This window comes from Mauremys reevesii, linkage group 3 (genome assembly GCF_016161935.1).
Source record: "Mauremys reevesii isolate NIE-2019 linkage group 3, ASM1616193v1, whole genome shotgun sequence".
Lineage (NCBI taxonomy): Eukaryota > Metazoa > Chordata > Testudines > Geoemydidae > Mauremys > Mauremys reevesii.
Window position 1 is genome coordinate 162,795,062 of NC_052625.1, and position 60,948 is coordinate 162,856,009.

At 42.3% G+C, this 60,948-nt stretch overlaps 1 protein-coding gene across 1 annotated transcript; it reads left to right on the forward strand.

The window, feature by feature from the left end:
- Positions 1–18,261: 18,261 nt before the first annotated feature.
- LOC120401168 (collagen alpha-1(IX) chain-like) lies at positions 18,262–55,070 on the forward strand. Its single transcript, XM_039530827.1, has 27 exons — positions 18,262–18,281; positions 18,708–18,808; positions 25,922–26,045; positions 26,777–27,170; positions 29,405–29,482; positions 30,189–30,281; positions 30,372–30,425; positions 31,788–31,841; positions 31,927–31,980; positions 32,482–32,535; positions 32,731–32,784; positions 33,835–33,877; positions 35,197–35,252; positions 37,984–38,037; positions 42,770–42,814; positions 42,906–42,959; positions 43,053–43,106; positions 43,207–43,260; positions 45,907–45,978; positions 46,144–46,179; positions 48,962–49,006; positions 50,397–50,429; positions 50,628–50,774; positions 51,273–51,449; positions 53,653–53,743; positions 53,881–53,958; positions 54,648–55,070. Exons 1-27 carry the CDS (start codon positions 18,262–18,264, stop codon positions 54,851–54,853), a joined length of 2,325 nt encoding a protein of 774 aa, XP_039386761.1. The 3' UTR covers positions 54,854–55,070.
- The last annotated feature ends 5,878 nt before the right edge of the window (positions 55,071–60,948 follow it).

The following is a 60,948-nucleotide window of genomic DNA, read 5'->3' on the forward strand; positions in this document are numbered from 1 at the left end:
GTGGCTGGATCAATTTGTGTCACAGGCCACATGTTTACAATGTGAGCTCTATTTGTGTGTGAAAAACATTTGAGTACTATTGTTTGTGCTTGCAGCAGAGAGGGTAACATAGTAAATGGTTTTGGCTTATGGGTGGAGGGATAGCTCAGTGGTTTGAGCATTGGCCTCCTAAATCCATGGGTGTGAATTCAATCCTTGAGGGGGCCATTTAGGGATTTAGTTGGGGATTGGTCCTGCTTTGAGCAGGGGGTTGGACTAGATGACCTCCTGAGGTCTCTTCCAACCCTGATATTCTGTGAGTCTATGTAAATTTTACTACTTTATGTGCACAACAGGACAGAGTGAAAAAATGGTGTGTACAGAAGGAGAACTGCAAAAGCAAAGTGGCATGTGCACAGACGCCTGCAAAGCCGAGGCCCCTTTGAGTAGTTGTCTCTCCAGTATGCATCCTCAACTTCCATTGACTTCCAGGTGAACCATTCAAATACAAAGCTTGGTCTAGCTTTCTTTAGAGCAGTTTGCTTCATGACATAAGCTGGGAAAGAATAAGGGAGCATATTCTGTTGTGGCATACATGTACACAACTCCCATCCTCAATGTGGAAGAATTCGTGTGTTCAACCAGAAACATGGAGTTTTAGTTTCACTCAGCACCTTTGCAAGCTTGTCGTGTGGTACTTGGCTCATTTATCCTTACTTCCTAAAGGCTATTCTTTGCATGCCTTCCTAATAATGGAGGTGATGGTTCATAATCAGTAGTGCAAGAACGCATCCATGAAGAAAGTGTGGTGGGATGGAAATTGCTACCATTTTACCATAGTTGCACTTCCTTTGGTTGTTTAAAAATATATAACTCTCCATTTAAAAGCCCTGATTTTTCTTTGCTGTTTTATCTGTTGCTGTTGCATTCTTCCTTTGTGAAATGGAAGGAACTGATGTAATTGTTCTAAATCTAGTACAATGAAGTGCTGTAGAATCACTGCCAACAGTGTATTTCCTGCCAGTGTCTGCTCCTCCAATCAGTTTAATTATGAGCAATTGTTTGGAGTGTGCTGTGAAGAAATATTAGAGAATGGAAAAAAGAACATACTTCAGGCCATTATTTTTCAACTGATTCATGGTTTGGCAGGAACCATTAACTAGATTTTATGCTTTACAACTCTGTAATAGTATCACTGTGGATCAACCTTCCCATATAAGCACATAGAGCACAAATCCACCATTTATTTTGACAAGGTTCTAGTCAAAGCATTTGAAAAATGCTGAGATAACATCAGCCACTGGCTAGATTTTTGTGCTAATCATGTGCATGTTCTTATCCAAGGTATCTAAGTCAGCAATTTAAAACTGGCTATTGTTAACGCCTCCACTATTTAGCTCTCATGTCAAATTTTAGTGATGATTTCGCTATTGTTTGACACATATCTCACTTCTTGCAGCTACATACCTCAAGAATTAATAATACAGTGTTACTTTGTAATCCTAGGCCAGTTTGTTATTTTTGACTCTATAAGCTTAGTGAAAATGGTACTTTCCAGACTATGCAGCACAGCTCTCCTCCACATTTTTGGATGCAGAACACTTAAAGTAGCCAACTGGACTGCTTAAGGATACTGAGATACAGAACCCTTCACTGTGAGTTGAGCGGTTTGACTGTAGACCAGGTAGAGACAAAAAGTGATTACTCTGCTAGTCCAGTGCTAAATACGTCCCTGGTCTTACTCCAGCTTCCTAGTGGACAAGGTTCCACAGGACAAACACCATTATTTGGCACTCTTGTTGGCAATGACAGGATAGATATTAAGCACTGGAGAAAAAAGCCTCTCTTCTAGAGATGGTGTGCTCCTAATATTGATGGGACAGTGGCAGAAGCTTATCTAGCCACACTCGGTGCTGTCCTTCTTCTGTGAAAAGAGGATGTTAGTTTTCAGGGTTGTCAGTCTGCGATGTTCCATGCACCAACACACTGGGGAAAACAGTTCTGGAACACAGAAAACACATTATTTTAATAGCTTTAGTCCTGCAGCAGGGGTTAGTTTTCACACACTGATGCCTACATGTGATGTATAACATGCTACTGCTGCATGCCCATCAGTACCCTGATCCAATCAGGAGGCTTTGCATCTGAAGACATGTCCATCTGTGTTAAAATTTGCTAGTGAAAAATGTCCCTTTTTCACTCTCAACAAGCACCTTTGTGTTTGCTGTGATCTGAATTATTTTGGGGAATCTAACACACAGGGGCGGCTCTCCGTTTTTGGCCGCCCCAAGCAGTCATGCGCGGGAGGCGCCCCGGAGCCGCGGGAGCAGCGGACCTCCCGCGGGCATGACTGCAGAGGGACCGCTGGTCCCGCGTGGCTCGGCTGGACCTCCCGCGGCTGCGGATGGTTCGCGGGTCCGGCGGCTCCGCTTGAGCTGCCGCAGTCATGCCTGCGGGAGGTCCAGCCGAGCCGCGGGACGAGCGCCCCCTCCGCAGTCATGCCTGCGGCAGGTCCAGTCGTCCCGGGGCTCCGGTAGACCTCCCGCAGGCATGACTGTGGCAGGTCCGCCGGCCCAGCCTGCCGCCCCCCCCGGCCGCAGGGGACGCCCCCTAGATTTTGCCGCCCTAGGCACCAGCTTGTTTTGCTGGTGCCTAGAGCTGCCCCTGCTAACACATCCCTACTTGCACCAGAAATAGTTGATTAAGGACAATGAAATTACATGTCTCCTCTTGCCCTGGATAAAGAAGCCATCTCCTTGTTGCTGCATGTGGCATTTTAAAAAGAGAACCTCCAGCTACCAGCTGAAGTTGCTGTGTAGTGTTGTTGAGTGTGGGTTTTTTTCCCCTCCCACAGAGATAGCCTTAACTAGCAAAGTTCAGAAATGGATCCACAGTCAAACTTTCCCAGAGTTTGGGGGTATTCAGTTCTGTGGTGAGTGTTTGCTCCATGGCAGTTACTAATGTGAAGTTTTGAACTTGTACAGACTTAAGGGATGGTCAGCTCTGGAGTTCTGATTTGGACCTATCTTTAGTTCTTTATTTTTTATATACCCATGCAAATATTTGTGTTTGCCATCTACTTTAGCCTGGAGGAGTTAAAATGTAAGCATCTTACACAGAAATGCGGTCACATCTCTCATAGTCATGTGGCATAGCTTTGGCTCTTTAATACTGACCAGGAGAGTCAGCATCCATGAGCAACTCATGTTGAGTATAATATTGTTTATAGCTAAATAATTGGTAATTGCAGAGCTGCTTTATTTTTATACAGCCCTTTGCTAATAACATACTGGCAGCATATGTCAATGTAGGACAGAGAGCTTGTTTGTGGTAGAAGAGTAATTTCACTGCTGGAGAAAGAGGAGAAAACTTTCTCTTTGTGTAACATTGCTGCAAAAAGTGAAGAACAAGCTCTCGGGAAATTAAGCAGGAAATCAGAGAAGTAAGACCAGGAGGGCAATAGAAACCAAGGTAGGCAGGCTAGAGGTATCTCTCACAGCTATGACTGGAGTAGCACAGTCAGAGGGGAGAAGCTAAACATGCACTATTTGGAAGACAGGTTAATGGAGTAGGACCATGACAAACCTTTCCATGGGGGTCCAGTGAAACAACCAATCAGCAGTGGGAGAGCCACATCACCAACAGCAGTGCAGATGCATTGCATTTTGACAACAGCTAACTAATTTAATAATTAATAAATGTTGCTGGTTTTAGAGCTGCTTTTCATATATTTTATGACATGTCAATCGTGAGCTGCGAGAGATGGTGGGAATCGCAGCCTATGATGTAGATGATTTGCAATGTCTCATGTGACTGAATAGTCCAATCTGAGATCTGCATGATCTTTGGCTGTTGTTGCAAATGTATGTATCTTGGTTGGGAGCTGCTTGCTTCCTACAATCTCTTTTCTCTTCAAGTTGCAGGAGCCAGCTTCTGTCATGGACTTTGATGTCCTGATGGAGACGATGGTCTCACTTGTTATGATCACTTGCCAAGGTTTCCCATCCATCAGGATCAATTCCAAATTCCTTTGTATCTCACTTGCATGTGTCTTTATAGAGAAGCTTAGAATGTCCGGTTGTTCTTGTTCCTTTTGATAGCTTCCCATATAGCATGTCCTGGGGTATGCATCCATCTTCCAAACTACTCAGATGGTCCAGCCAGCACAGTCATCTTTGCTTGAGCAGGGCTGGCACACTTGGTAAATTTGCCCTTTAAAGAGCCTCTGCGTTGGTTACTTTATCCTGCCATTTGGTATTGAGTATGTGGCATAAACAGCGTAGGTGGAAACTGTTTAACCTTTTCTCCTGATGAGCATTAGTTGTCCATCTTTCCCCACCATACATGAGAGTGCTGAGGACACAGGCTTGGTACACTAGCATTTTGGTCTTGATGGTAAGCTTTGAGTTGTTCCATGCTCTTTTAGTTAGTCTGCTAAAGGCGGTGGCAGCTTTTCCAATGTGAACATTCAGTTCTTCATCCAGTAAGAGGTTGGTGGTCACTGTAGAATCTAAGTAGCTGAACTTTTGGACTACTTTTAGCTGGTTTGCATTTAAGGTGATTGAAGGCTCTTGTGGAACCCCCTGTCCTAATGCAACCATTTTCTTGATGTGGATGGTGAGAGCAAATGCCTGCCAGCCATTTGAAAGGCAGTCCATGAGTTATTGTTGTAGATGTTCATTTTAGGCTTTGAGGGCAGCATCAGCAGCTAATAGAAGTTCCCTGATTAGCACCTTTTTTACTTTAATCTTTGATTTAAGTCGGGACAGGTTGAAGAGTTTCTCATCCAGTCTTGTGTGGAGATGTGCTCCGTCTTTCATGTCCTTAAACAGGCAATTCAGGAATACCCAAAAAGAAATTCCAAAGAGTGTCGGGGCAAGAACACATCCTTGCTTCACTCCGCTTTTCATATCAAAGCTGTCCGAAGTGGACGCATCAAACTGGACAGTTGTTCTCATGTTGTCGTGGAATGAACATATAAGACTTAACAAGGTTGGTGGGCATCCTATCTTTTCTAGTAGCGTCCATAGTAGTAGAGCATGATATGCTATGTCAGGTTATATGGGAGCCAGAGGGGAGATTAGATCTGGGAACTGGTAAGGGAAACAGGGGGGACAGTTGCTGAGAGGAAACACTGTGATCATACAAGAAGCTGTGTGGAGGTGGGGTGACTGGGACTAGCTGAGATTAGGAGCCATTGTTTTTTGGGAAACAAGGACAGAGAAGAGAGGAGACAGACATGAAAAGAGACTAGGTCAAGGAGCAAAGGAGGAGTGGGGAAGGAGAAAGATTGGACGAGGAACCCTGAAAGGGAATGTAGCACTGGGAACAGTTTGCAGAGGGAGAGGGATCAGATGAGGCGCCTAGGAGGGGGTAAATAAGCCTGGCTGGACGTGAAGACAAAGAGTTTTGGGGGGGAACTGGAATGTGCTGGGCCAATAGATTTAGACTGGATTTGTGGAGTGGGAAATTGGGACTTGGACTGTGAGCCAAAGGAGGGGCGGGGGTGTCTGGGATTGGCTGGGCAAGGAGAATGGGCCTGGGTGGAGAAGCCTGAGTTGTGGAGACCAGGATTGAATATGAAAGGAGAATGGGACTGGGATAACAAACAAGGGCTGGGTCAGAAGGGATGTAAACTTGGAGGGAAGGGACAGAAGAGTCTGTGTCCACTTGAGCACATTCCCCTGCAGAAGAACTCAAGATTCCTGAATTCCACCATTCCTCTGCTGTCAGCAAATATATATGAAAGCCATTGGCAAAGTGTGTGTCTCATCCCCATGTAGTGTTGGTCCATATAGAGGATGACACCCTACCATCAGTTACTCCATTAGCTCAAATGACAGATGACCATGCAGTGGATCTAAGGTTGCAACTCTGCTGATGACCTATGTGGGTGTCAATATGATGTCATATGATGGAATTTGTGTTATTTTCAGTTTGCTTCTTTAAAAACCTAGGAAATTACACATAAAACTATGTTAAAATAATTTCATTAAGTCAAGTATCAGAGGGGTAGCTGTGTTAGTCTGGATCTGTAAAAAGCAACAGAGTGCTGTGACAACTTATAGACTAACAGATGTCTGTTAGTCTATGAGGTGCCACAGGACTCTGTCGCTTTCATTAAGTCAAGCACTCAAAAGTTAAGAATTAATACCAGGATTAAGCTTGCCTTCCCCAGTTCAGCTTGTGATCTGTGTGTCTATATTGAAGAGTGTAATCTCTTTGGGGCAGGGACTGGCTTTGTAGTTGTCTCTTATAAATTTCTAGTGTTTAAAAATGCTGCTGATTATTAGTAATAATATTGTTGCACTAGCCAGTCCTTCTTACCCTGCATATCCCTCAATGACAATAATTCAAGGTTTCTGAAATGTTCCTACAATCAATATAACTTCATAAATAGTAGAAAACAGCACATTCTTTTACTAGCTGTGAAACATTTTCTACTAGCTAAGTAATGGAAATACTCATCTGGAAGAAACTAGTGTTTTTGCTTTTGGGGGGGCTATTTCAGATTTAACTCCTCTCCATGAGCTCAATTCCTCTTGCCAGTTTGCCTAATCTGAAAGGAATTCTCCCTTTGTTTTCAACCTGCTGTCTAGTTGGAGCTGAGCAAAGGCCAGTATCCTGAATACAAAGAGAGAACCCACTACTGGGTTTTTGTTCAGGTTTTTGCTTCTCAAGCGCATTTCTTATTCCTTTTCTAGAAGGTCTTGTGTTTCCGCAGTGTCTTCTTTTCACCTTTGCTTGTCCTGCTCTGGCCTGATTCTAGACAGGCTCAAAAAACGTCCTTAATTTTAGTCTTAGTATGTCATCAAAGAAACTCCATACACTTAATGTTAGTGCTGAGCCAGGCTTAAAAAAGTGATTTTAATGTGATTACAAAATGACATGAAATATTAATACACTGTAATGTATGTCTCACAGGCTTCCACATGGCTATAGTAAGTTGTGCCAATATTGTGCACATGAGATTTGTGAGCAAAAGGGTCTTGAAGAGTCTTAAAGCATTTGTTCCAGGGTGCATTTCTGCATCTGTTGTATGGGTATTTTTTATTTGTACTTTTTCCTCCTCAAAGGCCCTTCCTTAAAGGCTATACAAAGGGAAAAGTTAAAAGGTGCCAAGAAGTGATTGACAAGACATAATTGGTAAAGCTTGTTCACCAAGGGAAATGCAGTGTAAGAGGTACCATATGTATGCAGAAGTCAATCATGTCATTTGCTGTACAGCACATGGGATCAAAGAGTTGCACATTACATCCATTCCTCTTTACACCATGTTACACTAAAGACATACATGTTACACCAAAGATGCAAGTTATCCTTTTCTCCTCTCAAGGCTGGGGGTGGGTAGAATGCATTATAGAGGTTGCTCATTTCTCATTCCTATTCTGCAGTGTTAGTGTTTACAGTCTTCCAAAAGGGGCATGGTCAGTGCCAGTTCCCTTAGTCGATATCTTTCCACACAGTACAGTGAGCACAGGTACTCTTACCTTGCAAGATTTCCATTCTGGTGCCAGTGTGGGATGCTTGTCCCAGTGGGGATTCACAGCTCCTTAAGGAGACTGTATTTCCTGTAGCTGCATTTCCAGTGGCATGTTTCAATGAAACTAACATTCCAGCTCTACCAGGCATGCACACATAAAGCAGAATACATACTATATACGAAGCACTATTAGATGTGGTATATACTACAGGTGTTTTTATATGTAGTCATATTCTAGTCAGGTGAGCATTTCTTCTTGAGCTCCAGAAGCTGGGAATGGGTGACCGGGGATGGATCACTTGATGATTACCTGTTCTGTTCATTCCCTCTAGGGCACCTGGCATTGGCCACTATCGGCAGACAGGATACTGGGCTAGATGGACCTTTGGTCTGACCCAGTATGGTCGCTCTTATGTTAATTTACTTTGTAAAATTGCAGAGTACCCACCCAGCTCAAAATAATAATTACTGACCTGTAGTAGAGTAAAAATGTCACCTTTCCTGGGGTCTCCATTAGCAGAAAAGGAATCCCAGGATAACAGCCTAAGCCTAGGCCTGGCTACTCTTGAGGTCTAACTCCTTCTAACAGAGGCTTAGTCCTACTTCCTTTGCATTCAGGAGGGTGCAACTGAATAAGCTTTGGGAGCCTCTGTGAGTCAGCAGTGCCGCTGTAGCCGTGTTGGTCCCAGGATCTTTCTCAGACCTGAAGAAGAGCTCTGTGTAGCTCAAAAGCTTGTCCTTCCCACAACAGAAGATGGTCCAATAGCAGACATTACCTCACCCACCTTGTCTCAGTGAGTCAGCAGCAGTTAAACTGCAGTTCCATGCAAGGCGGAGCAACAGGAGAGTCCCATCAGCCTGTGGCATACCTCAGTTGTGTGGGTTAGTGTCTCTCCTCACAGTCTGCACTGCAGGTCCATTTTCCAATCCCTTTCTATACTTTCCTATCTGTATTCCAGCTTCCACTGATTCTAGCGGCTGCCAATATCTTTGTGCAAGTATAATAAAATCTTTCACTTCTGGGCTGATTGCTAGAGTTATATGTATGGAAGCTACTATGTGGTATTTCCAGGACTTGTAAATGAGGCTTCTTCCTTACAGTACCAATTGTGTGATTGACGGGTTGCTGTATCCTGTGTTTTTCATTGTACTGTATGACCCAGTTAAATTTGGTATAATCCTATTATCACTTCCTTAGCATTTATCCCTTTGAACTATTTGCTGATGAAATTCTGCATATCAGCTACACCCAAATTTTCTAATTTAAGTTTATTCATCTTTCTCTTTCGCATTCACATTCACAGAGTTCAAAATCAAAGCTTACTTGAGATCTTCTGATTAGGAGGTCTTGACGTGCCCTATAAAACTCAGTTGCAAACGCAATATCCTCCTCAACCCAAAGATTATGGCATCTGTTGCCTTCCTCAGCCAATTTGAATTCCACTGTTGTAACCATTCTGAGGAATAGGTATTACCATCTCAGTATAAAGAATGAACAGATGCTAGGGCATAATGCAAACTTTCTTTGCTCCTTTCCTGACTTTAAACCATGTTGTGCCTCTTTGTTCTGTCTTCTGCATTAGTGTCCCCAAAGAAATATAGGAAAGCTCATTACCAGAACAGCCCAAAGCATTTCATAAGAAGTCATATACACAGTCCTCGGTTAGAAATCTTCTATGATTTCAGTGATGATACTAAACATGAAATCTTGATCTTGTGTTCTACCCCTCACTCTACTCATTTCATTCGTATGTGGATGACCATTAGCTGTACTTTTCATGAGACATAATATTAAAGTATTTCATATCATTTTAGAATAGAATTATAGAAAAGAGTCTTCTACAAACAGCATAATGTCATAAAATAACGTGCTTTAAACAGGGCTTCTATTCTAGGACACAGACTTCAAAATGTCTCATTAATGTTGTTCAAACTCCCTTTTCTATTAAACTAAAAGCTGAGATAACATATCCTCATAGCATATGAATGATGCAAGCTGATCTGTGAGCCAATACTGCTGTGGTGGAGACACACTGTTGAATATGTACCACTGCTCAATTAAAAGCAAATTTTCCTCAACAGAGTGTGCTAATTGGCTGCTGCTATGTAGCACTTTACCACCCATCCACCAGAACTAATATATTGATTGTCATCAATTATGAAAAATGGGAACTCGCAAAATTTACACAGGACATATTACTTGTTAAGGTATAATCTCTGCATGTGAAAAATAGGCTTAAATATCCTAAAAATTTGCTTCTACTTTCAAAAAATGACCAAACAATCACATAAACCAAACAAAAAGGGATTTAACTCTTTCAAACTTTTAGCATTTGTTGAGAGAATTTAGTAATGAAGCAACAGTAACTGAATAGGCTGCTACTCTGAATAGGGAAGCTCTTTGTAAAATGCTTTGGTGCCCTCTAGTGGGACAACATTGGAAAACACCTTGAATAATTTTGAGATCTGAGCATATTCTTTTCCTTTCATGGCACTATTTTAAGATTAGCTGAAGTAGGCACAAGATTGTATTTTGGAACAATGAAAAAGATTAACAGGAAGAAGTGCTACCTGCTATTGATGAATGGATTCAGTATATTTGGAACATTCATACCATGGACAAATTTACTCTTTGCTTAGCAGAATCAGACCAAAGTCAGTCTCCAGGAGTCACCCATCAGTCTCTTTGATTAATCTATGCTGGAGAGATGGGAAGGGGAAAAACAGAGAGGAAGAGTTAATGCAGAAAGTTTCCTGGCCCCTATCACTCCCCTTCCAGAAGTGATTGCTTTGAAGCAGGAGAGCATAGAGAAAAGCTGGCTCAGGTTCTTTGCAAGGGATCTGCCCCGATGCAGTAGGCTGTAGGAGAGGCTACCATCTATAGACAGAGTGGAAGACTGGGAAAGCCATTGAAGAAGAAGGGAGGGTAAGCAGTTAACAAAGGAACAGGAGTGATGTGGTGGTGTGCAGAGAGGAAAAAAAACAGAAGTGTCACCAGCTATTGAGATGGGGGTGAGGTGCAGTGCAGCTATCTGGAAGGAAAGGTGACATGAAACAGATGTGAATTTTATGTGAATGAAAGGAAAGGTTGGTTATGGGGAACTGGCAAATTTCAAAGAGGGAAGGAGATTACTTCTGACTGCTACTTGACTGCCTATCCAAATAGTACTAATGGTACTCTTTGGCCTGGTCTACACTGTGGTGGGAGATCGATCTAAGATCCGCAACTTCAGCTACAAGAATAGCGTAGCTGAAGTTGATGTATCTTAGATCGAATAAAATTACTTATTTCGCGTCCTTGCACACCGAGGCTCCCCCGTCGACTTTGCTTCCATCTCTCGCTGAGCTGGAGTTCAGCAGTCGACAGGAGAGCGATCGGGGATCGATTTATCACGTCTACACTACACACGATAAATCGATCCCCAATAGATCGATCGCTACCCGCCGGATCGGCGGGTAGCGTAGACATACCCTTGATCTTTGTTTTTAACCTTCTGCAAGGAGTCTCATCTGAGATACTTGTTTCAGTAAAGTTATTCCTTTTGTATCAATTGCTGCTAGAAAGGTAGATTAGTGACCCTTTGCCTGGGCAAAATTTTTAGATTGTCTCTATATTTTAATTTCTTTTTATCTCTTACTCAGACAAGTGGCTTGAGGAACAAGGGAACACTCTCCAGTCTATTGGCAGATATAATAATTCTGGGAACAGAGTTTGTTGTTTTAACTTTCAGTGTTGAGATTAATTAATTAAAATTATACTGCACCTGTCAAACTGCCAAGGGCATACAAGGCAGGGCAGGCACTCAAAATGAAAACATAAATCAGGAGCCTCAAAATTATGTGGGCTTAATTTCTGTAGCATAAGAATTTTCTGTTCTATCAGTTTCATGATTCTGTGTTTTTTGCTATAGATAATATCCAATAATAAAAGCGAGGTGACATCAGGTGTGTTTAGGACATTGGTAAATTGAGGTCTAAAGTGAAAGATGTCACTCATGACAAGGAGCGGTAGAGAGATCTGAAATATTCTATTCTGTTCTAATTGATTACATGGTCACAGAGGATGCTTGATTCATGTAATGCAGGGGAAGAGTGAACAGCTATCGCAGCAGCAACCCTATCAGGGGCTACATGCTAAGAAATCTGCTCTCCCAGGAAGAAAGTGTGTAGAATTTAAATCTTGCTGGAAGTTGATAGTAATTGCTGCCATGTGCATCGTACCCTATATTATTTTAACAATGGATGAAAGTGAAAAATGCCAAAATCTTTTATAGTTATGATTTGATCATTCTTTGATCTTTCTGGAAGTCATTACAGCAGCAAGCATGGAGATGAATTTCTTGAACTGATGAAAACAAGGTGTGAGTTAGGGTTATACCTTCCAGATATATAGTGGTTTGGGGTGAATGGAGAATGTCCCTTTTTCACATCTTATTCATGTGTAATGATCATAAGGTAGGAAAGTGGCTGTGGCACTGGAATGGGAGGCAGGAGTTCTATTCCTGATTCAGCCACAGAATTCCTGTGGGTCCTTGGACAAGTCAGTTGATCTTCTCTCGTGCCTCAGTAATCCATTTATAACAAGGGAATAGTATCCCATTCTCTCACAGGGACGGCGTGAGGATTAAATCCACCAATGATTATAGAGTGTGCCAATATTATGTTGATAAGAGCCCTCTAGATAGATAACTAGAGTACAAACTTGACAGCTAAACCCCTTCGGTCTTTGGAAAAGTTTGGCTGTAGATCTGAACTTGGTTGTTTGCCCCATCTCGGCGATCAATTGGGTTTGGACACCCACTCAGCGCTTCTGCTGCATACCTCCCAAGGGATTCAGAGCAGAACTGGCACAAAGCAAATGTGGGAGAAGGGGCTTTTGTACCTCTGCAGTGACCAAGAGGAGTGGTATGTCAGCTGACACGTCATAGCTCCTCTCCTTCATAGTGCCAGAAAGAAGGCAATCTTGCATGTTACATTGGGGACCAGCAATGTGGTTTTAAGGCCACCATATCCCAAGCAAAGGAGACAGCAGGGAATTCCTAACTGCTGGCGGGAAGTCTGTCCATCCATGCTGTCTTTTATTTGTGAGATATCTCCCACTGGAATTCTCTGAATAGAACAATTTAGGTAGCATTAGTAATATGAGCGTGGACTCTCGGGTCCTGCCCCTAAATTTCTCCTGCTAGCTGTTGTCCCGTTAGAGGAGAGGAATGCTGCTCTAGTTGGAGGAGCTCTGTTCACCTGGAGGCTTTAATATAGCTATGTGTCTACACATACCTTAGCTAGATATTTCTATAGAGACTGAGGTGAGAATTGGGGAGAATTCTTTAACCAAACCTCAGTGAAATAACTGCTAATCTATGGGGAAATAAGCCCAAATGTAAGCCTGATCACAGGCACCGACTTTCTGCTTTCCCTGGGGGTGTTTCATCCCGTCTCTGCCCTGAGGCCCTGCCCCAACTCCAGCCCCTCCCCTGAAGCTCCACCCACCCTGCCTCTTTCCACCCCCATTCTGCCTCCCTCCCCAAGCGTGTCCTGCCCTGGCTCTTCCTGCACCTGCTCCTCTCCCTCCCCAGTGCCTCCCGCCCACCGCTATAACAGCTGATCGGCAGCAGGCAGGGGGCACAGGTGGGAGTGGGAGGAGTTGATTGGTGGGGTGGCTGGTGGGTGCTGAGCACCCACTATTTTTTTTCCGTGGGTGCTCCAGCCCCAGAGCACCCACGGATTTGACACCTATGATCCTGACCATAAGGAGGTTAGGTTAGATTAGGCCAGGGAGAAAAGGATATAGCTAAGTAATTGAGATCAGCGAGGTCAATGCAGAATTCGGCCCCAGATTTGCAAGATATGGATTCCTAATCAAGAAAATCAGGATGTAAGAAAATCAGGATTGTCTCCTTACTGAAATGTAGTGGGGTTTTGGTTGTCCCACTCTGTACATCAAAGTAGCACCCTGGAACTCTCATATTCACCACTGTCTGATAATGATGATATGTTTTGTACAAAGTATACCTTGTGAGGTATCATTTTAAAAGTCTTGATCCGTTCTGGTTCCCTGATTTTGACCCTGCAACCTTCACTCGTGTCTGTGTTTTATCATTTGTTGTCCCCGGTATTTACTTGGGATCTGCATTCAGTAGATCCTGGGGGGAGGGGGCCTTTAGATGTGCCCACATTCTCAATAGGTGCCAGCAGAACCTGCAGTGACTCGTTACTGACACTCAGGCAGGCTGCAGCAACTCAGCTGCACTGACTCATCCCTTAAACAGAGCCTGTAGTGACTCATCACGCAGTCACACTGTGGCCGCCTATCCCTTGGCAAGGCCCTGGTCAGAGGACCCCCAGACACAGGTACATTGACCCTGCTAGAGCTGCAAGTTCATCTGTGCAATAGCACCACTTGGCCAGGAACCCTCCAGCTATCTTGGTGTTAGAGTCCATAGCCTTCCAGCCTGCTCTTGATCCCATTTCTGTTACTGCCCTGAGTCTTGCCTTCCCGTGACCCTGCTCCAGCCCTGTTCCTGATCCACTCCAGCCCTGCACCTGCCTCCTGAGATGCCTGACCTTTGGACTGACTTCAACCTAGCTTCACCCTTTGGCTTGCTTCCTGACTCTGACTACAATCTCAATTTGGCTAATCCATGGACTCTGACCCCAGTTCTGACTTGTGACCTGTCCCCAGACCCCAGTTTCAGTGCTGCTCTTGACCCAGTCCTGACCTGACCCTACTTTGGACTTTCAGCTGGATCTTTTGTTACCCTGAAAGAGGGCTGAACTTAAGGGGTGACCTGGCCAGAGAACAGGTCATTGCAGGGCTGAGAAAGTGGTCAACAGGGGGTGCAAGAGAGGTGAAGTCCCTGGCAACAGAGTTCCCTGATGCCAGAGTCTCCTATGGCGATAAGAGCAACTGCATTACTGGGCAACAGGCAGCCGAGTGCACTTTAGGGCCACTGTAAATTGCAGTGGGGCTGAACTTGGACTTCAGTTGGTCCCAGGACTGGGGGAATGCAAAGCCACCTTTGGACTCAACTCCCATCAGACCTTTGCTGACCAGAACAGATCATCTAGGCCAGAGAGTTCAATGGGAGGTCAAAACATCCCCTTAGCTATTTGACAGTATCTTATCAAAGTGTATATTTTATGTAACCAAATACTTGGAAAAATTGCATGAAATATTTCTCTACCGATGTCTTAGAATATTATATAGAAATCTATCATATCAATCTTTCATAGCAATATCCAATACCTTCAGTTTCCAAATATAAACCTGTTGCAAAGGAGTATGTTCTGGTGCTTTCCTAATCAGAAGGTGCAACTTGAATAAAAAGAGAAGCTTTTTTTTGGTGAGCTGAACAGCCTTATATACTGCTATAGACAAAGATGAAAATAATATCAGAAGTTTGTCAAATTCACTAGATCTTATACTAAACACAACGAGTCAGCTCCAATGCCCGCTAAAGTCAGTGGGAGTCTTTCTACTGACTTAAATGAGCTTTGGATCAGAACATAGGCCTAAGAGTGGGTACAAAAACAGCACAAAGAACAGCTCTTACTTCTGTGAAAGAAGTTTTTAAACAGCCAAATTTCATATTCCTATGCACTATCTCTGGGATTCAAGCAGCATAACAGCAACAGTATATGAGGGACGCTTCAGAATGGTGATATATTTGTCTTCGATCTGTCAACTCCTTGTAAAATATAACACCCTATTGCTATGTAGTGTCTCTCACAGCATGACTAGGAACTTTGCTTCAGCAAAGTTCTACATTAATAAAGAGAATTACAACTAAAGAAGAGAATCATACAGTAAGGATACATATTGTAGTTCTGTATATGTATATGTCTTTTATATATGTCTAATGATTGATACCAATATCCTCTCTCACTAAACATGTGTAACTAAAAGTTCTTCATGAGTGGTATCTGCATTGTAGCGAGAAATTATTGAGGTTATCTATAATATATAGGAATGAATAAACAACTGAAAAATTGTAGTTACGTTGAGTCTTACAAGATATCATGAGCAGCAATTTAAATGCTATATTAAAACTAACAACAAAACATTTTGAAACACATTAAACTAAAACATATTTAAAACCCCCAAACCTAACCATTGTTTTAAGCCCAGTGTTTGTGTTTGCCATGATCAGAACCTTGCGAACAAATTTGTGCACATTGGGCCTGACCCAAACTAGTGGGAGTCTTTCTCCAGTTTGTTGCACACTGTTTCATAAAGTATGTGATTGTTGATTCATTTAATAATATTTTATCAGATGACCAAATGGTGGATGCATTGGCTTATACTTATTTATACTGGTCCCAGATCACTGAGATCACTTCCTGAAGGGCTTATGTGCAAATATCTGTTTCTCTCATGGAGAATATGATCTTAGTAATAAGTAATAATCAGTATTACTTACAGGTAGATATAGTGGTCTCAGCCTGGCAATGTGTTCAGCACTATGCAGACGATGTCCTTTATGTATAGGACTACAAGTGGAAGCACTTAAATATAACATGAAAAGCCTTTTTTTAATGTACCACCAGCCCTGCAAACAAGGAAGAAATGGAAATCTTATGAGAAAATCTGATCAAATGAAGCTTAGAGATCGCAGGGGTTCAGGCAAAGCTGGATAAAGAAAATCATAGAGATACTACACTTCTTGCACTCTAACAAATGCTCATTTATTCAGCCCTTCAGTAAGTTGTCACAGATTTGAAAGTTCTGGTGACAGGAGGTGGAAGGGGAAAGGGAGGGAATCCAGACACCCGCCCCCCCTGCCCTTCAGCATTGGAGAGATTTTCCAAGAAACTCTATTTGGGGAGTGACTGTCCTATCAGAGGCCTAAAAAACTTGTGAGAGCTACTATATGATCAGACAGCAGAGCCTCTAGCCATTATAGAGGGAGCAAAGAGGTTACTGAAAGAAATGGCTGAGATTGAAGAAAGTATTTAGTGTGAGGACTCTTTAGCTCTATTTTGTTCAACTTCTCCACGTACTTTCTTTTGATATTCTTTGTGTTCCAGCAGAGTCAATATAAAGCTTTGTGACCTCACAGGTACACTGCTCCTCAGCCACATTTGTTGCTAGAAAGAATGTAAGTTTTCTTCTTATTGCTTCCATTTGGCATTGTACCTTCTTATATGAGACTTTATCCACTGTATCCATGGACCAGTGCTTTCTAGTTATGATATGTACAAGCACATTATGCTGTAATGTTTTGTGTAAAAAAAGTGCTCACTAACAAGTTTCATTATACCTTAGCTATGAAGCATGTAGTTTTCTTCCCTATGTTTTAGTAACATGAGATTGCATTCAGAATCTCCAGGAAAAAAAAAAAAAGAAGCAGCTAGTTGAAATGCAGTTTGTATAAATGCGTCTTTTGAAATGTTGCAACATACTAATGTTAGAATACATTGTCTATGTCTATAATAATCAGGAACTAAATACCTATACCACTTTTTAAAGAAAAAATATACTTTAACAAAGATGACTTTTTAAAATTACTGAATTGTGTAATTAACATTCTTACATGAAATAACAAAGAGAAAATTAAGGGTGACTTGATTACAGTTGATTAGAATCTACAAGGGAAAAATATTTAATTGTGGGCACTTCAATCTAGCAGAGAAAGCTATAACCCCATCCAATGGCTGGAAGTCAAAGCTATATAAATTCGGAGTGGAAATAAGGCATAAATTCTTAACAATGAGAGTAATTAATCATTGGAATAATTTACCAAGGGTAGTGGTGGATTTTCAATCACTGACAATTTTTAAATCAAGATTGGATGTTTTTCCTAAAAGACCTGCTCTAGGAATTATTCTGAGGAAGTTCTATGTGTTATACTGGAGGACAGACTAGATGATCACAATGGTCCCTCTCGTCTTGGAATCTATGAATCTAAGAACAGAGTCTCTTGCTTTTATATCTAGTTATCAAATGTATGATATATTACAAATATTGTGAAGGATTTGGTGTAGGACCTGATCCTTCAGCCTATACTCAAATAACTTCACTGATTTCAATGATGTTACTCACATAAGTAAAGGTTACAATATTAGGCTTTAAATGCATAGGATTATTGCCGCTGATGTATCCTATGCTGTCCTTGATACTCACATTATGTGTGCATCAGAATGATACTAGAATAATATGTGTAAGCGCCTTGCTCCTCTGTCTTTTGATTTTTTTTTAAGAAATAAAGGAAAAGGATAATGCATAATTAGTCCAAATTAATTGTTGCAAGATTAACAATCGCATGGCTAGCAGACTTTCTAGTAAAAATGGTTAGGGATTAGCTGAGTAGCGCAATTTGCATCTAACTACAGATTTGAAACTTTCCCAAAAGTCTAGATGTCAGAAGACAAGGGTTGGTTCTTTCTCATCTTTAAGAAGATAGTAATTAGAGTGACTGATGTGTGTAGAGTGACAGCATATTGTGAAACTCTTCAAAGATGCTAACAAAGGCCCTGGTCCTAAACCCCTTAATTTCAGTGACAGCAGGACTGGGCTGTAGATTAACCAATTGAAACATATTTCACTATGTATAATTTTGAGCCTCATCCTGCTTCAGGTGAGGTCAGTGACTAAAACTCCATTGACATCAATGACTGTAGGATAGAGCTTTATATTGAAAACTGTAAGGAGTAAATCTTTTTAATGGGATGATGCCATGTAGATATTATCATCCAAGTACTAGTCTAATAATTAAATTATTAAAACATTAAAGAGAAAACAATCTATGTGAAAAATAAGACAATGAGCATCTAGTAAAGTAAAAAGCTCCATTCTTAGAATGGCCTTTCACAGCAAACTGTAAGGTTCAATATTTATCTTTGTCACTCAGTAGAGGATGATTGAATTGCGCATATAGTTCACCATTATTGTTTGTATCCATAATGTAGTTAAAACTAACTAGCCAATATCTTTGTAACAAATACTTGTGCATAGAAATCTAGTTATAGAAGGTGATTTGGGGTCATTTGTGACCCTTTACATGATGGATAATTATTAGACGTATAGTTTGAAAATAATTACAATACATATTTTAAGTCTTTAATTTATGCATGCAGTGTCTGTGTGTATGTTTATACATATATGGTGTATATATACACTCACATTCCCCATCTGTTGTGGGGATTCCCTATCACAGCAAACCCAGTACTTTAGGGACTATTGAGTGAGAGTAGAAGATCAGAATTAATAATAAACAGATCTAACTATTAAATGTTCCTTTCATAGGTGCATATACTCAAGAAGTCCTACAATGAAATTTCCAGTTCTGATGGTCCTGGTGACTCTTTTCAATATTTTCCGATGTCAGGATTTACCAAATACTGTAGGTATGTGAACATACTCCTTTCATAGTTGATAAATTCAGAGCTGATTAAAAATATTTTTCATCAACAATGTGCTGACCAGCTTGTTACAGAAAAAAATTGTGAAAAGTACAATGAATTTTTTCCTGTTTTTTTTTAAATCAAAATAAGTTTCAAGTGGACATTTTCTAAGCACTCTTTTACTAACTGACAATATATTTCTTCAGCGAGAATTGGCCTTAATTCTTGTGTAATGAAATAAGTGATCTCCTCCTCCATTATAGTATTTTGCAGTGATTTGGCTCTGCATCAAAACAAGTGTGTGTGTGTGAGAGAGAAACTGAAGAATAGCTTGAATAACAACCTTCCCCTCTAAAATGTAATTTAACTTTATGCTTATTTTATTACATGCAACAGTACAAAAAAGTTGCCATATACAACTAAAAATTATGCTATTTCTTATAATAATAATAAAGAACCCACAATATAACAGTGCAATTTGTTCTCAAATCTTAAATAACTGTTGGAAAAGCATTCTGGAAATCAGCATGCAAATATACATAAGTAGTGTCTCACTTTGCTTCATAATTCCTACAGTAGCTCAAATACTGTCACAAGGCATAGTTTGAAATCTGGCATCTGATGACACCTGTACCAAGGCATAGGAAAACATAACTATGCAGCAGAAGGTAGACATCTCAAATGGTGGGCAGTACTGAAGCCTAGCTGTTAGGTTGGAATTCTATTTTTATCTAGCAGAGTAAGAAACATATTTCCTGACAAACCATTCTCATTACCTGTGGAAAAAGCAATTGTGTAAAACAGTTATTTTCCAGGAAGCCACTATTAAAACATAGGAAGGAAAAGGCTCATAGTTACCAACCAATCTTTAGTTTTGAAAAGACATTAATGTAGAACAAATCAAGTAGCAAAAATAAATAAATATTAAGTTTCCGTAAAAGAAAGGTCTCTACTGGAAATACCTTGCCTGATGCATTCTAGGATTGCATTAGCCTTTTTCATGGCCGCATCACATTGATGGCTCATAGTCATTCTGTGATCAACCGGTAAACCCAGGTCTTTCTCCTTCTCTGTCACTTTCAACTGATAAGAATTTTTACTATAAGCTGGGGACTTGTTAGTCCCTAAGTGCATGACCTTGCACTATAAATTTCATCCCATTTCTATTACTCCAGTTTACAAGGTCATCTAGATCTTTTTGTATGATATTCTGGTCCTCCTCTGTATTGGCAATACCGCCCAACTTTCTGTCATACGCAAATTTTATTAGTGCACACTCACTTTTTGTGCCAAGATCAGTAATAAAAATATTAAATAAGATTGGTCCCAAGACCAATCCCTGAGGAACTCTGCTAGTAACTTCCCTCCAGATGGACAATTCACCTTTCAGTCTGACCCATTGTACTCACCCCTTTAACCAGTTCCTTATCCACCTTTCAATTCTCATATTAATCCCCATCTTCACCAATTTAACTAATAATTTCCCATGTGGAACTGTATCAAATGCCTTACTGAAATCCAGGTAGATTAGAACTACTGCATTTCCTTTGTCTAAAAGATCAGTTATCTTCTCAAAGAAGGGGATGAGGTTGGTCTCACATGATCTACCTTTTGTAAAGACATGTTATATTTTATCCCTTTACTGTTCACCTCTATGTCCTTAGCTACTTTCACTTTCAAAATTTGTGCCAAAACCTTGCATACGATTGCAGTCAAATTAACAGCCCTGTAGTTTCCTGGATCACTCCCCCCACCCCCTTTCTTAAAAATAGGAACTATACTAGCAATTTTGCAGTCATAGGGTACAATGCCCGAGTTTACAGATTCATTAAAAATCCTTGCTATTGGGCTTGCAATTTCATGTGCCAGTTCCTATAATTAAGATTACCCAGGGGCTGCAATTTAGTCTCATTAAGCTCTTTGAGTTTGTCTTCCACCTTGAATATGGTAATTTTTACCTCCATATCCTCGTTGCCATTAGCCACTCTTCCACTACCCCTAAACTCTTCATTAGCCTCATTAAAAACTGAGGCAAAGTATTTGTTTAGGTCATGCCTAGAGTATCTTTAATCTCCACCCCATCCTCAGTGCTTAGTGGTCCCACTTCTTTCCTTGTTTTCTTCTTATTTATATTGCTATAGAACCTTTTACTATTGGTTTTAATTCTCTTTCCAAGGTCCAACTCTGCTTGGCTTTTGGCAGTTCTCACTTTATCCCTACACTTTCTGACCTCCAAGAGGTAGTTTTCCTTGCTGATCCCGCCCATCTTCCATTCCTTGTAGGCTTGCTGCTTTCTCATCATCACCTGTTTGAGATGCTTGCTCATGCAGCTTGGTCTGCAACCCTTCCCTATGAATATTTTCCCCTTTCTTGGGATGCAGGTTTCAGATAGCTATGGCAACTTTGACTTAAAGTTATTCCAAGTTATTCAGATGCTTGAATTCTTTGGTCCAATGCACTTCTCTAATTCCCTTAATTTATTAATGTTTGCTCTTTTGAAATCAAGGACTCTTGTTTCAGATCTATTTTTGTTTATCCTTCCATTTAGTTTACACTGAATTAACTCATGATCACTCAAACCAAGGTTGTCCTCTACCACCAGTCTTCTATGAGGTCCTCACTACACACCAATACCAAATCTAAAATGGCATCACTCTTGTTGGTTCAGCAACTATTTGGTGAAGAAATCTCTGAGCCATCACACCCAGGAAAACCTACTATTACTAGTAGCAATGTTCCTCCAATCTATATCTGGGAAGTTAAAGTCTCCCATGATCCCACAATTCCCAGTAGAATTTATTTCATTAAAAACATTAAAGAGGTCTCTAGCCATAGCCAAATTGGATCCTGGTGGTCTGTAGCACACTCCAAGCACTATATTGTGGGAACCTTTAGTAGCTTTCTTCCCCAAAGTGATTTTGGCCTAAACACACTCTGGCTTATCCATTCCATCACTTCTAATTTCTTTACAGTCTACCTCATCATTAACATGCAATGCTACTCCACCACCTTTGCTTTTATTTCTGTCTTTCCTGAACAGCACATACCCTTCAATACCTGTACTCCAGTCACAACTACTATTCCACCATGTTTCTGTTATCCCTATAATATCTGGTTTCACTTTCTGCATGAGTAGTTCTAGTTTCTCCGTTTTGTTACCCAGGCTCCTTGCATTGGTGTACGAACATCTTAACTGATGCTGCTTGGCTTTTCTCACATTCCTCACCCGAGTGGGTACAGTCATTCTACTGTTACTGTCAACTATCTGACTGGTATCAGCACTATCCTTCCTCTTAATGTCCATTCTCCTACCTGCTGCTGTTCTTTTCTCCATTGCTGTATCCTTCCTTACTTGATTTTCTTCCCTCTCAATGTTAAAATCAGGCCTGGAGATTACATGAGCATCTCCCAACAGTCTCCCCTGAGTTCCTGGTTTAAAGCTCTTTTAATGAGTTGCACCAATCTCCTTACCAGAAATCTATTTCCCTCCTTACTCAGGTGAAGTCCATCCCATTTGTATTTGTCTATGAATGTCTCCCAGTAGTCAAACATCCCAATGTCCTCCTTATAGCATCATTACATGAGCTATCTGTTGATCATCATAATGTTGTCTCATCTTCATTCTCCTCCTCTAGGGACAGGCAGAATCCCACTGAAGATCACCTGAGCATCCATTTCCTTAAGCATCTTCCCCAGCCTGGCATAGTCTCCCTTGATATATTCCAGTGAAATCTAGCTGTGTCATTTGTTTCCACATTAAGGATAAACAGTGGATTCTTTCCTGCTCCCACTAGGATTCTCTTCAGCCTCAGGTCCACACCCCATATCTTAGAGCCTGGAAAACAGCACAGCCTTCGGTTCTCTGGATGAGCTCTGGTGACAGACCTGTCTGTTCTTCTTAGTAGGGAGTCCCCAATCATGAAGACCTGCCTTTTCCTGGTGATGGTGATTCTCTGGCCTTGCTCCTGTTCTTTCTGTCTGCAAGACCTCTTTTCTCCTTTGCAATCTTCTGTAAGTCATTCTGTATCCTTCTGGACCTCTGAATTCTGGGTATCTCCATTGGCTCTTCTCCTTACAGGATTGGCTGCTCTTTCTTCTTCCTTGCCCTCCCTCCTTCAGTTATAGCCTGCTGTGCCCCTTCTTCATTTTCCAACTCAGCAAACCTGTTCCTAAGCATTATTTCTCCAGTACTAGCTGGTCTTTTCCTCTGCCTGGTTCTCATAGTCACATGCTTCCACTGGCCACTTTCCTCACCCATCAATCTCCCATCCAAGTTCCTCAGTCCAGCTGCACCTGCAAGTCTTGACTTTTCCCTTCAGCCTCCTCTTGCCTTTGCTCCATCATCTGCTCAAACCCGCTTTGAAACTCAACCATAGTTTCCGCCTGCATCTCCAAGCCTCAGATCTATGATGTGGCAGTTCATACAAATGAAGCTCTTTTCGGATATCTGCTCTAGGATCACGTACATCTCACAGCTTCTACATCTGGCCATCTTCATTGTGTCTTCCATGGCTTCAGTCACTACCACTTCTGCCTCTGTACCTGTCATAGTCTTCTTGCCTAAATATCTGTTAAGGGAAAAAAAAAACCTAAAGACCCAAACAAACACCAAAACAAAACCAGTATATTCTGGGGTAGGCTTTTTTGTTGTTGCTCTCCTTTCTCTGAATCATCAGGGATGGCCATGGCTGGAGATAGTACACTGGACAGGGTGTGCAAGTGCTCTGAGGTGGTGGCACCCAGCATTCTCTCTCTCAGGTATTTGGTTGGCTGGTTCTTGCTCACTATATGGGGGTTGGGAATGCATTTTCCTCCGGGTCAGATTGGCCAGTGACCTGTTTTTTTGTTTTGATTTGTTTGTTTTTGCCTTTCTCTGTGGTGTGTTGGGTGCAGGTCACTTGCCAGGATTATTTGGGTATATCTCACTTAGTCATTCCCTGCTACTGCGGGGGCCTCAGGCATTGGTGCACCTCAATCCCCCCTGTTCTCTTTCTGTGGCACATAAAAGTCTAGTCTCCTGTTGGCTGTGATACTTTGGTCTAATTTTGGCTGCTAAAAATAAAATAAATAAATGGAGATATACCTACTCCTAGAACTGGAAGGGACCCCAAAGGGTCATCGAGTCCAGCTCCCTGCCTTCACTAGCAGGACCAAGTACTGATTTTGCCCCAGATCCCTAAGTGGCCCCCTCAAGGATTGAACTCACAACCCTGGCTTTAGCAGGCCAATGCTCAAACCACTGAGCTATCCTTCAGTGTGTGGGTGCAAAGTGCTGTTGGTGGGCTGTCACACACAGCAGATAAGACTAGCTGATCTGGTGGTCCCTCAGATCATATGTCAAGCACAAGTGTTCTGAATGCCCCCTGCACTGGTGCCCAAGCAGGAGAAAAGGGCTCTCTTTGTCTGCATTCTCCCTCCTATGATGAGCCAGAAACCAAACCTAACCACTTAAAAATATTTGCACAGAGCCAGTAATGAGAAACCAGTTTTCCATTGGCAGCACTAACAGCGCCAGTATCTCATTGACCATAACTTGGCTTCATTCCATTGGAGTCAATAGTTTTATCTTTGAAAACTCATGGAGAATGGGGGAGGTACCGGATGACTGGAAAAAGGCTAAAGTAGTGCCAATCTTTAAAAAGGGAAGAAGGAGGATCCGAGGAACTACAGGACAGTCAGCCTCACCTCAGCGCCTGGAAAAATCATGGAGCAGGTCCTCAAGGAATCAATTCTGAAGCACTTAGAGGAGAGGAAAGTGATCAGGAACAGTCAGCATGGATTCACCAAGGGCCTGACTAATATAATTGCCTTCTATGAGGAGATAACTGGGTCTGTGGATGAGGGGAAAGCAGTGGATGTGTTATTCCTTGACTTTAGCAAAGCTTTTGATACGGTCTCCCACTGTATTCTTGCCGGCAAGTTAAAGAAGTATGGGCTGGATGAATGGACTATAAGTGGATAGAAAGCTGGCTAGATAGTCGGGCTCAACGGGTAGTGATCAACGGCTCCATGTCTAGTTGGCAGCCAGTTTCAAGTGGAGTGCCCCAGGGGTCGGTCCTGAGGCCGGTTTTGTTCAATATCTTCATTAATGATCTGGAGGATGGCGTGGACTGCACTCTCAGCAAGTTTGCAGATGACACTAAACTTGGAGGAGTGGTAGATACGCTGGAGGGCAGGGATAGGATACAGAGGGACCTAGATAAATTAGAGGACTGGGCCAAAAGAAACCTGAAGAGGTTCAACAAAGACAAGTGCAGAGTCCTGCACTTAGGATGGAAGAATCCCATTGACTGTTACAGACTAAGGACCGAATGGCTAGGAAGCAGTTCTGCAGAAAAGGACCTAGGGGTTACAGTGGATGAGAAGCTGGATATGAGTCAACAGTGTGCCCTGATTGCCAAGAAGGCTAACGGCACTTTGGGCTGTATAAGTAGGGGCATTGCCAGCAGATCGAGGGAGGTAATCATTCCCCTCTATTCGACTTTGGTGATGCCTCATCTGGAGTACTGTGTCCAGTTTTGGGCCCCACACTACAAGGATGTGGAAAAATTGGAAAGAGTCCAGCGAAGGACAACAAAAATGATTAGGGGGCTGGAGCACATGACTTATGAGGAGAGGCTAAGGGAACTGGGATTGTTTAGTCTGCAGAAGAGAAGAATGAGGGGGGATTTGATAGCCTCTTTCACCTACCTGAAAGGGGGTTCCAAAGAGGATGGATCTAGACTGTTCTCAGTGGTGGCAGATGACAGAACAAGGAGTAATGGTCTCAAGTTGCAGTAGGGGAGGTTTAGGTTGGATATTAGGAAAAAAAATTTCACTCAGGGAGTGGTGAAACACTGGAATGGGTTACCTAGGGAGGTGGTGGACTCTCCTTCCTTAGAGGTTTTTAAGGTCAGGCTCGACAAAGCCCTGGCTGGGATGATTTAATTGGGAATTGGTCCTGCTTTGAGCAGGGCGTTGGACTAGATGACCTCCTGAGGTCCCTTCCAACCCTGATATTCTATGATTCTATGATTCTATGCCAATTTCCCCCAGGAGAGTTGTTTTAATAGAAAATATCAAGCAACTCAATCTTTGGCAAATGAAACTAATTATAAAAACATTTTAAAATTGCAGAGGTTGATCTTCTTCAGGAGTTCAGATTGGCCAAAGCATCGGATCTAAACATAGTTGAAAGATCAGACTCAGATTCTTTAGTTTACTGCATAAATCCTACCATACAGCTCAGGAAAAACACCAGGTATGCTATAAATTAAACTCTGTGTCTGTTTCTTCCTTAAAACTAAGATATTTTGCTAAGGAAATGGATCATAGTTAAACTAGGGTGACCAAATGTCCCGATTTTATAGGGACAGTCCCAATTTGGGGGGGCTTTTTCTTATATAGGCACCTATTACCCCCCACCTCTGTCCCCATTTTTCACACTTGCCCTCTGGTCACCCTAAGTTAAACGCAGACCGTGAGTAAGATTTAAGGGCTATATTGGGATTGGTTTTTGTGCAGGTGGATGGGCGGAGGGTGCAAAGAGGTGTTCACCACTTTAGACCTACCATGCAAGAGTCACTGCACTCACTTGAGTTTCTCCCTGAACCTTGATGCTGGCTAGCTTGCCAGGTGCCAAAAGGGGTTGGAAGGAAAACACTGCACTTTGTGAAGGAATTGTGCAGTGTGTGCAATCGTGTTTTCAGTGGAAGTTTGCCTGAGAGCAAAATGTAGAATCTGGCCTTTTGTTCAGCATCTCTGGAAATAATAAAGTGTGTGATCTCATTAACATTATGTGGACAAATCCTTGAAATGCCACTCTTAAAGTGTACTCCTTAGTGACTCTCTAGCTGACTGTCTACCACACTACAGCACTGTTAAAATAATAAAGTTTAAATGCATTAGAGATGAAATTTGTTGAATGGGCTTTGGTTTACATTGTGTCTCAATATGTAGACTTTAATTGGACTGCATGTGTTCTTGTTTTAGTGATGTTCATCCTGATTGCTTACCTTCAGAATTTTCCATCATTGCTACTTTTAAGATTCTGGAAGACACTCCACAAAATGTGTGGAATTTATGGCAAGTTAGTGATTCTGCTGGCAAAAACATAGTTGGTATTCGCTTCCTGGGTGACAAAAATTCTCTGGATTTCTTTCATGCCACTCCATCCGAAACACTCATGTTCAGGACATTCAGCAATGTGGACAAGGCTTTTGATGGTTCTTGGCACAAGTTAGCATTAAGTGTGAAAGGCGATGATGCAAAATTATTGATTGATTGTCAGGAAGTCAGTGCAGTTCCAGGAAATGAACAGAGAGGTGTTTATGGAAATGGATATACTTTGCTGGTAAAAAGATCAGTTGAAGAGTCTCCTATTTTGGTAAGTAGCTCTTCTAGCATGAGTAATATTACTGTACAGTGTCATGTACTGGAAATATAAGAGAAGAAAGCCATTAGGCTAGGTCAGTGAACCTAGTTAGTGAACCTAGTTAGTGTTCAGTGTTTTTATTCTGTGTCCACCTGATTCTTTTTCTAAATACAGTTGTTCAGGGCTGGATTAACCTTTTGTGGGCCCGCATGGAGTCAATGGAGCATGGTGTGGGGAGGTCAGTCTCCGGAGCCAGGAGCCAGCCAGAGGCAATGGGGCATGGCATGGCAGAGGCGGCCCCGCTCCACCCAATGCGGGGGCACTATTTACAAACTAGCAGTTGCCACATGCACAGTGGCCTGCCTGGCCCTGTGCTGCCAACATGCCCCTTCTCCTTGGGGGCAGGCCCATGCCACACCACACAGATCCCCCCCTGTCCAACACCCCCCAACTCCCCATGACCAGAGGCCCCCCAGACCCACCCACAAATGCACAGCACCCTGCACAACACAACCCCTGCCCACAGCCCCACCGCAACTGCCCAGCACCCCCCACATAACCCCTACTCCCTAGTGCCCCAGCACCCACAGATCCTCCCTGACCCTTCACAGCCCAGCATCCCCCCATACTCCCCACAGACCCAACCCCTGCCTCCTGGCCACAGTCACCGGCCCTGCTGGGAGGTGACAGTGTCTGCCGGGCTGAGCCGGCAGCACAGCCAGAGCTGGTCCCAGGGCCCGGGAATCGCTCCATCCCCTCGGGAATGGTGCGATCAGCCAAGGCCGGGACCTTCCCTGGCCAGGGTCCCTCAAGATGCACTTGCCTGGAGGGGCCCAGCCAAGCCCTTCACACAGTCTTTCTCCCCCCCACACCTCCCTCATACACCCGGCTGAGACAGGCCAGGCTTCTGCACCAGTCCCAGGCAGCTCAGTTTCAGGGAGACAGGTGGGGCCCCACAGGTGGTAGGAAGCAGAGACTGCCCAGAGCCAGAGGTGCACTGGGGTCTGGCCAAGGGGCCGAAGGGAGCAGGGGGATGGGGGCAGGGAGCGGAGAGGAGCCCTTGCCAGCTGGCGGGCAGGCCGAGAGGAGCAAGTGATGGGCAAGGGGAGCCATCAGGGTCTCAGGGCACAGTGAAAGCAGAACAGGCTGGGGTCCCTTCTGAGCATGGGCCCGGCTCCATTGTAAACCAGGCACTGCAGTTGTTCATAATTGCTCATCTTGCTGCCTGTGGGATTCCATTCCAGTCCAGACACTAACTATCCTCTGTGCAATCTCCCATAAGGTGAAGTTTCCCTAGCTACAGTTTATATCCTTTTGTCTGTGAACCTTTCAAATGGATCTGTTGCATTTAAATTCCCTCTGCCCTTAAAATTTAATATGTCCATCAGGTTCCTTTTTTCTCTCCACTTGCTCCCACTGAAATCAATGACAAAACGCTCATTAATTTTAGTGGTACAGGAGCAGGCTTTTAATTAACACAAAAGTAGTAGTAAATTTCATACAGTTATCTATTCAAGTGGCACACAGCAATATTTTATTACTTTAGCTAGAGTTCCCTCTGGTGGTGAGCATGTGACTCTAAAAATTGTTGTGGCTATTTTGTGAAAAAAAAGATGTGTAGTATCAGCATTCAGAATAGCAGTGAAATACTTCCGGCATATAAATATAATAACAAATGCAATTACTGACTTAGCACAGGCTTTATGCTAGAGGCAACTGTATTTTGATTTAGTATTTCTGTAGGCTTTGAATACAAGCAAACATAGAAGAGTGAGAAAAGCCAATAAGATTTTAAAAATTGTTTACACTTTGTCATTTTATTAGTGGATAATAGAGCATACAGCATGTATTTGACTTGAAAGTTTGCATTATACAAGGAAATCAGACTGAGTAACTTAGAATTTAAAAAGAGAAAAGCAGCAGAGACAGAATTTGCTCTTTTAATGTGAGCCAGATTGTGCAGCTACTCCGGATACAGAATTTGTATTGAATTCATTGGCGGGGGGTGGAAAAGAATGGGTGTGGGGAGGAATAATTGGTCAATGTCCACAACTGTGTGTGTAGACTGAGTGTTTGTAGCTGGTTGAGATGGAGGCAAATGTGTCTATGTGACGAGGAGTGCAAAATGAGTAGGTGTGAGTGTGTGAATTTGCGCGCGTGTGCACTGAGGGGTTTTCTTAGCCCATTTATTTAGCACATGTTTGCTATTGCTCACATTAGTTTAATCCAATGATTGTATGTGTCAGGTGGATTTACAACAACTTGAAATGCACTGTGACGCAGATAAAGCTTACTCGGAAGGCTGCTGTGAGCTTTTGGATGTTGTGAGTAGGCTATGTGCTTTCTTTCATGAACTCCTTTGCTTCAGCACTAACCTACAAAGTGAGCACAGGTTTTGCAGTATTCTGTGCAAAATGAGGTATACAGGGCCTCCAGGAGACTTCCCCAAATCACATGTCACATGGGGAGGAGGAGGAGTGTTTGGCTGGGTGGATCAGGATGGTTTTTGCTAAGGGACTGAAGAAGGGATAGAATGGGGCTCAGGATGTTGTCATTATTATGCAGATTCAGAAGGGCTTCATCATCTGGAAATGGGGCAGGGCATTAGTAGCTGAGAGTGAGCTTCAGGGGTGCTGGAACAATTTTTATAGTGGGGATGCTGATGATGGAGACCATGTATTTGGTGTTTGTTATTACTACTTCAAGCCAGGGGTGTGGCAGCACCCCTAGTTCCACCATCACTGGTGAGACTGGGCCTGTAGCATGTATCTCTCAAGGTACATATGGGGTTCCCAGCAGGCCACTAAATTCAGTTCTGCTTAATGTGAAAGCTGACAGAGCAAGAACTGTCCAAAGCCATGCACCTGATGTGTGTGCCTAATGCCAGCTCTGTTATATGATTCAGGAACATTTTCTAACGCTGTTTGTGGAGAACAGAGATGGCAGCTCCCCATGCCGTCAAATTAGTCATGTCCTTCAACTCACTCTTTACAATGCAAAAAATAAAAAAACATGTATCTTCATTGTCAGAGCGGAGCAAGCGCTCAACAGGATCTTACTGGAAACACAGTATGTAAATGTGCCCATGGGAGACCAGGAGATCAAGGAACAAAAGGGCCCAAGGTATAATTTAAAAAAATCAACTTTCTATTTGTGAAGATCATTTTTAATTTTTGTGTAGAAATTATGTCCCTTTTTCTACTCCTGCACCAGGGGCAAAAAGGAGAGAAGGGAGAACAAGGAAAGTCTGTCAATGTTGGAAATCTGGTAATTACCATTTATGCTTTATCTTTAATATTAAATAAGATAACATGCCTTCATTGTATAGTCTGCATTGCTCAGTAATGAAGACTGGCGGCTTTGAGAACATGTTCACCATTGCTGTACATGGTTGACAAAAGGGAGCTTCAGCAGAGGGGCAATGAAATACCTGCTCCTTCCCTTTCTGGTCCAGGCTCCTGCTGAAACCTCGTGACCAAAGGATTTTGCAGCTTCCTTAACCAAAGTTTGTTCAATGATCAGTGGTTCAACCCTTTTCATCCTGTGATCCCATGTTACAACAGAAACCAGTTTCAGGACCTCTTTCTAATCTAGCCATAAAGAAAAAGAGGGTAGTCATGACCCCCGATATTGCTGGGGTCATAACCTGTGAGTTGAGAATCCTTGTTCTATTGTTTTACATTCTCAGAATACTCACAGAAGTTAGATAAAAAACATAAATACTATTGCTGGAAGGTTGCAACCTAACACTACTTTATTTCTTAGACTTCAGAACAATATCACACAAGAACCCAAAAACAGAGAGAGAGAAAACAGGCTACTCCCTAAGGCAGCAAGGCACAGCTGACCTCATCCTGCTTTAAGCTGGCTCTTTCATTACTGACTCTGTGCTCATGCTTTGCTACAGAGCCCCCTAGCCTGCAAGCAGGACCAGGAATGCCATCCCACTCTTAAAGTGATAACATGCAATTCTAACAGTCTCACATATGGGAAATTAGTTTTAGTCTCATTCCTAAAGAGCAGAAGTCCCTCTTATGATTCAGGAAAAAGACATATTCAATTTCATGTCAGCTGTCTGAACCTGTCAAGTTAAACCTAATCATCACAGGTTTGATTTCAGTAGTCTTGGTGTCACTTTATGATGTCACTTCACGAGAGCTGGCACTTCAGGAGCCAATCCCAAAATATAAGAAGATCATCGATAGTGACTGTGTTCTCTTGTCATCTGACCAGCTTCTTTCCTGCACCCAAGCTCCAATCCCAGTGTGTGAGCCCTGTTGAGCTTGCATTGTACCATTTTTGGCTGTGATGTGACGATATCCTCATGCTTTAATCCAACTGTGTAGTTAACACTGGAAATTCTTCTAGGTTTGCCCACTCAGTCCCAGTGACAATTGCCACTAGATGGTGTTGCAAGATTCATTAGAGAAGCTAAGGGCAGAATGGGTGTAGAGGTCTTCAGTCTCTAGGACTGGCTTAAAGACCTTGATTGGCAGCAGGGGAAAACTTGCATTGACTTTTGTGTGGATATAAAAAGAACTTCAGAGTCCAATGCAGTCTTTCCAATGACACTCACTAGCACTATATTCACTTAAAACTAAACAATGAAACTGTTTTTCTTGTTAATAGGGAGTCCGTGGTAACCCGGGAAATTATGGAAACACCGGAGAGCCTGGTTCAAAAGTATGACTGATTTATTGTTCAAGTATATAAAAATATCTGATTTTTTTTCATTTGTTTGTATCATTTTATTTTATTTTCCTTTAAGGGTTTAGTGGGCACTAAGGGTGAAAAAGGAATGAGAGAGTTACATGGTGAATGGGTATGTATTGCATTATTTTCTGCATGAAGCCAAAGTTCAGAATCAAACAGGAAACTAAGCAGCCTATTAACTTTTTTGCCATGTATTTTTATGTGAAATATAAAAGGGAAAATGAACAATGTACTTGTGATTTGAAGTATCCCAGAAACATGTTACCATTGCCAAAATATTAAACAGAGCACTTCATCTGTAAATATGAAATGTTAACCATGAATCTGCTATCAGAAATAATTTAGGGCCATAGCTAATTTAGGGCATAGCTTCATTAAAGTCAGTAGAGCTATAGTGATTTACTGCAGCTGAGGTTCTAGTCCATATAACTTGTTTATGATTTGAAGTAGTAATACCTGTTGGAAAATGCTAGGAAATCAATATGGTTTACAGGGAAATCATCATCAAACTGATCTGGCAGCAAACTAGATAGATAGATAAACTGACCTGTTGCAGTTCTAGTTAGTGCAAATGTATTTTCTGGGTTGATAGTGTTCTTTTCTTGCAAAGGGTGATCAAGGTCCTCCAGGTCTCAAAGGATTATCAGGAGCAGAGGGCTTCAAGGTAAGTACGTGTGTCTAAATGCTTTAAATCCTCATGGAAGCATCTCTGTGTGGTGCATCTTGTAGTGTATCATCTTGTCTAGGGTATCACAGAAATGCAAGACACATTATGGCAATGTCTGCACTGCAGTGGTAATCATAATTTCTTATGTATTGGAAGCAGTTGTTAGTACTAACTACTTAATTTTTCTCTTAGGGGATATCTGGAACACCCGGAAACAGAGGAGAACCTGGGGCAAAAGGAGAAAAGGTTGTTTTTTAATTTCTCTCTCCCAAGTTGAGCTTGCCATTTTCTCTGCAGTATCAGTTTCACTATGGCTGTGATCTCAAAAGCAAGAGAAACAAGCTCAGACCTTGTCAGTACTAGGATGGAAAACCTTCATGGAAAAAACAGGGTGCTGCCGAAAATGCTGATGATGACTCAGGAGATGGCATTATTTTCTCTGAGTGGAGACCGAACCATTTCTCTAGCATGGTTCTAGAGAGTAATGAACCGCTGATGAGTTTTGTCACTGAAGTTCTGACTGTTTGTGCTCTTTAAACAATCTCATAGTATCTTTACCAAATTCTTGGGTCACGTGTTACACTCTGAATAACTAAAATTTTCCTAGTAATTTCAATTGAAAGCATTTTTCATCCCCCCTCCTAAAAACTGCTGTATTGTGTTGCTGGTCCAGAAGGGTTGCTATGTTCCACCCCACGGGTGGCTCCATTTCAGTAGTGAGTGAGTGATCCTTGCATAGACAATACATAAAGTGCTATAGCAGGGGTAGGCAACCTATGGCACGCATGCCGAAGGCGGCACATGAGCTGATTTTCAGTGGCACTCACACTGCCTGGGTCCTGGCCACCGGTCCGGGGGGCTCTGCATTTTAATTTATTTTTAAATGAAGCTTCTTAAACATTTTAAAAACCTTATTTACTTTACGTACAACAATAGTTTAGTTATATATTATAGACTTATAGAAAGAGACCTTCTAAAAATGTTAAAATGTATTACTGGCACGTGAAACCTTAAATTAGAGTGAATAAATGAAGACTCGGCACACCACGTCTGAAAGGTTGCTGACCCCTGTGCTATAGTATTTCAATTATAGGTATGGGATTCCTATATAAAGATTTCTATGTAAAGTGTATTGGGATCCTTGATAACTCATTACTATCTAGTGCATTTCTGTTTTAGATTTCTGTTGGAGGTTTACACAGACATACTACATGAAATAGAGGTTTTGTGTATTAAATGTTTGTGTCCAGTACTGAATTACCGGTAGTTATTTTTTTAACATTTCAGGGAAAGCAGGGAGAACTGGGGCGTGTGGAAATCATGGGATTCCAAGGAGTGAAGATACTATGCAAAACAACCTTGCTATACCTAGAATTGAACTGTCCCTCACACAGTATTTTGAATGTGTTAATATGTTGTTTAGGTGTCTGATATCAATACACAAAAAACCTATATATCTTCACCCTAAAATGACTTTTATTTATGATTAAGTTTTCGTAGGAAGAACAGAAGTAAAAATCTTAATGAGGTAGCACAGAATGTTTCCTCTGTAATTAGGGTTGCCAACTTTCTAATTGCACAAAACTGAACACCCTTCCCTTGTTCCTGCCCCGCCCCTTCTCTGAGGCCCCGCCTCCCACTCACTCCATCTGTCCTCCCTCTGTTGCATGCTCTCCTCCCCCTCACTCACTTTCTCTGGGCTGGGGCAGGAAGTTGGGGTGCAGGAGGAAGTGAGGGCTCCCCATCTGGAGGTGCAGGCTCTGGGGTAGAGCCAGGGATGAGAGGTTTGGGGTGTAGGAGGGGGCTCTGGGTAGGGGCTGAGGGGTTCAGAGTGCAGGAGGCGGCACGAGCTGTGACTGGGGGTGTGAGCTCTGGGGTGCAGGTGGGGGCTTAGGGTGGGACATGGATTTGGGGTGCAGGGTCCGGGAGGAAGTTTGGGTGCAGGAGAGGGCTCAGGGTGGGGCAGGGGCTTGGTGCAGGCTCCAGGAGGGAGTTTGGGTGTGGGAGGGGGTTTGTGGTGTGGGCTCCAGCCAGACGGCATTTATCTCAGGTGGCTCCCAGTCCATGGCACATGGGGCTAAGGCAGGCTCCCTGCCTGCCCTGGCTCTGCGCAACTCCCAGGAAACGGCCAGCATGTCTGTCTCCTAGGTGGAGGCTCGGCCAGGGAGCTCTGTGTGCTGCCCATGCCCACCGGCGCTGCCCCCACCGCTCCCATTGGTCGCAGTTCCCAGCCAATGGAAGCTGAGGAGCTGGTGCTTGGAGTGGGGACAGCGCATGGAGCCTCCCTGGCCATTCCTGTGCCTAGGAGCTAGACATGCTGGCCGCTTCCGGGAGCCATGCAGAGCGAGGGCAGGCAGGGAGCCTGCCTTAGCCCTGCTGCGCCGCCGACTGGACTTTTGCTGGCCTGGTCCATGGTGCTGACTGAAGCTGTCAGGGTCCCTTTTTGACCGGGCATTCTGGTAGAAAACCAGACGCTTAGCAACCTTCACTATAATAGACTTTGCAGTTGTTCTGGGAAGAAAATGACAGTTGTCTAGAAACTTTAAGGTGCAGCATACAGAAAACAAAGGCATCACTGTTCCATACCTACAAACACCATAAGGTGATTATCTTACATGTTGAGAACTCAATTTTGTCTTTGTCTGTTGTTGTGCTTCTAGGGTAATGAAGGCTTCTCTGGGGCTGATGATTTACCAGGCCAAGAAGGACCTAGGGTAATATTAACTAAAGCACATATTTACACACATTTCCTTAAATCCACTAGTTAGTTTTAACAGTTAAGGTAACTGGCATTGGAACAACTTACCTAAGAAAGTGGTGGAAATCTTTAAATCAGGATTGTCTAAGATATGCTGTAGCTGAATCAGAAGTTATGGACTTGATGCAGGAATCACTGAGTTAAATTCTATGGCCTATGTTAAGCATGAGGTCAGGCTACATGATCATAAGGGTCTCATTTAATCTTAAACTCCATGAATTGCCTCTATTTGTTCCCATAGAAATCAATCTGTGAGAGTGTCAAACACTTCTCAGAATCAGTCCCTATGTATTTTTCTACATTATTTAACACTTTTTCATTAGCTTTAGTGTTTGTTCTTTTTAAATTAGTGAAATAAATGTCATGGAGCTTTGCCTATTTACTCTCGCTAAACTCCCCCTTGTGGATGCTCACCAGACTGCTGCACTGGATCCAACCCTCTGGATCTCATGGGCTTTTCAATGTACTGGGTTGCAGTAGCATTCAAACACTTCTTTTCTATATCCTGTCTTTGAGGCATACTCCTGGTGTACAGTCTCCAAGTCTGGTATTGCTTCTTGGGATGGGGGACCCTGTGGTCCTGCTACCCTGTGCCCCAAGATCAGTGCTGACCCCCAAAATCACAAGATCCACAATTTGTGGGTGCTCTAGATTAGTATTTCACCCTCCAGGGACTTTGACAGTTAAAGCAAGTAACAGTGAAGTGGTTCAGCGGCAGGGTTCCTCCCATTCCGGGTCCATGGGAGGCCAGTCCACCTCACTATGTCTCTGGGTGTTGCCTGTCATGGGGATTTAGTGGCACTTCAAGAGTCTATAGCTCAGGCCTGTGTTCAGGGCCAAGCAGCAAAAGGCAGTTAGGTGGCCCAGGCCCTCAGGCAGGGCAGGGCAGTGAGTCCACAGCTTGGGCCTGTTTCAGGGTCGAGCAACAACAGAAGTTAAGTAGCCCAGGACCTCAGTCAGGGTCAGGCAACAGGAGTCTAGGGCTCAGGCTGTGGTCAGGGCCGAGCAGCAAGGGGCTCGGGCATCCTAGCTTCGGGGGATGACCAACAAACACTGGCTCTGTGGCATAGAGAGGGGGATACTGTCACCCCAGGGTTGGGGTGGGAGTGGGGGGGCAGAGGCCCACCCACTCCACTGCACCCCAGCCCAGGGCCCTAACAGTGGCAGCAAGATTTGCCACTGGGTCAGCGGGGATTCTGACTGTAATAAGCTGACCTAAACTCAGGCAGTGCTGCAGCTAATCTTGAGTAAGCTGCCTCTGGGCCACTTCCTAACTCCCCCTTGGGTTGTACCTGGGTCTGCAGAGGGTTGTCCAGATCATCAGAGTAGAAGGCCTGTGCTACTCCTGGCAACTCCACGGTCGGGTCAGCATATGGCTCTGGCCAGTCCTCAGCTCCCCAGGTGCCTGCAGCAGTCTCCCAGCTCTGGAGCAAGCAGTAGGCATCTGGCAGCTGCAGCCCAACTGAGCTTCCAGTCCCATCTTATATACTTCCTGTCCCACCCACTGACTTCCGGTGGGAGAGTTGAGCATGGCCTGGCTCTGCCCACCAGGGCTCAGTGCGGGGTTCCTCCCACTCCGGGTCCGTGGGAGGCCACTCCACTTCACTACATATATGGACTTCTAAATCACACACACACTTTACTTTTAGACACAGCACAGAGATATACAGATCTAGGGAAAAACAACAAACACCTGCACACAAGACCCTTCCTTATTCACTGGCTCTTAGTTAGTGTCTTCCAGGGCATCCAAGATTATTCTGCGCTCCTTTTTCTCCTACGCAGTCTTGTCCTCTGGTTTGGAACTGGTCTTGCTGCAGAGACACTTTTAATAGCAAATTTTAACATCATTGTCTCTTACTGCCTTCCCCCTGGGTTTTTCCATTCTCCAATACTCTGTTACAATGCATCATTAGGAAGTCAATAGTCTTTGGCCAGTAGTCTCCCCTTGGACTACAGCTCTTGATACCTGTATTGCTTGGTTAAATATCAGCGATTGGGATGTCTGTATCCATTGTCTGCCATCCTGCAGAGGAGGACTAAGATTATGTCTATGCTATAATTACTTTGGTATAACTTACATTGCTCAGCGGTGTGAAAAAGTCACCTCCCCAGGCAACGTAAGTTATACTGACCTAAGTACCAATGACACAGCTACCACTTCTCATGGAGGTGGAGTTATTAAGCCAACAGGAGAGCTCTCTCCTGTGTGCTTATAGCATCTTCACCAGAAGCACTACAGTGGCACAGCTGCATTGGTGCTGCTTTAAATGATGTAGTGTAGACATAGCCTAAGTTAATTCTTTGTCCCCCCGCAGCAGAAAATGGTGTATATCAATATTCAGAAAAAATAATACAGATATCTCCCATGTTCTTCACACTCCTTTTATTGCTTTCAGATAAACACCACTCAAATTATTACAACGAATGTTCCAGTGGAACCAAAATATTTTCCATTATCCTTATAATGCTTACAGTCTTGACCCTGCCTTCCAAGACTCCATTATCTTCAATATTCAGGTGTAAGATTAACTTTGTGCTCCTAGTGGACAGCAATGTATCTTGCTTGTATATAGTGATTTTATACAGGTTACAGTTGCACTGATAATTCATAGTAGAAGTTAGTTGTTCATGAAAGCCGGTACCTCTTTTTACACAATGCAGGTATTTGTGTTTGTTAATTGCAGGGCCTCGTTGGTGTTCCAGGGGATTTTGGTCCACCCGGACCTAAAGGAGCTCCAGTAAGCTATGTTTCTGCTTTACAAGAACTAGCAACTCTACTGTATCTAAAGCTAGAATACTAAAGACAGAGGGACCATATGGTTTAGAGGATTGGTAAATGGGAAATGGAGTCTTTTACTGCCAGGTCACCAGTTCAAATGCATCCCAAGCTGCTAGTGATTAGTCTCATAAGTTGTTTCCATCTGACATTAATTGACTGGTCTCTAAAACGAGATGGTCTTAGTCCAGTTCCCACTAGACAGTAATATCACGAGAACCATTATCACGATTTGCACTCATTAGCCTTGATATTGGCAGCCTAAGTAGAGAGGCTTAGAACAGAATAGATGGTGACCGCACTCTCCACACATAAAAGAATCATGTAAAATTCACAAAAGAAGAACAAGGGGCTGTCATAGGTACATGGCTACTCAGTAGTGCTCCCTGTTGGCCAAAAATGGTGCTGTGCACTCCCTGCCTCAGTTTCCTCCCCCAGGTGGGTTTCCCTGGCTCTCTGCACACTAGTCTGTTCTAGAGATGTGGCTTAGCCCTCCAGCCAAGTCACAACAAACATAACCCATTCTGGGGTTGCAAGAGTCCAAACTAAAAAGTCCCACCAAATAGAAAAGTCCCTCACCTTCTGGGCTCAGTGCCTCATGTCCTTCCTGGACTTGGTATAGAGCCCCAGACTGGTTCCCCTGGATGACCCTTTTCCTTGCAGGACCTATCACAGAAGCCAGCCAGCCTGAGTGCCTGCCTGCTCACTACTTGGGCTTTCAACTTTTGACTGACCTCACTCTCATTCCTTTTACAAGGGCCAGGATTCCATTAGTCTATCACCTGACCCTCCTTAGTCCCGCCCCTCAGGCTGTGTAAGGACTGGTGTGTGTATGATGCCTCCCTACTTATTGCCTCCTGCTCCCTGTTTCTGTTTGTTTCCTGGTTCCTGCTCCCTGAACTCAGTGTTCCAGTGTCTGTTTCTGTGCATGTACATAGCGTTTGGTGTGTAGAGTCACCCAGGCCCTGCTGCTACATACCTGACATTTGGATTAGCACTCACCCACAGTTATTGTATAAAGGAAAAATGGCAACATTTGAATGTGCACAGATTTTAGAGCACTTAATAAATATATGAAATGTGAGCAGTTTCAATTGCCAACCTTCAAAGGGGTAATATGCCAGGTAAGTGGATCCTGGACTTTCTCTGAGTTGGATTACCGATCCATTTATTGGCAAATACCTGTGGCTTGAAAGTTCACAGCTTTTATTGACTTTCAATACACCATTTGGGAGGCACTGCTATCAATGGCTACCTTTTGATGTAGTTTCTGCTCCTGAGGTTTTTCTGAGAGTGATCTCTCAGCTCCTCGATAATATCCAGGATGACATTCTCATCTTTGTTAAGACCCTTCCTGAGCTTGCTATTCTGGACCAGCTAGACCTACTCCAACAAGTTGGCATACAGTTGAATGCAGCCAAGTGCAGTTTAACAAAAGATGCTGTATAGTTTGTAGGGAATTCTGTCTGTCGATGGTATGAAACCAACATCTGAATGGCTCCATGCTGTTGCTTTGCTATCATTACCCACTGATAGTAGCAGTTTATGTTCATTCCTTGGCCTAGCTTAATATAGAGGTTGCCATGCTTTGCCACATTTTAGTTTGTGGCCAGTTGGTTTGGACTAAAGAGACAAAGCAGGGGTTTGAAACCCTGCATCAAGTCCTCTTTGGGATCCAATCCCATGCTTATTTTGATCCAAGGAAGTCTGTAGTGACTCAGGCTGATGCATGCAGTCGGGACCTGGGCACAGTTCCCATGGCTATACTCTGTTCACTGTTATAGATTATTACTCCCTTTATCTATTTGCATTCATAATTTCACAAGACACATGAAAGGAGCTCATTTCTTGCCTAATCATTTTATATGCGATGTCTGGCCTGCCAGAGAGCCTTGTTTCAGATACTGGGACACCTTTTGTATCAAGATGGTCTGAAGGTTTTCTGAGGAATATTATTAAAGTACATTATAAACCTCCTGTGTACCATCCCCAAGGAAATGGGATAGTGAAGAGACTGCATGGAATTCTGAAGAAATATGTAGCTTGCATACTGGAGGAATGTTCAGATACATCTCTCTCTGAGCATTGAGTCATAGCTTATATGATATTGGGTGTACACCTCATGAAAGTACTGGAGAAAACCTTATCTATTGGCTCTTCATCCAACCTATGAGGACCAGGTTGCCTCTGCTGATGGAAAAGTTTCATCCCATCCCTCAGAGCCAACTGATGGGACTAGGAAATATATGAGTTTTAATAAGGGCATCTGTGCAAGACTCCATGCATTCTATCCTGGACAAGCATCATATGTTAGATGAGGATTGGAAGAATTTTTGATGTTTGTGGCATGATCTTGGAGGCCGAAGGGTGCAGAGAGTGGCAAGCACATTTATCACATGGAGAACATGTTATTAACCATCAAGATATACTGTGTACTGAAAGGGAAACAGATAAGGAAGAGGACACTCTTTTTCTGTATATGATGATGTCATGTGGCCAACTGGGAAAGTTACACCAGAGCAACAGCATCCACCCCCTGCATTGAATCAGAGGTATAACCTATGGCCCTGGGATCACCCCTAGTTACCAGCAAGATGCTGTTGAACGTTTGGGGAAAAAAGAAGGAAATTGTGTTGACTGGTGTGTGTGTGTGCTTCCTGCTTATTGTTTCCTGCTTCCTGTTCCTATTATTTTTCCTGGTTCCTGCTCCCTGAACTCAGTTCAGTGTTCTTGTATGTGTGGATATAATGTTGTGTGTGTGTATGGTTACTCAGGGCCTGTTGCTACATACCTGCCATTTGGACTGCTATTGTATTTTGTTCCAGCTGTTGCTGACCTAACTGTTCCATGGTTATACATTTTGATTGACGACCTGCATGTCTTGCTTCGATTTCCTTTGTCTTAGGATTGCTGGTCTGGGTGCATCAGCATGTTACAGGCTGTGAAGCAACTAATTAATTATGGTACAGGTGTGGCTGGCCTCCATATACTTTTAAAGGGGACAGTCGTCCTGCTTCCATGAATATCAGTGTCAAAACACCCATTGAGTTAAGTAGGATTGTGCCCTAAATAGTAATAGAAAAATACAATTTGAAAAATGAGTGGAAAGAATGACTAGGGATAGAGGGAGCAGAAAACATTTACAAAGCAGAGGTGTTATGTATGGGATGTTACTTTTAGGCAAACAAACTCTAAAACAATTAGGGCCAGATTTATTAATTGGCTTCAGTAGAGCTCCATTGGGATGAATTTGCCACTAACATTTCTCAACCCTGGCTTTGTATTAGTGTTTGAAAGACCAAAGTTCAGTACTGAAGCTTCTCATACGGGGTTGGATTGACAGCTTGACCAGCTTGAGTAAGGGGCAGCATGTTCTTGTACTGTCTCTGAAAGCCACACAATTTAGTCCCTGCTTTCTCCTTGTTCTTTGGGGAAATAAGATGCACCAGTTTTTTTTCCTGGTACAGGTACTTCCTCCTTTTGGCCAGCTCAGCTCCACCCACTCTATTCCCCTGCCTGCCTATCCCTGCTCACCCATGTGGGAGGGGAAGTAATAGCCCACTAATTGCTGCTTTCCTACCGTTGCTGAGATCCAGCTCAACTCATCAGTACTCCACATATTAACACCCCAGCCTGTTTGCCTATGATCACTCCTCCCCATAAACTCGGTTGGTTCCTGGACTCCTTCCCTCAGAACCTCTGTCTGGTCTCTGAAGAGAAGAAGGGAACCAAGGGTCCCAAAGCTTTCAAGGAAAATCTTCTCTGCTTGCTCCCTTCCCTGTGCTGCAGTGGGGTTAGGAGACAGAATCTACTTTCATTTGGAACCTAGCACTTGATATGGTACAATTGAGATGTCTGGCGCTACCTGCCTATGAACCAGTCAGTGGAGTTGGCTGGACATGGGCAGCAGGAAGTATGCTGTGATCTGTAAAGGGCTGTAGTAGATTACTCTTCTTAGGCCTGGTCTACACTGAGGGGAGGGGGGTGTTGATATAAGCTACTCAACTTCAGCTACATGAATAATGTAGCTGAAGTCGATGTACTTAGATCTACGCACCGCAGTGTCTTCACTGCAGTGAGTCAACTGCTGCCGCTCCCCCCTAAACACGATAAATCGACCCCCACTGGATCGATTGCTGCCAGCCGATCCGGCGGTTAGTATAGACATACCCTTAATCTCTCATTTCCCCAGTATAAGAAAGCACTACCAGAAGAACTGTGCCCTCGAGGTGTGTCTGAGACACAGTGCCTTCCAGAGTTGCTGGAATCCGGCAAGGGGGTGCAACTATCCACATCCCATACTCAGGGCTGTGCCTAAAGGCACCATGTAATCACATAATAATAATCGCTATGCCCATTTAATGTATTTACAGAATAGGGCCTTTAACTATGAAACCTTAGAATGCAGTAATTGGGCTATTGATACTGAATATGTGCTAGTTTATTGTACAAGGAAAATATGATTTTATACTATTGTTAAGTAAGCCAAATGCATTATATTATATATATATGGCTGGTATTTAAAAAATTGAGAAAATAGGATTAAACAGCCATGCCTCGCCAGAATTTCATTGGTTTCTCAGATACTAGATATCTACACCTGCTTGTATACTGTCACAGTTATAATGACCACAGTTGGCCTTTGTGGTTTTTTTAAAAATCTAATAAAAACAATGCATTAATTGTTTATCTAGGGTTTTACCGGACCTCGAGGAAGGAAAGGTACACCTGGTCCAAAGGTATCATATGAATAAGCCTAATTTGTCCATCTTGCTAAACTGCATGATCTGTTTTTGTATGTTTACTTGATGGGATTTTGTAAATTTACAGGGAATACGTGGAGATCCTGGATTGCCTGGGCGAGAGGGGGATCCTGGTATAGAGGTAAATGGGGTGTGGAATTATGAAGTAACCAGTATTTTGTTTATGTAATCTTAAAAACTAACCTCTTTGTCTTAATTGCTGCGTTTTCTTTAGGCCTATCAAGGACCTCAAGGGCCAGAGGGTGGTCAAGGTACTTTGGGTTTAAAGGTAGAGTTTTTAAAATCTGAATTTATTCCCTCAACTATCTATTATTAATGTATTTATACTTTTTATGTAGATTAAAATAATCTATTTTACCCTTATGTAGGGAGAGAAAGGATTTCTAGGAGAAGCAGGTCCTGAAGGCCCTTGGGGAAGAACAGTAAGTATCATTCTCTTTGTGAGGGGCCCGGTCTAGTTGCTCAGTGACATGGCTTTCTGGAACACACATGCATTAGAAGGCAGCATATGGGAGCTGTTACTCGGTCAGGTTGGTGACCCAGGGCTGAATCCAGTTTGCCTTTATTCACACAAGTAGTTCCATAGAAGTTAACTGGACTACTTGCTTGAGTAGGGCAATAAGGATTTGGATTTTGGTCCCTGGCCTCAACATGTAAAGACAGAAGCAAATGAGACTCACCAGGCTAGTTGTCTATAGAAGCAAAGGTATTTGGGAGTAGTCTGTACATATAAGTAAATTCCCTGTTCCATAACTAGTCCTAGACAATAGTTGAGTTCCTCTCTCCTAACTAACAAATTTATTTCAGCATGAGCTTTCGTGAGCTACAGCTCACTTCTGTAGCTCACGAAAGCTCATGCTGAAATACATTTGTTAGTCTCTAAGGTGCCACAAGTACTCCTGTTCTTTTTGCAGATACAGACTAACACGGCTGCTACTCTGAAATCTCTCCTAACTGTTGGGGCTGTGCAGAGGACAAAAGTTGCTATGATTCTAGGGCTCCTGTTATAGGGAAGAAAGTAAGAGAGAGAGAGATCCCTCTACTTGGTGGGTTCTTTAAACAAGTAACAAAACAGCACACCTTCTTGTGGTTGGGGCTGGGCTCTCACAGGGGAAGGAGGATCCTGTTGTTCGTCTACCACAAACACCATTTGCAGGGAGGATGAGGAGGAAGGATTCTTCAGATTGCTAACAGCATCCTTGTATCTGTCTGACTGACAACTCTTTCTCTGTAAGAGAACTATCAGATAGAAGTTAATCTGCAGTCCATGTAGCCCCTCTAAAACTCTCCCAGGTGACTAATCAGTTAGCTAGGAAAGAACTCAGCCTTGCTTAGACATGCAAACCTGTTCTCAGTATATTTCCAGCTCAGTTTTCACATCAAGGAGGTTTGGGTAAATTTGGAAATGTCTTGGATAAATATCCAAACCCAGTAGCTCAGACCCAACTCTGGAGCTCTTGACGGTCACTCATTTACCAGTCTGGATGTGGTTTAAATAATAGATTTTAAAAACAGAGATCACATGAATAACCACTGATTGTACCAGAGGAAATGGCAGAGCAATCCTCTGTTCGATCATGTAATGGAGAGCAATTGTGTGGGCTGTCCAAAAGGTACCAACCCTCCAATCTACATTCTGCACATTCAGTGATGGGGGCCAGATCCTCAACTTGTGCAAGTTGTCATAGCTCAGTTAAAATCAGTGGAGCTATGACAATTTACACCAACTGAGGATCTGTCCCAAAGTAACTAGTGCCAGGATTTGAAATCAGAAAGACACATGCAGAGGAATATGGCGGGGTGGAGGGTAGAGGTGGGGAGGTATTCTGCTGCTGCCCATGGTAACGGATAGCAAGTCTGCAGTGGTTGTGATAGGGTTGGCATCTGTAACAACAGTGGCTTGAGGAAGACCCAAGACCAGAGAATATATTCACCCAGTATGTGGTGGTGTTGATTTCACAAGAACAGTTAGAACAGCTGGTAAAATTGCTGTAAATTTTTAAACATGACAAAAAAGCAACAATCATAAATTGGATCTTTTTATCTTTGAATTAATTTTGGTCTCTGGTCTCCCATGTCTAGTTTGCCTCCCTGAAATAATATTTTTTTTATTATTAAAGATAATTTAACAAAAGACATAATTCAGTGTGATAGTAACTTTCCAGATGCACATTTTAGTACTAGACTCTGTCCAGCTTAACATTTAACTTTATTATTAAACATGGGCAAACTATGTTCTGAATAACACATAAAAAAGAAGAAGTGCATCTGAAGAAGTGGGTATTCACCCACGAAAGCTCATGCTGCAAAACGTCTGTTAGTCTATAAGGTGCCACAGGATTCTTTGTTGCTTTTACAGATCCAGACTAACACGGCTACCCCTCTGATACTTGACATAAAAAAGAGATATCAGTCTTTAATAGAGGGCTTAATTAAAGAAGTCTGTGCTGATTATAAGAGATAAATATTAACAGGATCATGATAGTGAAGATGCTATTATAGTAACATGAGTAGATTAGTTCCTATTAGTTAAAATTGCTGGACAGAATCGTAGAGTATAAAGAGCAGCAAACGGACTGGACTTTTGAAGAGGAAGCTAGATACAACCACATTTTATATGTTGTGTTTGTGAGTGTATATTATAAAATATATCTGTGCACATGCACAGGTATAGACACAGACAGACACACACAATCTTTCCAGTTCTGTTTACCCAGAGATTTGAGCAGCCACACATCACCTTAGGTTGGAGATCAAGAAGGAGCTGGCCATTGGGCTCTGAAAAACTACACTCTGGGACATCCCTGTTTGAATTGCTTGCACTCTGGGTACCTAACAGACAGAAGAAAATGCTGGTGTTTTTTTGCAGACTGGTTCTCATTGTGATGAGTATCACAGAAATTCCTTTATCTAAACAAAGCAAACAAATACTGGCAGAGATATATCTAAACTTATATACCTATACTTTTTAGTTTCTCTTCCTTTTTAAATGTGTGATAATATAAAGCAATAAGCATGTGATCAAGGTGGGTGAATTTATTTTTAATGATTCAATGTTTCCTGGACAGGGTGATACTGGTTCAAAAGGGATTGTAGGAATTCCTGGTAGGCCTGGCTTCGCTGGTCCCCCTGGAGCTACTGTAAGTTTCATTGTTAGTAACCATGGCCATGATTTACCACCCACTGAAACTGATGTGAGTCTTTCCATTGACTTGAATGGGCAATGAATTCAGGTCCTAATTGTATGTGGATGATTGGCTATATGCTGCTTGACAGTTGCCATTTTCTTTCCCTGCTCTCTACAGGGTCATATTGGGCTACCAGGAACACGTGGATTGAAGGTACCTTTATGAAACTCTTTTACTGGAAATCTTGATTTTTGTTTTGGGAGTAAACACTTCTAGTTTGATTCTTAAGGTTGCACAGTAAGCACAGGGCTGATTATGGTTACAGTAAAGGAGAACTTCCTTTCAATGAGGTAAACAGATGTGGAAAAAGATTACAGGCTACTGGAAACTTGTCCAAATTTTAACTTTAAATGCATGTGGGTGTAGAAAAATTATAACTGATAATACGCACAAACTTTTTTTTAAATTTCAAACGCATCCTTGTATTAGGGTTGGAGAAAGTATGATCTGAACATTAAAAGGCTCTTCATTAAAGCTACATTGTGCTGCTTAGGAACAACCCAGAGAAAAGAGCAGTGTGGGTAGTGGAATGAATTTTGCTTTAGGGGAATATAATGTTTCCTGGAGCACCTATAAGCATCCAGAAAGAGCAGGCGGTGTGATTGCTACTCTCCTCATTGTGGGGTCTGACTTACTTTCCCACAGGCATAGGTCTAGAGCAGTAGCACTGCCTTATTCCCACCTCTTCCCTTCCTACCTCCTTTGGGCTGTCATTGCCTCTGTGGAGAAAGGATGGGGCAACCTTTGTGCCTTGTAGACAAGGGGGAAAGCTCCTTCCTTCCTTCCCTCATTGAATAACTCTGTAAGAGCCAGGTTCTGCCTGGCTCTTAATAACTGGCAAACCTATTCTATTTTCATTTGAATGACAAAGAGATAAAGGTTTTAATTTTCAGATGGCCGCAGTGTTGTGTCCATGGAAAATTGTATATTTGCCGTAAAATCAGGTAACTGAATGTATAATGTTCTGCTGTGCACGCAAAATATGTGAGTTTTATATGCACAAACGAGTGCAGCATGAATGTGAAAATTTTGTGCATGCACTGAATGAAAGCTGGTCGAGAACTGAGCAAAAATGAGTTAAGAGGTAGCTAAGAACCTGAGTTGGTGGCTCAAACATAGATTACATATACAATCTAATTAGGCTTGGCAGAATTCAATTTATATTTTTTTATAATTTCAACAGATAATATCTATGTTTATTTTTAAGCATTTTTTTCTATTTTCATCTTTTTAAATTTTCAGAGTTGCAGGAAACTAGTGGGGGGAGACAGTACTTATTTAATGACACTAGACAATGAGATTCAAAAAGTTAAAACTTTATAACCATTAAAAAACAAATTGTCAACATCACATAAAAATATACCATGCAACAGTGTATATCCTTAAATCAAACTCTAATAAGTTCTTAAGCAATATTTTACTTACTTTGTCTATCTGTTAATGTTTGATTATTATCAATGGAAATATTTTTTCTTCAGTTTATGTGTGTATGGGAAACTGTCATTTACTGATAAAAATCTAATCCTTACAAGTCTAGGTATAATGAATTTTAAATTAAGATAATCTGAGATGAAAAGTAGCAAGTAGCTTTTGAAATGTTCTTTTTTATACATAATTTAGCTTTTTTTTAAAAAAAGAATTTTTATTATTTTCTTAAATAGCAATTAGTAGCAGTAAAATATATTTTAATAATATAGGGTCTGATTCTGCAATCCTTACTCATGCTAGATAGCAACCTTCAATTACCTGAAGGGGGGTTCCAAAGATGGATCTAGGCTGTACACAGTGGTGGTGCAGATGACAGAACAAGGAGCAATGGTCTCAAGTTGCAGTGGGGGAGGTCTAGGTTGGATATTAGGAAAAACTATTTCACTAGGAGGGTGGTGAAGCACTAGAATGGGTTACCTAGGGAGGTGGTGGAATCTCCATCCTTAGAGGTTTTTAAGGCCAGACAAAGCCCTGGCTGGGATGATTTAGTTGGGGATTGGTCCTGCTTTGAGCTTCCAACCTTAACTTGGTTCTTTACCTTAACTCTACAAATGGTCCTACGCTGGCTCTGCAACCAGTGAGCATTCAGCAGGCCCCATAATAGAGTCTAAAGGCTACTAATCACCTTATTGGCATTGAATATCAGTCATTTGAAAAGAAGAGACCCCTGCTGAGATACCAAAATGGTCTAGTCCAGGGGTTCTCAACCTTTTTCTTTCTTAGCATGCTATAAAAACTCCATGGCCCAGCTGTGCCACAACAACTGTTTTTCTGCATATAAAAGCCAGAGTTAGGGGTAGCAAGCAGGACAATTGCCCAGGGCCTCACACCACAGGGATCATTGTGATGCTCAGTTGTTCAATCTTTGGCTTCATCCCTGGGTGATGGGGTTTGGGGCCCTGGGCTGCAATCCTGCACGGTAGAGCTTTGGCTTCCTGTCCTGAGCCCTAGTGAGTATAATGCTGGCTATGCTTGGCAGACCCCCTGAAACCTGTCCATGGCCCCCCAGAACCACTGGTGTCATCTAGTGAATAGGGGACTGGGACTCTGGAGATGTGTGTTCTGTTCTCAGTGGCCTCCTGAGTGACCATAGGCAAGTCCCTTCACCCTCTTGGTGTAAGTTTTCCCATCTGTAAAATGGACATAATTGTACTGATCTCCTTTGTAAAGTGCTTTGAGATCCGCTGCTAAAAAGAGAGAGAGATTATTATTTATTAACATGTTATGAAGACATTGCAGTGTACCAGGAATGAGAGATATATAACTGTCATTTATTAGCATAGACCAGGTTGAAGAAGTGCACTTAGTATTTTGGAATGAAAAGTGGTAAGGTTATTAAGCTTTTGATAATGCTCACAAAAAATGAATATAAGCATTGAGTCTTGTTGTGACTATTCTTAAAAAAATATAATTATAATATTTGTTTGGGGTTTCTTTCTCTGTGCAGGGAAATGCTGGTGTTCCAGGTTTAAAGGGTCAAGAAGGTGACAAGGTGCAGTAATATATGACATATACCTCTACCCCGATATAACGCTGTCCTTGGGAGCCAAAAAATCTTACCGTATTATCGGTGAAACCGCGTTATATCGAACTTGCTTTGATCCACTGGAGCACGCAGCTCCGCTCCCCTAGAGCGCTGCTTTACCGCGTTATATCTGAATTCGTGTTATATCGAGTTGCGTTATATCGGGGTAGAGGTGTATTTGTAATTGAATATTACATGTAACTAATTCATTGTTCACACTCTTGGCATTGTTATAGTTTTTATAAACTTCTACACACTCGTATTAGTTTCCTATAGATATTAGCAACACCATAGCTTTTGACATTTACTGTTTTTATGGTATGTGGAACTTTGCACTGGTAAGTAAAATTAAAGGAAGAATCTTGCAAGCAACAAATATTAGTTACTGATGTATTGGTTTGCCGTTGACGTCAGTGAGAGTGCAGTGCTCAGCCTCACTGAAAATGTGGCCTTTTATTTAGGTGCCTAATGTTGGACACTCAAAATTTTAGAATATTGGCCTAAATGTCCCATGCAGAACCAAGTGGATACTGCAGTCAAAATTCTTCAACCCTATTTACAGCACTTCTACATTCACTTTCCACAAGCATTCAAGCATACAAGCTTTACTAGTGCAAGTGTTCATGAAACACAAATGTTTAGCCTGTGTTCTTGAATATTCACCACTGGTGAATTTTTTGAATTGTATACTAGTTTGTAAACTGCACAATTTGCATTGTTATATAAATGTGATGGCTTTGTTTCAATTCCCTGAATGACCTACATTGCTAGTCACTGCAGTGTAGACTGTGAATATTACATTTCAATAAACAATCAGATAGAGGCCCAGATTTTTAAAGGTATTTAGCTGTTGCTGTACTCAGTGTCGCAATGCCTAACTGATTTAAGAGACTAAATCTCATTTTCAAAAGGGATTAAGGCATGTCAGAGCTCAAGATCTTGGCTCCTAAATTCCTAAATCCCTTTTGAAAATGAGAAAATCCCTATTTCAATTAGGCATTGTAACACCGAATGCCATAATGCCTAAAAATCTGGGCCATACAGTAGAAGTAATCTCAACAGAGTGTCTCAACAGCTGCTATGCAAACTTGGGTCAAAGATGGGTGGATGCTGGGCTGAGGATTTGGCCTTATATGAATATATATTCTATGAACAGAAGTTTTGAATGATATGCCCAATGACCCCTCGTACTCCTAGTTTGTAATTTGCAACTGTGTTTTGGATCTGGATGAAAAGTGCTGTATAATTGTAAGGTATTAACATTCTTACTTCTACACAAGGATAGCAAACAAAGCAATGGGAAATATTATTGTATGAATTTCAGGGCCAAAAATAGTATTTGTATTTATATTTAAAGGGAGAAAAAGGAGTTAAAGGACCAAAAGGAAATGTAAGTAAAAACACCTTTTACCCCCTTGCTGTTCTGTCTTTATCTTAGGATACTTGTACTGCACTCATCAAAGGTGTACAGTATTTGAACTTATAGAAAATTTGTAATAAAGCCAGCAAGAACAAACCATAATTGCTCAAACAGCATTCTAAGAAATCTTCACTTACAAAGTGTAACAAAGTCAAATCTTTATTTTAGGTTGGAGACAAAGGACCAACAGGACCAGAGGGCGTTATTGGTAAAAGAGGTCCACCAGGAGAGACTGGATCCCGAGGCCAACCTGGAGAACAGGGTGTTCCTGGAGATGAGGGTTCACCAGGAAATGTTGGATCAGTTGGACCTCCTGTAAGACTTTCAGTTCTTTTGACCTAAAATATTATAGAAGAAACTAAGTACTCAAAGTTGTGAGATGGTGTATCAAATTCTGCTCACAGTTACATGCATGTTGTAATAAATGTGATTGTACATGTGTAAGTAGGATCAGAATTGGAGAAGGTGGCCAAATTCATTCCTCGTGTTAGTGGAATTATAGAAGGGATGAAGTTGGCTCAGTAGTTCTAAATTTTTATTTAAAAACTAAATTAGTCCATTAGGCATTTTCTTGTAAAAATTGCTTGTTTTTGTAAAATAATTGTTTAACAAGATTCATTTGTTAATATGCTTGGGAATCATCTTTTTTAATGTTATCATAAAATTAGCTGTACAGTGACAAAAAACAGCACAGCCAAATGTTACATGGATAATTACAGGAAACTCAGGAGGTGTTACAGCGAGTTATGCTATTAATGGAACTGTTCCTGCATATTTTATTTCTCTGATTGTTCTCATGTTCTTCTCACGCAGGGGCTGCCTTTCCCAGCAGCTCATGTGATAGAAGTGTGCAAACGGATCGTCTTAGAACAAATGTCAATGTTTGCCAATAGTGTTGGGAGGAAATGTGCCAGCACATGCCCGCTTAATGGAGATGTGCCTATGGGGCCTCCAGGACCTGTTGGTTTGCCTGGACCCCCTGGAGAAGAGGTAATTATAAAGGGGGAAAAAACAAGCCATTTTAAAAAACACTGAAAACATTGTTAAATGAAGTTAACACATGAACTGAAAAAATAGAAAACATTTTTCCATGTGGCAATATTGTGCTTGATCCTGCTCCCATTGAAATCAATGTGAGTTTGGTATTGACTTCAGGAGAAGACCCATTTTCCTCCAACAAGTACAACACTACTATGGAAGAAATTAACACGTTGGAAAAAAACCTGAGATCATAACTGTGTTATCTTAAGCTTAAAGAAATGTGTAGTGGAGCTGTATCAGACAAGTACATTTAATACAATTACAAGCTGAACAATAATGTAATGACCTTTTTCACAAGTAATTAAGCTGCTAAAAAGTTATATGAAACAGGGTTTTTTATTTCTTGCTATCATGATGTTTGACAGCTCCAAAGGCAGATTCTGACTCATAACCATGGCATTCATCACCCACTAATCTATGAAATATTGACCTTTGAGAAACCATAACTTCATTGTGTACAGCGCAGTAGTATTTTCCAGTACCTACAGTACAACACATGAGTAACTACCAAAGTTGTTCTTATATCAGAGTTATCACATTCATTATTGTGTTGCAACCAATACCCTTTCACATAATCTAAAATAGCATGGTAAGAAACTTTTAAAAGTTTAAGATTTCATGGTAATACTTCTGAGCTATTCCTTTTCATCTTCATGGTTCTTTAGGTATCTGTATTATTACATGCAAATGACTGCTGGCAGTATGAAGTATTCTTAAAAAAAGAGAGATTTAGTTTCATAACCTAAAGCTAAATATCAAGCCAGGGAACAGCTATATTTAGTGACCTTTTCCACAAATATACAAATTAATCTTTTCTCAACAGAATTGACTAATAAGATACTGCACACACAATTGGAATAGCATGGCCAAAAAAAAAGCTTGTTTCAATGTGAAAGTTTAGGTTAATATGTTGGATAAAGGTTAATATCACCTAATAGAAGTAATACACAAATAATAAACAAATTAAAACTTACACTTTATTAATGCCTTCAAATATCTTTAAATGCTGACTTCCTCCTTGCTGGTGACCCCAACTCTCAGAGTACAGTGCCAAGCTGCAAGCATGCAACGTTGCCTCAGTTTTTTACCTTCTCTACTCCAAAGTATACAACTAAAGATCTGCCTAGTGTTTCTCAAATCTTTCTGTAGCCTTGTTCCATCTTATTTCTTTGGCCTAATCACTCTTTGCTCTCCCACTTCATTCAGTTGCCTCTGAACTCCTTTCAGTTTACCCCATTCACCCTTCATTGTTGATATATAGAGTCACTTACAACTTCGCTCCTACATATAGAACACCCTTCTTTCCCCTCCTGCAATTCTTATCTTCACTTTTTCCAACTGCACTGGTGGGTAAAACATACCTCCCAAACACACAGCCTATTTTCAGTAGCTTTTGGGTTTTCTCCCCTAGCAAATGTAACGATTTTTAACAGTTGAGTTAGATGACATGATATTTACCATTGCTGACTGCCTGATATGGAAAAGGAAAGTTGTGTTTAGCATCCACTCGACTGTGAGTAAACTCTACTGGGAGCAGTGTTTATCCATAACTATACAACATAATACTAAACAACAATTTGTCTTTGTGCCATGGCCCAGTCAACGGTGGTCAGCAGCGCCATGTCAGCTAATTTGATTGGTAAAAATCAAGTTTAAACACTATTCGACCTTCTAGAGAAATTGAGGCCTTTGTGGATGCCTTAATCCTTCTCCCCACCTGACTTTTATATAGTTCAAATATTCTTGGCTCTCGCCTTATTATGGTGGGCATAATGAACTACAATAGGAATTTTCCTATGTAAAAATGGACTGCGCTTTTTCTATTTTTTACAGATTTTTCATCTTACTATGACTTTTTCATAAAAGTAAGCAGACTTCTAATAACCCTTAGTTCTTTCTTCATTTATGAATTGAATTAAATGTTTTATTGTTGGAGAGTAGGAAAGCTTATTGAAGTCAAATACTTACTTTTGATTTTTAAGGTGACATTTGGACTCTTCTCCTTTCAGTGTAGCTAATCCTTTAATTTTTATATAGTTATGGTATTTTAATCTAGTTACAGTATTTTATCTGATGGTACTGATTGGAATTCAACAACACAAAAAAATATCGAGTAGTTTCATGTACTGTAATATTTTTAACATTTCTATAGGGCAAACCTGGGTTAAATGGAACTGATGGAGAACATGGACCTAAGGGCTTTTATGGTGATGTTGGTGACCCAGGAAAACAAGGACCAAAAGGTAAAATGTTTTCAAAATGGAAAATATTTTTTTTGCAATATTCGTTTGAATAAATCACAGCAGTCACAAGTGTGAAAGTGCTGCTGTTGACAAATATGGTAGTCATTTAAAGACACTTAATTATTTTTAAATTTTAGGTGAACATGGAGACAAAGGAGATATAGGTGCCAAAGGTTTTGTATTTGCTGGCTTTGAAGGAAATCAGGGCCCAAGAGGTACTCCTTTTTGCTCTTGAAATCTTTCTTGCTATAAGTATATTCTGCATTCATGTTGTACAGTACGTACTGTTTTATGGTAGGTTTTGGTAAACACTTTAATGTGGTATGGATGTACGAGATGTGTCCTGTGAATTGATGCTCATATGATCCTGTATATGTGCAATTCTTTCAAAACTGGGGCAAACCTCTAAAGAGATATATAAAAGGCACCATGTAAAGCCCAAATAGGTTGTATTTTGCACTGCAGCCTGTCATGGCAGATTAAACACTTTAGAGTAGACTATTAACATAGTCTGGTTATTTAAATAGTGAAAATTCTACATAATTGGTTTTCTCTAAATCGAAAGCAAATAAAGATCATGCAGCTTTTCTGACAAAATTATTTACGTGGATATTTTCCAATATCCATATAAAGAACCTTCCCATAAAGGCTGTATCATGTCAGGCCAAACTGCACACATCTGCTTCAACATGACCTTCCCTGTCCACCCTGCATACGGCCAGCTACACTTTCAGGTCTTGAGCATCATAGCTTAATGGGGGTTGGTGGAGTCTCAACATCACTGCTGGTGCCAGATCACCAGCTAGGCAAGAGAGATAGGCTAGGGAGACCACAGGTCTTTTCCATCTCTAACCTCTATTACTGTAATTGCTTGATTTCTCTTGCTCACTGCCCCTTTCTTAAGGTGAACGTGGAAGAAGTGGACTAACATTCAATGGACTTCCAGGTCAGCCTGGCCCACGGGGACGTATGGGACAGTCTGGTTTGAGAGGATACCCAGGACTTAGAGGGCCTCCAGGTATATGTAAAACAGGGTGCGATCCTTATCTTCCAAATGATGTAGATCAGCAAAGTGAGTCATCATCTTCTTTCGTATGGCAAGCAAAGTGAGTGAAGACTTCAGCGAGAAACATCATGAAATCCTTTGATGTGGAAGAAAACAAGTGTAATTGAACAAAGTACGTTTGCTCCCTTTTCAAAATTGAAACCTTTTGAAAAAATACATATGAATTACTGTTTAATTTAGAAGCCAGTTCACTTTGTGAATTTTTAGTGTAAAATAATAACATGATAATCCTACCTAAGAAGTGGTAAACCATTTAATTTAAATGGCACCTGTTCAGATAGAGGATATTTGTTTTTAAAATACTGCATTTGCTTTTTAAATGTTGAATATGTTGTACAACTTATATTAATATAAAGCAATGCCATGTTTTATATTTGACATCCAAACAACTGTTTCTTTTCTGACTGTACCTAGTAAATGCTTTTTATAATAAAACTTGAAAAACGTTACATGATTTTTTAATTTTATGGAAGGTTATCTCATGTGGTGCCAACCTGTGTTTCCATCCTAAGAAAACATATAGGATCAGGGACCTGTCTGAGGGTTATTAAGCCTTTATACATTCCTCGCAGTTTGACAGGCTGAAATCAGTCTGCTCTACATTAAGTGTTTATGACATCTGCTGATGATAAGCTAGTCCACCCATTGCATATCTTCATGACCAAGCAATTTATGCACTAATTAAAGGAGGAAGACATGCTGCTACTTGCAGCAGGGGCTAAATCCCATCTTGCAAAGAGTTAAACAGGCATAACTCACCTTTTACCCAGACTGTAATATGCTTTTGCTTACTCAAAGTGGGGAGGAAGAGTGTCATTTACTTCTCATGCTGTTTTTGCAATTTTTTTTGTCATGTATCAATATTCTATTTGATTCCCAAGAAAGGACTTATTGTTGGTTTATGTGTAGTTCCACTGCATCACGAAGCTTGGCTTCAGCTTGTATTTGGATCATAAGTTCTTTGCTCCCTGCCTCAATCTTCTTGTTATGTGCATGCATAACATGACATGCATCCTATGAAGTGGGTATTCACCCACGAAAGCTCATGCTCCAATACGTCTGTTAGTCTATAAGGTGCCACAAGACTCTTTGCTGCTTTTACAGATCCAGACTAACACAGCTACCCCTCTGATACTTGTTATGTGTGTACAGCATTAAACCCATAGAGCCCCTGACCCCTAACTGGGAATTTCTACATAGTACTGCAGTACAAAGAACTAATAATAATATGCTGACTGTAGTATGGTGTTTTTGGAAACTTTAGTGCTCACATGATAAGTCTTGTGAGTGAACTCAAGATTTCATGGCCCTGAGTACATCCAAGGGATTGTCTCAGGCTATTTATAGCCTACTTAAACTCCAGATCCAGTATTTAGGGTCAGATTGAAAGTGTAAGGAGTAGAGATCACATATACGTGCATAGATTAAGCATTATGTCCATTCTTTTGAGATCAGGGAACATCTAAGCTTTTGGAGCAAAGGACTTGTTCTGATGGTCCACTCTCAAAGTCTAATGGATCCTGTGGGATTTCAGAGGGCTTTTGGAATGAATACTCTTGGGCCAACAAACTAGTTTCTAGATGGCTTGGTAGGACATTTTACACAGTTTTTGTCCTCAACTATTGATCTAGTAGTTTTTAAACATTTTAACATTGTCTTTAGCCTAATAGTTAACCATAGTGTTCAGCTGACCTGTGACTGAAAGAGGGGAAAATTAGAGCACCAGTCAGGGCCGGCTCCAGACCCCAGCGTGCCAAGCAGGTGCATGGGGCGGCATTGTCCTGGTAGGGCGGCATTTGGCTCCAGCGGACCTCCCGCAGTTATGCCTACGGGAGGTCCACCGGAGCCCCGGGATGAGCGGACCTGACGCAGGCATGACTGCGGAGGGTCCCCTCTTCCCGCGGCTCCGCTTGAGCTCCCGTAGGCATGACTGCGGCGGGTGTGCTGGTCCCGCGGCTTGGACGGAGCTCCCGCAGGCATGCCTGCGGATGTTCCACCGGAGCCGTGGGACCACGGGACTGTCCGCAGGCACTTCTGCCCCGGCCGCGGGACCGGGGAAGGGCGGCGCGAGCGGCGCGGTGCGCCGCCCTGCTTGGGGCGGCGGAATTTCTAGAGCCGCCCCTGGCACCAGTGATGGAAGTTTTGTATGCAATGCCTGTTCAGGAAGAAAAAAATCATACCTTCACCTCCACAACAGCATCTGCAAAGAATAGCAGGACCATTCCAGGTGGCAAACAACTTGACTAATCCAGGTTCCTTGTATCCAATAACAGAGTTCAGTGTTTCTCACTTTGAGGAATTTTCATATTTTGTGAATAAAATTACTTAGCTATCCGAGTCCATGGTAGAGGAGGAGTAGTGGCTTGTGAACACCCCGCCCCCCCCCCCCCGGCAAGTCTTTATTGCTTTTGCTTCAGTGCTGGAACTGTTGCAGGCTATGACCTGCAAGTGACATCACCCACCCTTGACTGGAGAAGGGAAGAGGAGGATATTGAAGTCAAACTGGAATTGATTATCAGTTCTTTATTTTGGAAAGGCTCTTTTTAGGGCTTGATTCTGCAATGTGCAGAATGCACCTGTGAGGTAGTGAACACTCTCAACCCCTTCTCCCCCATACTATCTTTAGTGGAACTCGAGCGCTTAGTGCATTGCAGGCAGGGCCGGCTCCAGGCACCAGCCGACCAAGCACGTGCTTGGGGCGGCAACTTGGGGCACGGCGGCGCTGGGTTTTTTGTTTTTTTTTGGTTTGTTGGGGCAGCACTGGGGGGGGGGGCAGGGGCTAGCGTGGTGCTCGGGGGGAGCAGGGGGGCGGTGCTCGGGGGGGCATGGCCTTGGTGCAGTGCTTGGAGGGGGGCAGGGCTTGCGGCAGCGTGGTGTTTGGAGGGGGTAGGGTTTCGGCGGGGTGGTGCTCACGGGCGGGGGGTGCGGCGGGGTGGCGCTCTTCTTTTTTACTTGGGGTGACAAAAAAGTTAGAGCCGGTCCTGATTGCAGAGTTGGTCAGCACTTTGCAGGATCATGCTTCTAAAGAGGATAGTGAGAGGCCTTTTAATCCGATCTCCTGACATTAACAGCCTCTCCAGTTATACTAACAGACAAAGCTACAGTAATTTTTTTTTTAATGGAGATCTATCATTGATAACAGTCTCCTCTGCTTTACATGATTCAAGGAAACGGCTATGCATAAGGGATAACATCCTTAATGTACCAAACAGCCAATAGGCTTGGCATATAAAAGCCAAGTTGTTATGGCTCCAAATAGAGGATTTTTAACCCAATAATGTGACTAAGGGCGTGTGGTCTGTTTCTGTGTTAAAAAAGCCAAACAGATATGCACTGAGCTACTGACAGGCCCAAATGACTGCTAGAGCTTCCTTTTCCACTTGAGCATATTGCTGCTCAGTTTCTGTGCAGCTGCTTGCTATGAAGGCAAAAGCTCCCTGGTCTTCTGGCTGCATTTTTATGAGCACTGTTCCTAAACCATATTAAGATGTTTCCCCTGCTACTGTTGGATGGTTTACCAAATATTGTGCTAAAACAGGTGGAGAGGTCAGTAGTTTTTTTCATTTTATTAAAACTTTGTTGTGAGTTACTCCAAATCCACGTGTTGTGACCAAGATCTCTTAAGGGTTTTGTTAGCTGAGCTAAATTTGGTAAGAATTTCACAAAATGATTTGTCATGCCCAGGAAGCTTCTTACAGCAAAGATATCATTGGGTTTGAGTAAGGCAAGTAAAGCCTTCAGTTTGTCTGATTCCAGCTGAATTCCCTGTTTGCTAATTTTGTTTTAGAAACTTCATCTGCTCTTTTCTAAATTCACATTTCTCATTCAGAGTGAGATCGGCTTGTTGGAAGTGTTTTTAAACTATATGTAGTTACTGATAGTGTTCATATTTGTCTCAGCCATATACCCACATATCATCTGCATGGCAAAGAATGCCAGGCAAACATGACACAGTCTGAGAGATTCTCTTTTGGATATGTTCTGGTGCTGAAGTTATGCCAAATGAAAGAAAATTGAAACAGTACTGTCCATAAGGGGTAATGAATGTAGTTAACAATATAGATTGTTTAGCAAGGGGGATTTGCCCGAAGTCTATAGTGGCATCTAATTTTGAGACGACTTTTGCTTCTCATCACACTCCAAAGTGAAGTTAGGATGCTGATGCCAGTGTTAAAGGGGAGAGTGACCCTGTGGCGGGTTCCTGGATGAACCACAGGGGACTAGAACTATCGAAGAAAGGAGAGGGGTCTGGTGCAGCCAGGAGTTGGGGGCATTTCAGCTGATCTTTAGAGTAAATGGATTTCGGTGTTGGGGGCAGCAGATGGGCTCTGAGGAGATTAAGGGGTGATGGACTGGCAGGAAGACAAGGGTGAAGAGGGAGGGAGTGGTTTGGGGATGGTTGGGATTGGGGGACGAAGAGCAGGAAAAGTTTGAAGAGGTGGGTTTATTGGTGAATGGAGCTTGGGGGATGGTGAGTAGTAGCAGGGGCAGGTTTTTGCATGGTGATGTTTTACGGGGGCACTTGTTAGGGGGATTGTGAGATGGGGTGGGTTTATTTGGGGAGATGGGTTGGTGGGGTGTGATGTGACAGGAGGAGGTTTTGAGGGGGTTAGGTTTATTGGAATGGGGTTGTGGGTTTATTTGGTGTGTGTGTGAGGGGTTGAGATGTGTTTAGTAGGTGATTGGATGGGTTTAAACCGGGACTGGGGGGTGAATGGGAAGGTTATTGGGGGTTGGATAGGAGATGTGGCAGGGGGATTGAGGGGTGATTGGTGAGAGCTGTTGGAAGGATGGACTGGGGGCTATGGATGAGGTCTGTGAGAGGGACAGGTTGGGAGTCTCTGGGGAATTAGTTAGGGGTCTGTGACAGGAGGAGTTGGGTGTGGGGCAAATGCCAGTGGCTGCAGCTGGCTGTGGAAGTCTCTGCCTCTGCCTTGCTCCTCTGCAGCCCCTTCCCTTTCTGTCTCATCTTGTCTCCTCTTATCTGTCTGGCTCTCCCCCCTCCCTCCCTCCCTTCATCTGTCACTAGCACCAGCCCCAGCTCTGATCACAGGCACCAGGAGGGACAGACTCAGTGTGTGATGACCACACTTAGGACAGACTCTGCCAGCACCACCCTGCCAGAGCCCTGTGGACTTACCTTACCTCCCACTGCTCGTTCTGCTGCTGGGCAGCCAAGTGGCTCAGCGCCAAGCTGGCCCAGGTGCCACTGGAAACAGCTTTCCTTGTCGAGCACTGGGCTGTACACATAGGCAGTGGGGTGGCTCAGATTTGGGAGGGGGGGAGAGCTGAGCCCTCCCAGCCCTAACCACCTGCTACCTATAACAAGGATTGTCATTTTGCTATGTTTGTACGGTGGCTAGCATAGCGAGGCAGAATCTGGTTGAGGCGATTAGGCTCTACCACAATTATAAATATTTAACGATTCTAATAATCTTCATCAAACATCAAGCCCTTGGGTCAAAATCTTTGCACTATTTTACATGCAGAATTACCAATAACAAAATGAGACATTTGCTTAAAAATCAATAGTAAGATTTGGGCTTTGGGCCCAAATCCTGTTTATTGAGCCAAGCCTCAGAAGCTTACTTGAGAAATTCTGCAATAGGATGGGGTTGAAGAATACTTTTCCCCAACCCAAGGTGTGGTGGTACCTGCATAGCAGCTCAGTTCCTATCAGTCTGTTTATGTTGATTTATATGGACATTTTTATGACAAGGGTCACTGGATGTTGCTGTTAAATATAGTCTTACAAGTTCTTAGAGTTCGAGCAAGTTTTTAGTCTTGGAAGAAATTCTGAAATGTTTTTTGGTGATAGTTTCTTTGAATGAGTGGTGATAAATCATGAAGGAATATGTTAGCTGCCCTAGTCCATTTAACTGGAGTCAGTTCTTGAGACAGGCTTCCTGTGACCTGAATATTGGTATTTGGGCTGAGACCCTAGGAACAGGAGATTGTTCTGCTTGCTTTTTATGACCACTCTGTTCCAGGACTGGTGTAACTAAAATATGTTACATCGAAAATATACCCCAGCACCATGTCACTGATTTCTCCTCCAACAGAAAAGTGATCCACAAGGCAAATCCAAATGCCTTCTAATGGACTACATTAGGCTATGTAGTCTTAATACCTTTCTCTT

What these genes read in the sequence shown, in the direction of transcription:
- LOC120401168 (XM_039530827.1), top strand. Translation starts at nt 18,262, where the DNA reads ATGGCCTTTCACAGCAAACT. An exon ending in TTGAAGAGTCTCCTATTTTG is followed by an intron (nt 27,171 to 29,404) that starts GTAAGTAGCTCT and finishes TGTATGTGTCAG; the next exon opens with GTGGATTTACAACAACTTGA. An exon ending in CAGGAGCAGAGGGCTTCAAG is followed by an intron (nt 32,536 to 32,730) that starts GTAAGTACGTGT and finishes TTTTTCTCTTAG; the next exon opens with GGGATATCTGGAACACCCGG.